Below are 72089 nucleotides of genomic sequence, written 5' to 3'. Positions count from 1 at the left end.
AACAGGGTAAAACAACGCATTTTCAAAGACTGGCATTAAGTTCAGCAAAAGCAAGTAATTTTGACGACAATGATGCAAAATACATGTGAAATAACAACAAGACGGAATGAACAAATGACGTGCACCATTTATCATTCAGCAAACAAACGCCAATATATTTGGAAACTTTGGTAAAAATTTAATCATTTTCACACAAATCACCCTCAATAATTTAAATTGTTACTGATTTCTTGCAAATGAGGGCATTGCAAGATCTTAAGTGTGGGAAGGGATTAAATTCTTTCGGATTTTAAAAATTTTTATTAAACACTTGGTTACCATTAAAATACTAGTAAAGCAGTAGTTGTATTAGAATCTAGTGCTCTCTGATAAAAAAGAACAGCACTAGTCTTATATACTGACTACCCAATTCTAGTAAAATTTTTAGTATAAAATGAATTCAAATCATGTTTATACATATTTATGAACGATAAAACTAGGTTTTAACACCGAAATTATTGTTACCTCGGAAAGGACATAAATTGAGAAACAAACTAAAATGTTAAAATTCATTTAAAATGGAATAGAGGACGATAAAAAGAAAAATAAAAAGCCAAGTGTGGGAAAATTTACCAAATTATTTTAAACATATGTCACATATATTTGTAACAAATAACTGAAAATACTTTTGCTTTGAACTAAACTAAACTGTTTTACCCAATGAAAGAAAAGAAGAGATGGATCTACACGATGAATCAATTCCATCATTAAAAGGAAGTAAAGTCTTCCGAAAAAGAAACTCGCTTCTTGATTTAGATCATGAAGTTGTCGTCCAGACCAGCTGTAGGTTGACGAAAAATCTAGAAAAGTCATCACTAAAATCAGCAGGAAATCCACGGACCTCAGCATTAAACAGGGTCGCCAAGTGGTCAGATTTATCCTAACCATGAGAAGGATTTATCTCGTACAATGGGGAGGCACCGTGCAAATTAGCTGGATAAGACTAATGAATCAGATCCCCAGAAAGGATAATCTCCTTAAAGATTAAAAATCAGCTTTTAAGACTGATATTACTCAATCCTAGAGATTGACCTTAAAGATTGAGAATTACAAACTCATGGAATTCGATGATATCTAAACTCGAGCTTGAACGAGAAAATATTTTGATCAAAATTATAAACCGATTTGTTTTCTGAAAAACCCATTTTCAATGCGTTCATTACCATTGAACGTAAAATCCTAGGAATTCACCTGGAATTCATTAGGTCACCTGAACTAAATCGGGTGTCAACCGTAAGAACGGTGGTTGCATAGTGGTCAAAGACAGGACTTTGTGCCAAACCGACAAATTATAAGGGTGAGCTTTACTATTGCTCCTACCAAGGATAGTAATTGCGTCCGACACGTTATAGACCATAATCAAAAGCATGTCACGGGACATTGCCTTAAACAGTTGCTTGTTCAACGCTTTCCTTTACAACCGGACGGTAGTTTGCCGAAAGGTAATATACGGAACAAGTAAACTGGACGTGTTGCTTTCCAAATACAAGGTTAGCAAGTGGGTGACACAAAACCGCAAGTTTTGAGCTAAAATTTTCAAATCTGAAACCCACCAAACCCACAAATATTTTGCAAACACCGGTAAAGGGTTATTCCGGAAAACTTATCTAGGGTAAAAACTAGATTTAATTTTCAAAAAGATCAAATGTTTTCATAAAGATCCAATTTCCTTAATGGATCTAAATTTTTATAGTCATGTGGGACTGTAAACCATATCGTTACTACCATTGTTTATACCGCCGTATAGAAATCACTGATGTACAAAGTGTGAAGAATAAAGAAGTGATTCTAGTATTTCAAGACGATATTGCTTGAGGACAAGCAACGCTCAAGTGTGGGAATATTTGATAATGCTAAAAACGAACATATATTTCATAGCATTATTCCTCAAGAAAGACAAGCTTTTAGTTGCAATTGTTCTATTTACAAGTGATATTCGTTTAAATAATAAAAGGTGAAGACAAAAGACAGATTCGACGATTTGAAGACGCAAACGACCAAAAAGCTCAAAAGAACAAAAGACAATCAAAAAGGTTCCAATTATTGATAAGAAACGTCTCGAAATCACAAGAGTACAAGATTCAAAACGCAAAGTACAAGATATTAAATTGTACGCGAGGACGTTCGAAAATCCGGAACCGGGACCAGAGTCAATTCTTAACGCTCGACGCAACGGACTAAAAATTACAAGTTAACTATATATATAAATATAATATAATATATAATTAATTATATTAATTATATATATATTATATATATATATTTAAAACTGTCGGCAGCCAGAAACTCCAAGGGAGTAAATTGAAAATACCTCTCCGCGACTCGCGGAGTTTGAAGGGCTTTTTGCCGCGAGTCGCGGAGCCCCAAAAATCAAATCTGGCTATAAAATCAACCCGAATTCTGATCAAAATATCATCAATTTTTCTTCTCATTCATACGAAGTAATATATATTTATATTTATAATTTATATTTTAATTTTAATTCTAATAATAAGGGTATGTTAGCGAATGTTGTAAGGGTGTAAGTCGAAATTCTGTCCGTGTAACGCTACGCTATTTTTAATCATTGTAAGTTATGTTCAACCTTTTTATATTAATGTCTCGTAGCTAAGTTATTATTATGCTTGTTTAAAACGAAGTAATCATGATGTTGGGCTAATTACTAAAATTGGGTAATTGGGCTTTGTACCATAATTGGGGTTTGGACAAAAGAACGACACTTGTGGAAACTAGGCTATAGGCTATTAATGGGCTTTATATTTGTTTAACTAAATGAAAGTTTGTTAATGTTAATATAAAGATTTACAATTGGGCGTCCCTATAAATTACCATATACACTCGATCGGACACGATGGGCGGGGTATTTATTTGTACGAATAATCGTTCATTTAACCGGATACGGGAATGGATTAATAGCCACTAGAATAATTAAAACAGGGGTGAAATTACATTCAAGGGTAATTGGTGTAATTGTTAACAAAGTAGTAAAACCTTGGTTTACACGCAGTCGATAACCTGGTGTATTCATTAAACAAAGTATTAAAACCTTGTTACAATTCGAATCCCCAATTAGTTGGAATATTTATCTTCGGGTATAATAATAATTTGACAAGGACACTTGCAATTTATATTTATGACTGATGGACTGTTATGGACAAAAACCAGACGGACATATTGAATAATCCAGGACAAAGGACAATTAACCCATGGGCATAAAACTAAAATCAACACGTCAAACATCATGATTACGGAAGTTTAAATAAGCATAATTCTTTTATTTCATATTTTATTTCCTTTATTGTATATTTAATTGCACTTCTAATTATCGCACTTTTATTTATTGTTATTTTATTTAATCGCACTTTTAATTATCGTACTTTTAATTATCGCAATTTAATTTTTATCGCATTTTTATTATTCGCAATTTCATTATCGTTATTTACTTTACGCTTTAATTTAAAGTCTTGTATTTATTTTATATTTTACATTAGGTTTTAACTGCGACTAAAGTTTTAAAATCGACAAACCGGTCATTAAACGGTAAAAACCCCTCTTTATAATAATAATATTACTTATATATATATTTGTATTTTTATAAAATTAAACTAATATAGCGTTGAGCTTTGCTTAAAGATCTCCCTGTGGAACGAACCGGACTTACTAAAAACTACACTACTGTACGATTAGGTACACTGCCTATAAGTGTTGTAGCAAGGTTTAAGTATATCCATTCTATAAATAAATAAATATCTTGTGTAAAATTGTATCGTATTTAATAGTATTTTCTGCGTAAAATATAAGCTATTTTATATACACCTCGCGAAACATCAATAACATACCCCTTTACTATCAAATGAACTCACCCAAATTAATTAATTATTAGATTAGATTGTATAACTTTTAATGCATCAGATACAAACAAATAAACCAACACCTTCATTCTTCATTATGCTATACTGTTAGAATAAAGCAAAACAGTCAACTATAGTCAAATTACCTATTTTAGGAAATTTGACTTTGGGATCAGAAGCTAACAACTTCATCCTCTCCCTTTTTTAGAAGATCACATGTCTGCCATATTCAAACAAGTAAAAGGCTCAAAGGCAGGCTACCAACAACAGTTTTTCCATAAATGTAAGAGTGGTTCCAAAAGCATAATGGAGCCTTACTCAAAAATAGAATTAGCTATTGTATGTTTTGTGTATATATTCATACTTAGCAATATGTAAAGAGAACAATTAAATTGTATCAATTCAAGCTTATAATCAATAAGCTGATCATTACAATTATTCAATTCTCAATTTAAACATGGTATCAGAGCTAATGGCTTGATCCTTAGCTTCAATCATTTACCAGAAATTAAGCTTCCATGTCAAGAAGTGACGGTAGCTTAATTATGAAAAAGCAGGAAAATAGCTTCATGAATCAAGTTGCCATGTCAAAAGACGGTAACTCAATTCATAAAACCAGCATACAAAATAAGAAATCTGAACAATTGGGGCTAATTAAAGATAGTTACCTGAACGTTCTCTGTAAACCACCACTGGTCATCACCAGAACCCAAAACTTCATAGCTTACCAAAAAGGTGAAAGTTTGAAGATGGCGGAGACGGCGACAACAGTGGCGGAGATGGCAGAGACGGTGGCTACAGTGGCGGCCGGAGGATTAACCACGAACGACATATTAGCAATCAAAAGAGGTACATGGTTGAGATTAAAAACCTCAAACCCTAATACAAACTCTCTGCTTTTTAATTCATGTAAATCTGTCAATTGGGTGAGGAAAAAACCCTCAAGCCCGATCTTTGACTCTGGTATTAAACGAAATTCGTTTAATCCGACCAAAAAGGACCCAAACCCTAGATTGCAACAATCGATCAATTTGAAAAGGGTAAACCCTATTCACTGCCGATTGACCAATACTAATAGTTTCTGGTGTCTCCAAGACAAAGAAATAGGGTTCAACCCTAATCTTGAGTCGAAATCCCCTAGTAAGAGAGCATCCAAATCGACTAAAGGGGAGAGAAAAATCTCAAACCCTAATTTTATGAGTACAGAGATGACAGAACCCACGTTTAGAAAAAGGGAAAAAGGGAACGGGTATATTTATTATACTGTACCCGAAAAACCCATTATGGTGGGAGGTGGGCTTAATAATTCGGCCCAAATAGAAAAAAAGGATGGACTTAATGGAAGTGTTCAGACCTTGGCCCAAAAATATGATATAAATAAAAGATTTGAATCAGCCCAAAACTGTTTTGAAAATAAACATGTAACTAATAATTCATGTTTTACCGGAAAAGCTAATATCATTTCAGATAATTCTTTAAAAAACAACGAATGGATTTTTGACTGTGGTGCTACTCATACCTTGAGTTTTGAAAAATATGAATTTTGTTGAATCAAACCCTCAGGTAAATAGAATTCAAACTGCTAATGGAGGGATTGTACAAGTGAGGGGGGGGGGGGGTGGGAGAATTGAAATTACTCTGACGTTGAAACTATCTAATTGTCTATATATCCCAACCCTGTCATAAACTATTATCTATTAGCCACGTTACAAAAGAACTAAATTGTTTGGTCCTACTACGCCCCACTTTCTGTATCCTTCAAGACATTAGGACTGGGGTAATTATTGGGCGTGGTACCAAACGGGATGGGTTGTACTATGTGGATGAAGTAACCCAACAAGGTACCGTGATGCTTGCTCACGGAACACCTACGAGGGAAGCTTGGTTATGGCATAGGAGGTTGGGTCACCCATCATCCGGATATTTACACGCCTTATTTCCTCGTCTTTTTTTCATCTAATGTAAACTTAAATTGTGAAACGTGTATTTTGGCTAAAACCCACCGGAGTACGTTTAAACCTAGTAATACTAGAAAAGATGTACCTTTTGCTTTAATCCATTTTGATGTGTGGGGTCCTGCACCGGTTATTGGGGGGAAAAACTTCCGGTATTTTGTCTTATTCATTGATGACCATTCACGCATGACCTGGATCTATTTTTTAACTCACAAATCAGAAGTGTTTGAAAATTTTTCTCATTTTTATAAAATGGTACAAACTCAATTTTAACAAAAATATACAAATCTTAAGATCCGATAATGGGGGCGAGTTCGTCAATACTTCAATGAAACAATTTTGTGAAGATAAAGGGATTATTCACCAAACATCTTGTGCTCATACTCCCGAACAAAACGGAGTAGCAGAACGGAAAAATTGACTACTTTTAGAAATGACAAGAGCTTTATTAATCGAATATAAGGTTCCGGAGAGTTTTTGGCCCGAAGCTATTGCTTCGGCTACCTATCTTATTAACCGTTTACCTACAAAAATTTTGGGCACAAAAACTCCAAAAGATACTCTTTCCCAATTCCATACCCTTCCAACTTCATTCAGCATTGAACCTCGAATATTTGGGTGCTCGGTCTTTGTCCACATTCCAAAACATGAGCGCACCAAACTCGATCCATGTGCGAAAAAAAGTGTCATGGTTGGCTATGGAATAAACCAAAAAGGATATCGGTGTTATAGTCCAAAAAGACGTCATGTTTTTACTACAATGAACTGTGACTTTGTCGAAACTGAATATTTTTATAATACCCAACTCACGAGTGAGGGGGAGAAAGAGGATAATGACACTCTTAGTTGGATACAATGGACATCCAAACCTGACAATATCCAAATACCGATACCAAGTCCCGACAATATCCAAATTCTGACATCAAATCCTGATCCCGAATCACCAACCCTTGATCCCGAATCTCCAAACCCTGATCTCGAATTATCAAATCCTGATCCCGAATCACTAACCCTTGATCCCGAATCTCCAAACCCTGACCCCGAATCACCAAATCCTGATCCCGAATCACCAAATCCTGGTCCCGAATCACCAAACATTGAACCAAATGAAAACTCCTCAAATAATGACCAAGGAGAACAAAACAGTCAAACTTTCGCTGAAACCACCGAAAGATATGTTCTACCACAAAAAGCTAACATAGGAGTACTACCAAAGAGATACTCTTCAGAAAAAGAAGCTCAAAGATCAAGATACTCAATTGCTAATATTGCACACGGGAATCTATCTAATGAAGCACATAAATTCAATTCTGCTTTATACTCTGAAGAAATTCCAGCTACAGTTGATCAAGTAATGAAATCTGAAAAATGGAGAAAGGCCATGGAAGAAGAAATGGAAGCACTCAAGAAAAGTGACACATGGGAAAAATGTGTCATTCCTCAAGGAAAAAAACCAGTAGGAAATTGATGGGTGTTTACAATAAAATACAAACCAGATGGTACCATTGAAAGATACAAAGCCCGGCTAGTTGCCAAGGGATATACTCAAACATATGGAATAGATTATTCCGAGACTTTCTCACCAGTTGCGAAGATTGATACCATAAGGGTCCTTTTCTCAGTTGCTGCAAATGAAGAATGGCCACTTCACCAATTTGATGTGAAGAATGCCTTTCTACATGGCGAACTAAAGGAAGAAGTCTATATGGAAGCCTCTACAGGATTCTCCAGAAACTTCAAAAATGGGGAAGCATGTCGACTTAAGAAAGCTTTATATGGGTTAAAACAATCCCCACAGGCTTGGTTTGGGAGATTCACACTATTTATGAAGAAATATGATTTTAAACAAAGTAACTCGGATCATACACTCTTTTTTAAATGAAAGAAAAACTTAATTACATGCCTAATCATTTATGTTGATGATATGATAATAACAGGAAATAATAAAGAGGAAATTTCTAACTTAAAAATGAACTTATTTAAAGAATTTGAAATGAAAGACTTGGGCAGACTTAAATAATTTTTGGGGATTGAGGTATTACGATCCCAACAAGGAATATTTATCTGTCAAAAGAAGTATATTCTTGATTTTCTTGCAGAAACAGGTATGATTGACTGCAAACCAGCTGACACTCCAATGATTCCAAACCAAAAGTTATATATGGAAGATGAAGCTAATCTTGCTGATAAAGGACAATACCAATGGATGGTGGGAAAACTCATCTACTTTGCTCATACTCGACCAGATATAGCACATGTAGTGGGAGTTGTAAGTCAATTCATGCATCAACCACAAGTTCACCATATGGAAGCTGTAATAAGAATCATCAGATACTTAAATAAAACAGTTGGCCATGGAGTTGTTTTCAAGAAAAATGGGCATCTTGGAATAAAGATTTATACAGATGCAAGTTGGGCTGGTGAGAAAGGAGATAGAAGATCAACATCCGGTTTCTTTACTATAGTCGGAGGAAACTTAGTTGCATGGAAAAGCAAGAAACAAAAGGTTGTTTCTCTATCAAGTGCAGAATCAGAGTTAGAGGGATAGCAAAAGGAGTTGTCGAGGCATTATGGATTAAAAAACTCTTGACTGAAATTTGATTCCCTCCTAAAAATGTCATTCAAATCTTATGTGATAACGAAGCACCCATTGCCATATCAGAAAATCCTGTTCAACATGACCGAACCAAACATGTTGAAATCGATCGACACTTTAGCAGAGAAAAGCTAGATGGTGAAATCATTTTCCTTCCATCAATTAGATCCGAAGATCAGCTAGCCGACATCCTCACCAAATCAGTCAACGGGAGACTCTTCAGTGAAGTTCTCGGCAAGTTGAATGTTGGAGATCCCACCATTCAACTTGAGGGGGAGTGTTAGAATAAAGCAAAACAGTCAACTATAATCAAATTACCTATTTTAGGAAATTTGACTTTGGGATCGGAAGCTGACAACTTCATCCTCTCCCTTTTTTAGAAGATCACATGTGTGCCATATCCAAACAAGTAAACGGCTCAAAGGCAGGCTACCAACAACAGTTTTTCCATAAATGTAAGAGTGGTTCCAAAAGCATAATGGAGCCTTACTCAAAAATAGAATTAGCTGTTGTATGTTTTGTGTATATATTCATACTTAGCAATATGTAAAGAGAACAATTAAATTGTATCAATTCAAGCTTATAATCAATAAACTGATCATTACAATTATTCAATTCTCAATTTAAACATATACAACATATTATATCGAGGTCCTCCCAATGAAGCTCCTACGGCGCTCGCTAGTAACGGCATCTTTGCAATGGCAGCTCAACGACGCTATTGATATCAGTAACAAAATATCGTAAATTAGGCTTATCGAGTGTTTTAAGAGTTCCTAAGCTTAAGGGTTCTTCAGATTCGATCATAATTTTCAGCTTCAGTTAGTTGTATGATATTGTGTAGTCATAAATGATAACCCTCTCCCCCATAAGTACATATCCTGTGAGTTTATTTTTCACACTTGATCTAATAATTTCAACATATAACTAAAAGATTTAGCATACATTTACATATCGATTGATTTGGATTCACAAAATTCCTTCTATTTACTTTTATTTAGACCTTTTTGAACAATTAGTCTAATCTAATATATACGGAAAAAATTTTATTAAGGCAAATACATAACCCTTTGATTACCTCATATTAAGATGATATATAGCTTGCATAACTAGTTATATCACATAATTTGTAATTATTATTTATATTTATAAACGTTTAATACATAAATGTAAACAAAACACATGAGTTAGATCCTAATTTGTAACAAACATAATTATTTTCATCAAAAAATAAAAATAGTCTAAAACAGAGTCACAAACCATCAAAAACTTCCGAAGAAAATTCATAACTTCTTGTTTCCTAGACAGGTAGATTCTTGTGGAATCATACTTTCAAGTGACCTAATAATTTTAATATACCGTATAGCAAGCTTTTTCTTGTCATCGGTACTAAGATTATACCTTTCCTCAAATTCATCTGGTCTGTCGCCATTCATTAACTCAATAAGTTTCAAAGTATTAAGATTTTTGGCTTCTTCTAGTATAGCTTCTACCCGTCGATTCCTTCCTTCTACTACTTGTTCTTTATTTTGTACATTCACTTCTTCATCACTTATTTGAAACTCTTTTGTCATCTTATCAACGACCGATTCTTGGTTCTTGACATATTCTTTAAGTTTTTTGAATAAATAATCCTCGGACAACCCATTATTAAAAGCAGTTATCTCAACCCCGTCTTTTAAAATTCTTGCAAGCGATCGCACGTCATATAGATCATATTCGTATGATGTGGAGCTTTGTTTTTGTTGTGATTCCGTAGCAGTCGACATTCTAGTCGAGAATGAATATATTACGGACTATAAGCTGTATCAAAACTGAAAATAGTACAATATCAAGGATAAGTTTGGTATGATTAAGGTTAAAAACAACATTCTGTTTAAGAAAGCTAAATATATTAAACAATAATAACAGCCCTAAAAAGTCTAGCATCCATGAAAACAGCACATTTAAACTTCGAATGCATATTATTTTTTTCCATCTTTTAAGTAACCTAAATAACCTTCCTATTGTGAGTACTAATAAAAATAATAACAGTCAACAAAAGTCAAAACTTAATCAGAAACAGTTAAATTCAGCCCTAATAACTTAAGACTCGTGAAAATTTCTATTCGTATCTGTGGTAATTTTATAAGTTGTCTATAAAAAGTTATTATAAAATTTAACTAAAAAATTAACTACTTCGTTTTAAATAATTTCCGGTAGCGGAACAGATTATATCTGATTTTTTTAACAATATATATATACTCTTGTGGCTGGAAACGTAAAATTTATACAAATCAATAAATAATTAACCCTTTTTCTTCGTCTTTGCTAAACAAATATATATATATATATATATATATATATATATATATATATATATATATATATATATATATATATATATATATATATATATATATATATATATATATATATGAACATCAGATGGAGTAATTAATAAACCCTAAAAACACTTCATAGAAACATTTAAGGTCTAATAATAGTATTAAATTCGACTATGGTTAGGTATTACCTTCAAAGTGGAACGGAGTTGTACCGGAAATTGAACCGGCGTCTCTCTCTATCGCCCTCCCGTTATTATCTCCGTGTATCTTCGAAGAATGTTTGATTCAATTCGTTGTGGTGGAGCTATGTTTGAAATAAATATCAACATATATAATGTTTTGAGAATGCTTGATTCGCTGTGGTGGAGGTATCTATATATACTTCATACTTGGAATGAATATCGTCTTTAACGATTTTATGCATCACGCGTTTTATTAATTACCAGGATCTTTATTTGGAAATTTAAATATTTGGGGAAATTTTCTTTACCTTATTTATTTTTGAATATTATAATTTATACCTTATATATAAATAAATTTGAGTATTTTTTTTTTTATCTTATGTGCATTTGGGTTTAACTTTCTTTAATCTTCAACGTCTCTGGCACTATTCTATGACCCTCCTCGTGTTCTTTTTTGTTGTTGTATAATTCAAAATAAAGATTATAATTACTCTGTATAACTTAAAATTAAAAATAAATTAAATAGTGAATTATTTTTTACATAGTTAATCACAGTTTTTATTTCAATATTGGAGAGACATTAAAAATAGTTCAAAAGCTGAGTTTGCAAATTTAGTAAGTTCGAGATCGGTATCGGTACTCTACTATATCGAAACCGACCATGTCAGGTTTTCAAGAACTAAATACCGTAATGATTTACGAAACTGGTAACGGTTTCGATTTCAGTATGATTTTTTAGGCATTGCACCCATATTGAAACCGAAAATTGAGTCATATGTGAAACTTTCGTCTTATAACATTCCGAAAGTATACACACTGTTTGTTTTGGCTTTGTTTCTTTGTCTCCTCGTATACAATTATCATTGTTTTAGGTATAGTAAATTAAAAAATTTGCTGAAAGAGAAAGGTTTCCTTATCCTTATAATGCTTATAACGATAATATAACACTTGATCTTTACTAGTAAACCCCTCGACTCATACACACAAAATGAGATTTTTTTTTACTTTATTCTTAAAACATCACCGTCGAAATACGGTTGAACCACCGTATTTCTACGACTCTTGCAACCTGACCGTAGAAAACCAGCGTAGTTTTAGGTTATCTACCAAACAACCTTATTCACTCAACTTGGTACCCTCCCACCATAGAATTACTGTGGGGCACCGTATTTTTAAAGTGCTTTGATAGTACATGTCACTTCCTACCGAATTGACATCTTGTCCGTTTTTGACTTCAGTTTTACACGCCCGAACAACACAAAAATTTGCGCATTGATTTTTAACATAAAACCTTTTATTAGCTTAAATCTATATTCGGGTCGAATCTTACACAAACTCAATTCGACTCGAAATTGCATTTTTACAGAACACTTCCTTTTAAACTTACCACCAAAGTTCATCACTGAAATTAGAGATGACATCGGATCTGGTTTGAGTTGGGTTTAGATAATCCAAGACCCAAACCAGATTTAAAATATTCATCCCAAACCCGGACTCGGACCCGATAGGTCTCCATTTACTTACTAACTAGCGGGTAAATGGGTTTCTCCACGGGTATTTGGGTCCCCATTTAGTTACGAACTATAAGGGTAAACGGGTGTTCTCACGAGTATTCGATTCTTTTTTGAGTATACCGGCCAGATAATCGGGTATACGGGCCAAGTAATTCGGTTTACGGGCCCGGTTATTGTGTTATGGGCCGGGATATGGACTCGGGTATACAGACAGGGTAATCGGGTTTGTATATAAAACTATCCCCGGACGACCCGTGAAAAATTTAATAACCATCCGTATACCCGACCATAGACCCATTTACCCGATTCGAACCCGACCAAAAAATATAGGGTTTCGTTTCTCTGATCGGGTATGGGTTTCTTTACCATTCCTAAATGTCTAACCAATCCAACATTAAACTTGTTTACCACATTCAATTTTCAAAAACTAAAGACTGAGATAACAGTTATCTACCATTATAGCAAAAGCATTAAACATTTGACCGTTTCTTTTTTAGAAAATAAATAATAGGATTTTCTTAATGATAACCCTTAGGGATATCGTGAATGTGCTTTAAATTGTTGTACATCTTGATAACTATCATTTTGAAACTGACTGATAATTGTTATTATAATAATTTAATGCATGTTAACAATAGTTGTTAGAGCAATAACAACAACAACAACAACGACAACGAAACTCAATACCATATAAATGGTGTATGTGGGAGGTGAGATGTAGACAATGTTTCCCTTATCCGAGAATAAAACAAGTCATTTCTCCACCTAGAGTAAAAACACTCTCAATCCAGAGTGAAAACACTTTCAAAAGTAGAGAAAGTCATCCCTCTATATTCAACGGATAGAGAGATTGCTTCCGAGTTAACCTCCGGCCAATAAGTAGGAAAAAATATTTTAAAAAATAAAATAAAATTTTGACGCCATGAAAATGGTAAAATCAAATTTTCATAGTTTTAAATCCTGCCTGAAATTTACTTTGAGCTCTAAGAGTCAGTCAAGTCGCCAATAAATCGACGCTTGATGTCGACTCAATAACTAGAGCCGTTAGTTTTTTTTCTTAATTAACCTGGGTATCCAACCATTTTTTCTTTTTTTGAACTGACTAATTCCAGGGCAACTACTCGCTTTGTGAGCAGCTTGTGAATGACAGGAATCGAACCCTTGACCTTTACATTAAAAGGTCAGAGTCTTACCATCTCACCACCACCCTCATGCTTAGTCGTTAGTTGTTAGAGCAATAAACTTAAACTAGTGAAATGACCCGTAAAATCACGGATATTTTTAAACAAAACAATTAAGTGAATGTAAATGCTAAAGTCATTTATTCTAATGACCCGTGGAACCACGGATACCGACTAAGAAACTTGTCGTTGTTTTTACAAATATATAGGGACATGTATTTTCGCATACATGTAGAATGTAATTAAAGAGAATCCATATTTAAATGTTAATAATATAATATAATAATTATAATTATAATTATTTTAATAAAAATAAATAATAATAATAATAATAATAATAATAATAATAATAATAATAATAATAATAATAATAATAATAATAATAATAATAATAATAATAATAATAATAATAATAATAATAATAATAATAATGTGGATTACAAAAGTTCAGTTGTTTTATTTAAAACGTTATCAATAGGTTTTACATAAAAGGTGGATCACAAGATTTCAGTTGTTTCATCCGAAACGTTTATCAATCGGTTCTACAAAATTGAGCACCCTGGTAACTAAACTTTAATGCTTATATTATTTGTACCCTTTGTATAATCATCTTAATAATACACGCAAACCAACGTGTACGCTTCTCAAATAGCATACGTCCGTTAAAAGGCTAGCGCTCTAGCTCGGACGGGGATATCAAGCCCTATGGATCCATATAATACTACTCGCGCCCACCAGTTCTTATAACCGGCAGTTACTAGTTACCAAAGCTAAGGGATTTTCGGTTCAAACTCGGTGTAGAATTTAGTATGTACTTGTATCCATTGCGTTTAAAATAAAGTGCATGTATTCTCAGCCCAAAAATATAGATTGCAAAAGCAATTAAAAAGGAAGCATATGAAACTCACACATATAAATATTGTATATCGGTTAATAAAACATTTGCATGTATTCTCAGCCCAAAAATGTAGAGAGTAAAAGGGATCTTATGAAACTCACAGTTAAATATTGATATACAATATTGTAGCAATTCACTGTAGCAAAGTCAATTTCACTGTAGCAAATAGTGATTTTCGAAAACACTGTAGCATTTTGAGTAATGTGGCAATTTGAAAACACTGTAACAAATTAGTGTTTAACTGGTTCATCTTAAACGCTTTAGTTAACTTATCTAAATATCAATTGAATCAATAAACGAATGTTACTATCGTTTATTATATATATGTATATATCTTTTTAATATACATAAATCAGTTTTTAAATACACATTGGAAGTTATTTATAAATAAATTTTAATAATAAATATTTCAACTTATCATATACATTCAAATAGATATTTAAACCAATAAGTTTAATGTACGGTATCAAACAATTAATACATTGTTACCTTTTCATGTTATAGTATATATGTATCTATTTACATATAATTGTTCGCGAATCGTCGAAAACAACCGAAGGGTATTTAAATATATAAAAGTAATTCAAAAATTTTGAGATTCAGTTTTACAGACTTTGCTTATCGTGTCGGAAATGTTAATCATACAAAGATTAAGTTTAAATTTAGTCGAAATTTCTGGGTCATCACACATGACCTCCACTATGGAAGGCCAGGGTCATAACCATTCAACCACCACACTCATGGTTCGGGAATCAAGCATATAAAAGCTCATTTCCATCAACGTTGAATGTTGAAGGCACAAAATTGAGTTTGTAACTTTGTATTTTGTAAATCATTTACATCATTGAAGGCACAATATCTCATCTTTGATCTTGTAAGCAAACTCTGTAAGTTTCTAAAACGTTATTGCTCCGTAAAGTATTCAGTTAGCAAATTAATGGTGTATCCTAGGAGATACACGCATAAAAACACCATTTTCATACATAAAAATGGATCAAGCAACACAAAACATAACGAAATTTGGCACTTCTAAGTGTTCGCCGTCCAGCGTTCAGCAGGCCGCCCAGCATCAAGCGTAAGTCCCGCAGACAGCTTCTATACATAAGCCCTTTAACTCAGCGCGTGAACGGAACGCATCCACGTCAGCACACGCCACCGACATTCCGGATACTTCACGTAACAGAACCATTCAGTGATTGACACGTGTATTCCGTGAATTTCGGACATTCTGTGCCTATAAATAGACCCCTGGGTCACCACATTTCATAATCATTCTGATCTGAACTTCAGTCAGAGAGAAGTACACTTTCTCTCTCACACAGTTCTTTCTCACTCTAAAATAACATTAGCCGCTTAGCAGCAGTACGCTAGACGGATCATTACAGATTGATCCACAGATTGATTGAGGTCACCCCACAGATCCTACATCTGTGTTCCGGGTCTACAGAGATTATTTCTCGAGGGCAAACAACAATCAACAGTATACGCCACACGCTGAGCAGCTATTGTCTTGTACCGGTACTTTACACCCGCTATACGGAAAATCGTACCAACACAAATCACTGGTTATTATAAGCATTCGGTAACAATCCAATAGTTTTGTTGTTTTTCTTTTATCCTCCGTTGGAATCAGTGGTGTAAGGCGGTGGTTGTTCGAAGGGTTCGATATCTGAATCATTGAGCTTTCGTTTGTGATCGAAATAAGTAGGGCTTGCTGAGCCCGTAAGTTGTTCGTCCGCCATTGGTCAAATTGATTAGATCCTAATTTGTAGCTTTCGGTTTGTAGGGTAGTTGCAAACGGTCTTCGATTTTTCTATCTGTTGACTGTTACAAATTTTTTTATAAAACCCTAATTTTTATTTCATATTCTTTCTATGTTATGTACGGTAATAATTTAGGTATATTTTTTACCTTGTATCTATATTTCATTTTCTATTTTTAAAAATACATGGACGTATTTCAATGCAGAAGGAGGCTGATTCTGTTTCAATCCCAATTAATCGTCTAGGGTTTAGAATCTTGAACCTTAACGGAAGCATGGTGGCTGAGGTAATGTTTTCTTATTGTTGCTCCTTATGCTATCTTATCTATTAATTTTTTTTAAATCAAACTTGTTTGGTAGTTGGTACTGTTTCACTATAAAATTGATGTTTTGTTGGATAAACGGGACGGAACCCTAAAAAACTTTATATAATAATAATAAAACAAAATTACAACGGATAACCTTTGTGAAAGTTACCAAGACAGGTTGGTGATGTTGTTGAAGGGGATCATGATGATGATAATTATGTTTGTTTTCTTGTTTCTGTTTGATTGATGCTATTTATAAATTTAATGGATTTATTGAATCATCAAACTTGATTGGGTGATATTCTAGGAGACAATTATGATCTGTATTGACACATCTCAATGGACGAGCAGTTGCTTAAATCGTTATAGTTATGAGCTTCAATTCAAGTGTATTCAATCGTATTGTCGAGCTAAACTTGAGGTGAGTATATGTTACTAGTAATTTTCAATTCAGGTTAACAACTAATTATGGTGTTTATATTTATATATACCAATACTAATTGTTGGAATTGTTTTCTTTATTACAGTCTAGTAATCCGACATATGCCGTAGCCATAGCGACAATGGGTACTCTTCATAGGGAATGGGTGAATGATACTAGTGATCTTGATAAAGTCTTGCGTCACCTAGAGCGTTAGCTTCCTACTCTTGTTTTTATATTCTTATTATTATTATTTTATTAAAAAATTTTAAATAAAAATTGTTATTAATTATTATTGTTATTATTATTATTAAATTAATTTGTTATATCATGTATGAATTTAAATGAAAATTATTAAATTATTATTAAATTATTGTAATTATTACTATTTGTTTTTTTTTTTCCATTCAATTACACCTTGTTTGTTTCTCAGTTAATGTTATAGTAGATGGTAAGTTTAATTTTATAGGCGCGCTCACTAGTTCCATGATGAAACTTCGGTTTTATATTCCAAGTGAGCGAAAAAGGATGCTTTTCTTTATCGGAGGGTATGTATGTATGTATGTATTTTTTGGTTATGCATGCTTAAATATTGTTTCACCTTTACTAATTTTTTTTTTTACTACTACATAGTAAATTTACGAATGTTATGTTTGATGTTGCCTGCAGTCCCACAAATCTGGATGTTGTGAAAGCTAAGGCATATGGAGAAACCTTAAAGAGACGTGGTGTAGCTCTTGATGTTGTCAACTTCTGTCTATTGGAAAAAAAAGATGCCGGATACACTTGTTGATACTGCCAATGTCAATAACAACAGTCACATTCGACACATTCAACCCGACTCTTCTACACATATTCATGATGTCCTATCCAGGTTTATAACAAACAATATACATATATTTCGCTTGCTTATAAATTTGACTGTTATTATTTACGTGCATTGTGTTTTTATGAAAAATGGAGTTAAAACATATTGTAGAGATAAATAAAGAGATATATTAGGGCTTATCTTGTGTCCCAAATTGTACAATAATAAGATAAGATAAGATGTGTTAGGAATACATACATACATGGATTCTATTAAATTTAAGTAAAAAAAAAAAAAACATGTTGAAATTAAAATACTTACTCTGTTTATTCATTTCATGTTTCATGCTATAATTAAATACTCAAGTTGAAGTAATAAAACATCAAGAAATAAAAATACTCTCACATGGGTTGTGTTTTGATTATTAATTTTTCTACTATCAGCCCCGAAGCAATCATCATCCCCGCTGCTTTATTGAAAGAATGGAAACGTAGCCCCCATTAGCTGGAACTTGAAAACAAATTTGAAGCAGATGAAGAAAATGATAATGTGAAGTTGGACAAGATGAAGAATCAAGCTAAATATAACCCTAACCCCTTCCTGGAACTTGACAACAAAATTGAAGCAGTGTTAATGAAAGGGAAAAGTTTGAGAGTGGGAAGATTGTTATGGTGCTTTATGGTTTCCGTAAGCTTTGTATTGAATTTGATGACTTTATTAGGTAAGTTAAAAACTAGTGGTTTGACCTAGATGTTAATATTATACTCAAGTGACCTCTTTGTAGGCCGGATGTTCGGAATAATGTTTATGGTCGCTTTTGTTATTACTAAATAATCATATATTATATTATATTTATCTAATATACCAAAGCTCATGAGTCTACAACGGTAATTTGGCGAGCTCAATGAAGTTTGGGAATTATAGGTCCAAACTTTGATGAAGTTTGGCTAGATCCAAATAATGCAGTTTAGGTGTATCGGGAGGTTATATATGACAGACATAGCATGTTCATTGCATTTTGCATTTAAGCTAACACGCGTGCACTTATACTTTTATCAATCTTGTAGTGCTTATCTTATACGTTAGTCGATTTTTTTGATACTGATATCTTACAATATGCAAGTTTTTAGGTGTAAAATTGGTGAGTGTGCTAACAGGTAATGCTTACCTTATTCGTTAGTAGGATAGACTCGGTTGACTTGGAAGATCATTTTTCAGCCACTGAATCGAGAGTGATGTACATACTGTTTTATGTACCCTGTTACTAACGAATCAAGTGATTTAATTATACTTACCTTATACATTAGTCACTTCGATAATCTTCTGGAATATGCAGGTTGTTTAAGTAATTAATCAATTGCGGGGTCTGCAAACATATAATCAAAGGTAAGCATACTTTGACATATATGTAATTGATGGGGAAAATAGGTCACAACGGGTAAACTACAAAGCGGAAACAAGCCCGTTTGACAAGCATTTCCCGACCCGTATGAAACCGTGAGGATGCTAACAAATAAGCTATACCAAAACCAACCCAAATATGTCCCCAAATCAGTAGGAAATCAGCAAATAAATATAATCAAGCACACACAATACACACAAGACTTTTTACGTGGAAAACCTCTCAAAATCGAGAGTAAAAGCCACGGAACTAGTAAGCCACTTAAACTTCACTATCATCAACAAGGAGAGCAATACAATAATCCTTCTCTAGATCAACTAGATGCATACAACATCATCATACTCTTGAACAACAATAATCAACAAGTATATGAAGAAATTAAAGACAAAAGATGAATATCAATCAAAACCCCCCAATCAAACAAACTCTAGGACAATCGATAGTTTCAAATATCCGACTTACACCGCTCTCTTGGGACGAACTTGATAAGAATACTTACATTGAAGTGTTATAATAATCGGGTTCTAAGTGCTCGTTAGTTGTGTTTGCTTATTTGTAGTGTTTGAATCATATATAAATTTTGAGGGTAAAAGATGTACGTTGCACAACACCATCACAGTCCAAGCATTGCGTGATAAGATGTTGCCAACAATTTAGAGGCGTTTTTAAACTAGCTTCATTTCCAGTCCCTTAAAAAACTCAGACTAAACAAACGAGTGGCAAGAAGTGCATAGATACTCTTGAAATGGGTAGAAATTTCCTACCTGCTATGCACGCATGATCACAACTTGATTTTGAACATCATTTCTATTTTTATTTAGTTTTTATGGTAGAGTTATAAGCAGCAGAACGCTGAGGTTGATGATTGGGCATTCTGCAACTTCAACATCCAATTATGAAAAAGTCCATTACAAATTGTGAGGTAAACTTGCATTTTAAACTACTTATTGTAATTCATTTTTAATATGTATAGTTGATAGTTGATTTCTCATTTGTGGATTTTTGTGATTCTCCACTGTAAACACATCAATTGTTATCATAGGACAGAAGGGTTGTTCCTTAGCTATTGTAATTACAAAATATGAACATTTTGTAGTTCATAAAGATATTAAAACGTTAAATGTTATTGCATATAAGTTGATGTTTCTCTCGTGGAGGTTTGATATGATTTTATTCATTACTCGCATACAACAATATACCTCGGCTTGGCTGCTGACTTAGAGCTTGGTACGGTAGCTTTTAAATGTGACCTTAAAGGGTTGGCTCTGGAAAACAATTCATCGGCAAAATTTTGATTGTTTTATCTCATGAAAACCACAATTGATGGTAGATACATCACAAAGACTGGAATATTTGATTCATTTACTAACAAACAGGTCAACTTGGTCATGTTTTATCGATGGGTTGATTATACTAATGTAATATGCTTGAATTTGTTTTACGGAATATTAGAATAATTTAGAGAAAATTATAAAATAATAATTATTATTAATATTGTTATTTTATTATTATTATTAAAAAAAGTTTATGATTGATTCTCAAAAACTTTGTATCAAAAATCTTGATAGAGAAAGAACTTAAAAATGATCAGGTTTAGTCCCTAACCTTTAAACAAAATACACGATTGGGGTCCTGACTTTTAACGGCCATTACCAGCTCCCAGTTAGCTTACACTCGTTATTGACACGTAATGAGTAGTTTCATCTTTTCGTCCGTTGCAAAATAAAATCCTAATTTATTATTACAACCATTTTTCTTATGGTGAAAATTAAAAAAGAAAAGACGAGCAATAAATTCACAATATAAATTATAATTGCCTTACTCATATACGTGCTATTGGTTCTTAAAGTTGTGATGTGATCCAGCGGTTGGTGGCCTGCCTCATTTAGGGGAGGTCATGAATTCGACCCTCATTGGACTCTTTTGTTTTCTAATTAAAACTTTTATAAGTGTGTGATTCTCATTGGAACTCTTTTCTTTCGCTTTCTTCACTCTTATTGGCCTTCATTGGACTCTTTTAACTTTTCAATCCTTTTGCTTTCATGCTTAGCATTTGCTTTACATTTGACAATTTTTTCTAAGTTGACCCTTATTTGGGACTCTTTTGCTGCCTCATTGGTCCATGCTTATTATGTCATATAGTAGTGGCTATAAGTTTGCAATCGTTTCACAATTTTTGGCTTTTTACTTCTTATCTTAAACAAGTAATCCGATCTCGAAATTGAGAGTAGTTCTATTTATAAAATTAAGATTAAGTTAGTAAAAAGACATAAGTTTGACTAAGAAATTATACTTCCTAAAAAAAAAAAAAAAAAAAATTAATTTGTACCCATTTTTCAACTTTTTCGGGAAACTTATAGTATCTTAATCTTTTAAGTGAGTAATCACTTTTAAGTGAGTAATCACTTTTCTCCTCACACTTAGATTAAGCAATGTCCTCATTGCATTTATAATAATAAAAATAGAAATAAATGAGAGACATAATTGAAAATAAGGGAAAGAGTGACGTTACTTGATTGTAGGATCATTGTATGATTACGGAACACTTTGCGAATTTCTTTTGAATTCAATATAAACAACTTGACAACATTTAAACAATGTAAAATATAACACAAACATAACATTTTATTAATAACTTAAACATTTTAACACTTAGGAGCTATATTGCTCTTACATTCATAATTTAAATAATTAAACAAATAACAAAACACTTAGAAAACATAATCCTAATAAATATATAGAGATAGGTAGTTTTGATTATAGAGTCCGGGAGCCTATTTCTTTCCATGATTTTCGCCCAATTAGTCTCATTGGGGTGCCTGTATAAAATTATCACAAAGCTCCTGGCGAACCTATTGAAACGTGTTCTTCGAAAGGTAATTGGGCCTCACCAAACGTGTTTTTCCAAAGGTAAAAGGTCGTTAAATAATTGATGGGGTGTTAATAGCAAATGAGATTGTCGACTTTGTTAAAAAGGCGAAGCAAAAGCTATTCCTTTTCAAAGTAGACTTTGAAATAGGACATCCTTGACGTTGTTATGACACAAATGAATTTTGGGTCAAAGTGGAGAGGTTAGATACGTGGATTCCTAAGATCTCGGAGGCATCGATTCTCATAAGATGTAGCCCCACTAATGAATTCTTATTGGAAAAAGGGCTCCGTCAAGGGGATCCCTAATTATTATCGCGGCCGAAGCCTTTTGTGTCGCTTTAAATGATGTTTCAAATGGGGAAGTGGGAGCAAGTAATATAAAGATAACTCATTTGCAATATGCGGATGATATGATCTTTTTTTATGAATGGTCCAGAAGCAATATCCTTAATTTGATCAGAATCATCTAATGCTTTGGCATGGCATCGGGTCTGCATATTAATTTCACAAAAAAACAAAGTTTTTGGGATTAACTTCGACCCTTTGAGGATTAACAATATGTATTGGCTTCTTGAATGCTCATCGTGTCCTCTCCTTTTTCTTTATCTTGACTAGGCTTTCCGCTTGGAAGACTAAGCTACTATCGGTTGGAGGTAGACTAACTTTAGTCAAATTCGGTTTTTGGTGTTACAATAAAATAATGCAAAATGATTAAACTTGTATTATTATTTTGTGTATTATTAATTTGGTGGCAAACCTTTATCCATGTTCTATGGTTTGCTTTTATGATTAAGTTAGTTGTCATGTCCATGTGTGAGTTAGTTGTTATGTAGCTTTAATGGGTGGCTTAGTTGGTGTCTTAATCATTTTGTTCTTGTTTCATCTTGTATTTAAGCAAGACTACTTGTAAGCATTTATGCACCTTTGATTGATTATCTATTACACATTACAACTTAAGGTTCCATCATCTCATGTCATTTCCTACACTTCTCATTTATAGCAAATAGCTTTTTCTACATGGTATCTAGAGCCGGGTTAGGCAATTGCTTCTTGGTTTAGAAGCATTTTTCTGTGTTCCTATACTCAAAGAAGGTTGAAGAAAAGCATTGTTCTTGCTAGCAATAATGGAGGTCGCATATGGAAATGGTGGAAGCATGAAATTAGAGATGGAGAAACTTGTTGGTGATTACAAGTTTTGGTGTCTATGCATGGAGGTTTATTATCAAGGTCAAGATTTGTGGAAATTTGTTGTCATGATCGGTGCAACAATTTCTATGAATGTCCCGGAGCAAGGATCACGAAGGAAATGGATGATCATGTGTCGAAAGGGTCTCTTTGTGTTGGTGACATCAATTAACAAAGAGTGTGTTGATTATGTCCGTGATGAAGGCTCATCAAGGGAGGTTTGGGAAGTTCACAAGAATTTATATCATTCAAAAGTCACAAGAACAAATGTGACTTAAACAAGCAATGATAGGAATTTTGCATTAAGGGGGAGTGTTACAATAAAGTAATGCAAAATGATTAAACTTGTATTATTATTTTATGTATTATTGATTTGGTGGCAAACCTTTATCCATGTTTTATGGTTTGCTTTTATGATTAAGTTAGTTGTCATGTCCATGTGTGAGTTAGTTGTTATCTAGCTTTAATGGGTGGCTTAGTTGGTGTCTTAATCATTTTGTTCTTGTTTCATCTTGTATTTAAGCAAGACTACTTGTAAACATTTATGCACCTTTGATTGATTATCTATTACACATTACAACTTAAGGTTCCATCATCTCATGTCATTTTCTACGCTTCTCATTTATAGCAATTAGCTTTTTCTACATTTGGAAGACTCCCAATATATTATTTATCATTATTCAAAACCCCAAGTGGTGTTTTAAAGTCCCTTGAATCTCTCAGACGTAAATTTATGTGGAATTCCTGTGATCGGAAAAAGATTTCATGGGTTGGATGGAAGCAGACTTTGCTACCAAAGAATTGTGGGGGCTTATGGATCGTTAGTCTCAAAGCAAAAAACCTAAGCCTATTATGTAAGCGGTGGATGCATTTTAAAAGAAAAATCGCTTCTCAATGCTTCACAGCCTCTCGGGGTTATTTTTCCAAGGCTTTTCGCAGGGAGACAAATCAGACTGCAATGGTATCTAACAGGGTTCAAAACAATGGCTCGGTTTTAAAAGGTGCTTAGAATCGGCGTTTAGGTATTTGCGGCATATTTAATGATGAATTATTGAACCCGGAAGCTGTTCTTCACGTTATTCCTCTTCTGTCATCCTCATCAGATTCGTGGAGTTGGATTTTACACCCAAAAGTTTTTTTTTGCTGTTAAGTTTTTACCACAACAAATTGTTACCTTTGATGTCTGGCCAATTGTTCTCGTTATTACTTGTAACTGGTTGTCGTGTTTGCCAATTAAAGTCAACGTCTCCATGTGGAAATTAAGCCAGAATAGAATTACATTGAGGACAAATCTGATGGATCCTGGCATTACATTGGAATCGGTTACTGTCCATTGTGTGAAGTCACATTGGCTACTAGTTTTGTGGTTAAGTGTTTGTGTCTTCTTGGGGTGTAATCTATTTAGGAGTATGTAGTAACCATTTGGGTCCTGCATTTTATCAGTTTGAAAGCTCGCCACTTGCATGCATGCATGCTTCCGGTTGTAAGATTTCTGTTTTTATTCAATAAATTTTTTAGCTTTCCAAAAAAAAAAAAAAAAAACATGCAATAGATTTTACGCTTTTTCAACCAATTTAAAAAATAAGTAACCAAAATTTATATGCATGCTAGTGTTTATCACACATAAATTAAGTAATGAAACATTTTACGCATTGTACCTTCAGATCTGTTAACATGCAATAGACCTAAAAAATTTTGCAACCCAATCTAAAATAAACTAAGTAATGTATGCTAATGTTTAAAAAACGTATATCTTGAGATTAACAGACAACTTAGTACAATACACCTTCAGTTACAAAAAAAATGATCAAAAAAAGTATTTTAAATGACTGTCGATCAACAAGGTTTACAAAATATGTGAAGAATGGAGAGAAATGAGAGAAGAAATGATTATTAATTCAGGTTTAGAGGGGGAAATATGAGATTTTCCCACAAAATGTAAAGTGGCTTATATATCAAAACTCTATCATTTACCCATCATACAACACTATCATCCATAACATACCCCTTTACTATCAAATGAACTCACCCAAATTAATTAATTATTAGATTAGATTGTATAACTTTTAATGCATCAGATACAAACAAATAAACCAACACCTTCATTCTTCATTATGCTATACTGTTAGAATAAAGCAAAACAGTCAACTATAGTCAAATTACCTATTTTAGGAAATTTGACTTTGGGATCAGAAGCTAACAACTTCATCCTCTCCCTTTTTTAGAAGATCACATGTCTGCCATATTCAAACAAGTAAAAGGCTCAAAGGCAGGCTACCAACAACAGTTTTTCCATAAATGTAAGAGTGGTTCCAAAAGCATAATGGAGCCTTACTCAAAAATAGAATTAGCTATTGTATGTTTTGTGTATATATTCATACTTAGCAATATGTAAAGAGAACAATTAAATTGTATCAATTCAAGCTTATAATCAATAAGCTGATCATTACAATTATTCAATTCTCAATTTAAACATGGTATCAGAGCTAATGGCTTGATCCTTAGCTTCAATCATTTACCAGAAATTAAGCTTCCATGTCAAGAAGTGACGGTAGCTTAATTATGAAAAAGCAGGAAAATAGCTTCATGAATCAAGTTGCCATGTCAAAAGACGGTAACTCAATTCATAAAACCAGCATACAAAATAAGAAATCTGAACAATTGGGGCTAATTAAAGATAGTTACCTGAACGTTCTCTGTAAACCACCACTGGTCATCACCAGAACCCAAAACTTCATAGCTTACCAAAAAGGTGAAAGTTTGAAGATGGCGGAGACGGCGACAACAGTGGCGGAGATGGCAGAGACGGTGGCTACAGTGGCGGCCGGAGGATTAACCACGAACGACATATTAGCAATCAAAAGAGGTACATGGTTGAGATTAAAAACCTCAAACCCTAATACAAACTCTCTGCTTTTTAATTCATGTAAATCTGTCAATTGGGTGAGGAAAAAACCCTCAAGCCCGATCTTTGACTCTGGTATTAAACGAAATTCGTTTAATCCGACCAAAAAGGACCCAAACCCTAGATTGCAACAATCGATCAATTTGAAAAGGGTAAACCCTATTCACTGCCGATTGACCAATCCTAATAGTTTCTGGTGTCTCCAAGACAAAGAAATAGGGTTCAACCCTAATCTTGAGTCGAAATCCCCTAGTAAGAGAGCATCCAAATCGACTAAAGGGGAGAGAAAAATCTCAAACCCTAATTTTATGAGTACAGAGATGACAGAACCCACGTTTAGAAAAAGGGAAAAAGGGAACGGGTATATTTATTATACTGTACCCGAAAAACCCATTATGGTGGGAGGTGGGCTTAATAATTCGGCCCAAATAGAAAAAAAGGATGGACTTAATGGAAGTGTTCAGACCTTGGCCCAAAAATATGATATAAATAAAAGATTTGAATCAGCCCAAAACTGTTTTGAAAATAAACATGTAACTAATAATTCATGTTTTACCGGAAAAGCTAATATCATTTCAGATAATTCTTTAAAAAACAACGAATGGATTTTTGACTGTGGTGCTACTCATACCTTGAGTTTTGAAAAATATGAATTTTGTTGAATCAAACCCTCAGGTAAATAGAATTCAAACTGCTAATGGAGGGATTGTACAAGTGAGGGGGGGGGGGAGAATTGAAATTACTCTGACGTTGAAACTATCTAATTGTCTATATATCCCAACCCTGTCATAAACTATTATCTATTAGCCACGTTACAAAAGAACTAAATTGTTTGGTCCTACTACGCCCCACTTTCTGTATCCTTCAAGACATTAGGACTGGGGTAATTATTGGGCGTGGTACCAAACGGGATGGGTTGTACTATGTGGATGAAGTAACCCAACAAGGTACCGTGATGCTTGCTCACGGAACACCTACGAGGGAAGCTTGGTTATGGCATAGGAGGTTGGGTCACCCATCATCCGGATATTTACACGCCTTATTTCCTCGTCTTTTTTTCATCTAATGTAAACTTAAATTGTGAAACGTGTATTTTGGCTAAAACCCATCGGAGTACGTTTAAACCTAGTAATAATAGAAAAGATGTACCTTTTGCTTTAATCCATTTTGATGTGTGGGGTCCTGCACCGGTTATTGGGGGGAAAAACTTCCGGTATTTTGTCTTATTCATTGATGACCATTCACGCATGACCTGGATCTATTTTTTAACTCACAAATCAGAAGTGTTTGAAAATTTTTCTCATTTTTATAAAATGGTACAAACTCAATTTTAACAAAAATATACAAATCTTAAGATCCGATAATGGGGGCGAGTTCGTCAATACTTCAATGAAACAATTTTGTGAAGATAAAGGGATTATTCACCAAACATCTTGTGCTCATACTCCCGAACAAAACGGAGTAGCAGAACGGAAAAATTGACTACTTTTAGAAATGACAAGAGCTTTATTAATCGAATATAAGGTTCCGGAGAGTTTTTGGCCCGAAGCTATTGCTTCGGCTACCTATCTTATTAACCGTTTACCTACAAAAATTTTGGGCACAAAAACTCCAAAAGATACTCTTTCCCAATTCCATACCCTTCCAACTTCATTCAGCATTGAACCTCGAATATTTGGGTGCTCGGTCTTTGTCCACATTCCAAAACATGAGCGCACCAAACTCGATCCATGTGCGAAAAAAAGTGTCATGGTTGGCTATGGAATAAACCAAAAAGGATATCGGTGTTATAGTCCAAAAAGACGTCATGTTTTTACTACAATGAACTGTGACTTTGTCGAAACTGAATATTTTTATAATACCCAACTCACGAGTGAGGGGGAGAAAGAGGATAATGACACTCTTAGTTGGATACAATGGACATCCAAACCTGACAATATCCAAATACCGATACCAAGTCCCGACAATATCCAAATTCTGACATCAAATCCTGATCCCGAATCACCAACCCTTGATCCCGAATCTCCAAACCCTGATCTCGAATTATCAAATCCTGATCCCGAATCACTAACCCTTGATCCCGAATCTCCAAACCCTGACCCCGAATCACCAAATCCTGATCCCGAATCACCAAATCCTGGTCCCGAATCACCAAACATTGAACCAAATGAAAACTCCTCAAATAATGACCAAGGAGAACAAAACAGTCAAACTTTCGCTGAAACCACCGAAAGATATGTTCTACCACAAAAAGCTAACATAGGAGTACTACCAAAGAGATACTCTTCAGAAAAAGAAGCTCAAAGATCAAGATACTCAATTGCTAATATTGCACACGGGAATCTATCTAATGAAGCACATAAATTCAATTCTGCTTTATACTCTGAAGAAATTCCAGCTACAGTTGATCAAGTAATGAAATCTGAAAAATGGAGAAAGGCCATGGAAGAAGAAATGGAAGCACTCAAGAAAAGTGACACATGGGAAAAATGTGTCATTCCTCAAGGAAAAAAACCAGTAGGAAATTGATGGGTGTTTACAATAAAATACAAACCAGATGGTACCATTGAAAGATACAAAGCCCGGCTAGTTGCCAAGGGATATACTCAAACATATGGAATAGATTATTCCGAGACTTTCTCACCAGTTGCGAAGATTGATACCATAAGGGTCCTTTTCTCAGTTGCTGCAAATGAAGAATGGCCACTTCACCAATTTGATGTGAAGAATGCCTTTCTACATGGCGAACTAAAGGAAGAAGTCTATATGGAAGCCTCTACAGGATTCTCCAGAAACTTCAAAAATGGGGAAGCATGTCGACTTAAGAAAGCTTTATATGGGTTAAAACAATCCCCACAGGCTTGGTTTGGGAGATTCACACTATTTATGAAGAAATATGATTTTAAACAAAGTAACTCGGATCATACACTCTTTTTTAAATGAAAGAAAAACTTAATTACATGCCTAATCATTTATGTTGATGATATGATAATAACAGGAAATAATAAAGAGGAAATTTCTAACTTAAAAATGAACTTATTTAAAGAATTTGAAATGAAAGACTTGGGCAGACTTAAATAATTTTTGGGGATTGAGGTATTACGATCCCAACAAGGAATATTTATCTGTCAAAAGAAGTATATTCTTGATTTTCTTGCAGAAACAGGTATGATTGACTGCAAACCAGCTGACACTCCAATGATTCCAAACCAAAAGTTATATATGGAAGATGAAGCTAATCTTGCTGATAAAGGACAATACCAATGGATGGTGGGAAAACTCATCTACTTTGCTCATACTCGACCAGATATAGCACATGTAGTGGGAGTTGTAAGTCAATTCATGCATCAACCACAAGTTCACCATATGGAAGCTGTAATAAGAATCATCAGATACTTAAATAAAACAGTTGGCCATGGAGTTGTTTTCAAGAAAAATGGGCATCTTGGAATAAAGATTTATACAGATGCAAGTTGGGCTGGTGAGAAAGGAGATAGAAGATCAACATCCGGTTTCTTTACTATAGTCGGAGGAAACTTAGTTGCATGGAAAAGCAAGAAACAAAAGGTTGTTTCTCTATCAAGTGCAGAATCAGAGTTAGAGGGATAGCAAAAGGAGTTGTCGAGGCATTATGGATTAAAAAACTCTTGACTGAAATTTGATTCCCTCCTAAAAATGTCATTCAAATCTTATGTGATAACGAAGCACCCATTGCCATATCAGAAAATCCTGTTCAACATGACCGAACCAAACATGTTGAAATCGATCGACACTTTAGCAGAGAAAAGCTAGATGGTGAAATCATTTTCCTTCCATCAATTAGATCCGAAGATCAGCTAGCCGACATCCTCACCAAATCAGTCAACGGGAGACTCTTCAGTGAAGTTCTCGGCAAGTTGAATGTTGGAGATCCCACCATTCAACTTGAGGGGGAGTGTTAGAATAAAGCAAAACAGTCAACTATAATCAAATTACCTATTTTAGGAAATTTGACTTTGGGATCGGAAGCTGACAACTTCATCCTCTCCCTTTTTTAGAAGATCACATGTGTGCCATATCCAAACAAGTAAACGGCTCAAAGGCAGGCTACCAACAACAGTTTTTCCATAAATGTAAGAGTGGTTCCAAAAGCATAATGGAGCCTTACTCAAAAATAGAATTAGCTGTTGTATGTTTTGTGTATATATTCATACTTAGCAATATGTAAAGAGAACAATTAAATTGTATCAATTCAAGCTTATAATCAATAAACTGATCATTACAATTATTCAATTCTCAATTTAAACATATACAACATATTATATCGAGGTCCTCCCAATGAAGCTCCTACGGCGCTCGCTAGTAACGGCATCTTTGCAATGGCAGCTCAACGACGCTATTGATATCAGTAACAAAATATCGTAAATTAGGCTTATCGAGTGTTTTAAGAGTTCCTAAGCTTAAGGGTTCTTCAGATTCGATCATAATTTTCAGCTTCAGTTAGTTGTATGATATTGTGTAGTCATAAATGATAACCCTCTCCCCCATAAGTACATATCCTGTGAGTTTATTTTTCACACTTGATCTAATAATTTCAACATATAACTAAAAGATTTAGCATACATTTACATATCGATTGATTTGGATTCACAAAATTCCTTCTATTTACTTTTATTTAGACCTTTTTGAACAATTAGTCTAATCTAATATATACGGAAAAAATTTTATTAAGGCAAATACATAACCCTTTGATTACCTCATATTAAGATGATATATAGCTTGCATAACTAGTTATATCACATAATTTGTAATTATTATTTATATTTATAAACGTTTAATACATAAATGTAAACAAAACACATGAGTTAGATCCTAATTTGTAACAAACATAATTATTTTCATCAAAAAATAAAAATAGTCTAAAACAGAGTCACAAACCATCAAAAACTTCCGAAGAAAATTCATAACTTCTTGTTTCCTAGACAGGTAGATTCTTGTGGAATCATACTTTCAAGTGACCTAATAATTTTAATATACCGTATAGCAAGCTTTTTCTTGTCATCGGTACTAAGATTATACCTTTCCTCAAATTCATCTGGTCTGTCGCCATTCATTAACTCAATAAGTTTCAAAGTATTAAGATTTTTGGCTTCTTCTAGTATAGCTTCTACCCGTCGATTCCTTCCTTCTACTACTTGTTCTTTATTTTGTACATTCACTTCTTCATCACTTATTTGAAACTCTTTTGTCATCTTATCAACGACCGATTCTTGGTTCTTGACATATTCTTTAAGTTTTTTGAATAAATAATCCTCGGACAACCCATTATTAAAAGCAGTTATCTCAACCCCGTCTTTTAAAATTCTTGCAAGCGATCGCACGTCATATAGATCATATTCGTATGATGTGGAGCTTTGTTTTTGTTGTGATTCCGTAGCAGTCGACATTCTAGTCGAGAATGAATATATTACGGACTATAAGCTGTATCAAAACTGAAAATAGTACAATATCAAGGATAAGTTTGGTATGATTAAGGTTAAAAACAACATTCTGTTTAAGAAAGCTAAATATATTAAACAATAATAACAGCCCTAAAAAGTCTAGCATCCATGAAAACAGCACATTTAAACTTCGAATGCATATTATTTTTTTCCATCTTTTAAGTAACCTAAATAACCTTCCTATTGTGAGTACTAATAAAAATAATAACAGTCAACAAAAGTCAAAACTTAATCAGAAACAGTTAAATTCAGCCCTAATAACTTAAGACTCGTGAAAATTTCTATTCGTATCTGTGGTAATTTTATAAGTTGTCTATAAAAAGTTATTATAAAATTTAACTAAAAAATTAACTACTTCGTTTTAAATAATTTCCGGTAGCGGAACAGATTATATCTGATTTTTTTAACAATATATATATACTCTTGTGGCTGGAAACGTAAAATTTATACAAATCAATAAATAATTAACCCTTTTTCTTCGTCTTTGCTAAACAATATATATATATATATATATATATATATATATATATATATATATATATATATATATATATATATATATATATGAACATCAGATGGAGTAATTAATAAACCCTAAAAACACTTCATAGAAACATTTAAGGTCTAATAATAGTATTAAATTCGACTATGGTTAGGTATTACCTTCAAAGTGGAACGGAGTTGTACCGGAAATTGAACCGGCGTCTCTCTCTATCGCCCTCCCGTTATTATCTCCGTGTATCTTCGAAGAATGTTTGATTCAATTCGTTGTGGTGGAGCTATGTTTGAAATAAATATCAACATATATAATGTTTTGAGAATGCTTGATTCGCTGTGGTGGAGGTATCTATATATACTTCATACTTGGAATGAATATCGTCTTTAACGATTTTATGCATCACGCGTTTTATTAATTACCAGGATCTTTATTTGGAAATTTAAATATTTGGGGAAATTTTCTTTACCTTATTTATTTTTGAATATTATAATTTATACCTTATATATAAATAAATTTGAGTATTTTTTTTTTTATCTTATGTGCATTTGGGTTTAACTTTCTTTAATCTTCAACGTCTCTGGCACTATTCTATGACCCTCCTCGTGTTCTTTTTTGTTGTTGTATAATTCAAAATAAAGATTATAATTACTCTGTATAACTTAAAATTAAAAATAAATTAAATAGTGAATTATTTTTTACATAGTTAATCACAGTTTTTATTTCAATATTGGAGAGACATTAAAAATAGTTCAAAAGCTGAGTTTGCAAATTTAGTAAGTTCGAGATCGGTATCGGTACTCTACTATATCGAAACCGACCATGTCAGGTTTTCAAGAACTAAATACCGTAATGATTTACGAAACTGGTAACGGTTTCGATTTCAGTATGATTTTTTAGGCATTGCACCCATATTGAAACCGAAAATTGAGTCATATGTGAAACTTTCGTCTTATAACATTCCGAAAGTATACACACTGTTTGTTTTGGCTTTGTTTCTTTGTCTCCTCGTATACAATTATCATTGTTTTAGGTATAGTAAATTAAAAAATTTGCTGAAAGAGAAAGGTTTCCTTATCCTTATAATGCTTATAACGATAATATAACACTTGATCTTTACTAGTAAACCCCTCGACTCATACACACAAAATGAGATTTTTTTTTACTTTATTCTTAAAACATCACCGTCGAAATACGGTTGAACCACCGTATTTCTACGACTCTTGCAACCTGACCGTAGAAAACCAGCGTAGTTTTAGGTTATCTACCAAACAACCTTATTCACTCAACTTGGTACCCTCCCACCATAGAATTACTGTGGGGCACCGTATTTTTAAAGTGCTTTGATAGTACATGTCACTTCCTACCGAATTGACATCTTGTCCGTTTTTGACTTCAGTTTTACACGCCCGAACAACACAAAAATTTGCGCATTGATTTTTAACATAAAACCTTTTATTAGCTTAAATCTATATTCGGGTCGAATCTTACACAAACTCAATTCGACTCGAAATTGCATTTTTACAGAACACTTCCTTTTAAACTTACCACCAAAGTTCATCACTGAAATTAGAGATGACATCGGATCTGGTTTGAGTTGGGTTTAGATAATCCAAGACCCAAACCAGATTTAAAATATTCATCCCAAACCCGGACTCGGACCCGATAGGTCTCCATTTACTTACTAACTAGCGGGTAAATGGGTTTCTCCACGGGTATTTGGGTCCCCATTTAGTTACGAACTATAAGGGTAAACGGGTGTTCTCACGAGTATTCGATTCTTTTTCGAGTATACCGGCCAGATAATCGGGTATACGGGCCAAGTAATTCGGTTTACGGGCCCGGTTATTGTGTTATGGGCCGGGATATGGACTCGGGTATACAGACAGGGTAATCGGGTTTGTATATAAAACTATCCCCGGACGACCCGTGAAAAATTTAATAACCATCCGTATACCCGACCATAGACCCATTTACCCGATTCGAACCCGACCAAAAAATATAGGGTTTCGTTTCTCTGATCGGGTATGGGTTTCTTTACCATTCCTAAATGTCTAACCAATCCAACATTAAACTTGTTTACCACATTCAATTTTCAAAAACTAAAGACTGAGATAACAGTTATCTACCATTATAGCAAAAGCATTAAACATTTGACCGTTTCTTTTTTAGAAAATAAATAATAGGATTTTCTTAATGATAACCCTTAGGGATATCGTGAATGTGCTTTAAATTGTTGTACATCTTGATAACTATCATTTTGAAACTGACTGATAATTGTTATTATAATAATTTAATGCATGTTAACAATAGTTGTTAGAGCAATAACAACAACAACAACAACGACAACGAAACTCAATACCATATAAATGGTGTATGTGGGAGGTGAGATGTAGACAATGTTTCCCTTATCCGAGAATAAAAACAAGTCATTTCTCCACCTAGAGTAAAAACACTCTCAATCCAGAGTGAAAACACTTTCAAAAGTAGAGAAAGTCATCCCTCTATATTCAACGGATAGAGAGATTGCTTCCGAGTTAACCTCCGGCCAATAAGTAGGAAAAAATATTTTAAAAAATAAAATAAAATTTTGACGCCATGAAAATGGTAAAATCAAATTTTCATAGTTTTAAATCCTGCCTGAAATTTACTTTGAGCTCTAAGAGTCAGTCAAGTCGCCAATAAATCGACGCTTGATGTCGACTCAATAACTAGAGCCGTTAGTTTTTTTTCTTAATTAACCTGGGTATCCAACCATTTTTTCTTTTTTTGAACTGACTAATTCCAGGGCAACTACTCGCTTTGTGAGCAGCTTGTGAATGACAGGAATCGAACCCTTGACCTTTACATTAAAAGGTCAGAGTCTTACCATCTCACCACCACCCTCATGCTTAGTCGTTAGTTGTTAGAGCAATAAACTTAAACTAGTGAAATGACCCGTAAAATCACGGATATTTTTAAACAAAACAATTAAGTGAATGTAAATGCTAAAGTCATTTATTCTAATGACCCGTGGAACCACGGATACCGACTAAGAAACTTGTCGTTGTTTTTACAAATATATAGGGACATGTATTTTCGCATACATGTAGAATGTAATTAAAGAGAATCCATATTTAAATGTTAATAATATAATATAATAATTATAATTATAATTATTTTAATAAAAATAAATAATAATAATAATAATAATAATAATAATAATAATAATAATAATAATAATAATAATAATAATAATAATAATAATAATAATAATGTGGATTACAAAAGTTCAGTTGTTTTATTTAAAACGTTATCAATAGGTTTTACATAAAAGGTGGATCACAAGATTTCAGTTGTTTCATCCGAAACGTTTATCAATCGGTTCTACAAAATTGAGCACCCTGGTAACTAAACTTTAATGCTTATATTATTTGTACCCTTTGTATAATCATCTTAATAATACACGCAAACCAACGTGTACGCTTCTCAAATAGCATACGTCCGTTAAAAGGCTAGCGCTCTAGCTCGGACGGGGATATCAAGCCCTATGGATCCATATAATACTACTCGCGCCCACCAGTTCTTATAACCGGCAGTTACTAGTTACCAAAGCTAAGGGATTTTCGGTTCAAACTCGGTGTAGAATTTAGTATGTACTTGTATCCATTGCGTTTAAAATAAAGTGCATGTATTCTCAGTCCAAAAATATAGATTGCAAAAGCAATTAAAAAGGAAGCATATGAAACTCACACATATAAATATTGTATATCGGTTAATAAAACATTTGCATGTATTCTCAGCCCAAAAATGTAGAGAGTAAAAGGGATCTTATGAAACTCACAGTTAAATATTGATATACAATATTGTAGCAATTCACTGTAGCAAAGTCAATTTCACTGTAGCAAATAGTGATTTTCGAAAACACTGTAGCATTTTGAGTAATGTGGCAATTTGAAAACACTGTAACAAATTAGTGTTTAACTGGTTCATCTTAAACGCTTTAGTTAACTTATCTAAATATCAATTGAATCAATAAACGAATGTTACTATCGTTTATTATATATATGTATATATCTTTTTAATATACATAAATCAGTTTTTAAATACACATTGGAAGTTATTTATAAATAAATTTTAATAATAAATATTTCAACTTATCATATACATTCAAATAGATATTTAAACCAATAAGTTTAATGTACGGTATCAAACAATTAATACATTGTTACCTTTTCATGTTATAGTATATATGTATCTATTTACATATAATTGTTCGCGAATCGTCGAAAACAACCGAAGGGTATTTAAATATATAAAAGTAATTCAAAAATTTTGAGATTCAGTTTTACAGACTTTGCTTATCGTGTCGGAAATGTTAATCATACAAAGATTAAGTTTAAATTTAGTCGAAATTTCTGGGTCATCACACATGACCTCCACTATGGAAGGCCAGGGTCATAACCATTCAACCACCACACTCATGGTTCGGGAATCAAGCATATAAAAGCTCATTTCCATCAACGTTGAATGTTGAAGGCACAAAATTGAGTTTGTAACTTTGTATTTTGTAAATCATTTACATCATTGAAGGCACAATATCTCATCTTTGATCTTGTAAGCAAACTCTGTAAGTTTCTAAAACGTTATTGCTCCGTAAAGTATTCAGTTAGCAAATTAATGGTGTATCCTAGGAGATACACGCATAAAAACACCATTTTCATACATAAAAATGGATCAAGCAACACAAAACATAACGAAATTTGGCACTTCTAAGTGTTCGCCGTCCAGCGTTCAGCAGGCCGCCCAGCATCAAGCGTAAGTCCCGCAGACAGCTTCTATACATAAGCCCTTTAACTCAGCGCGTGAACGGAACGCAGCCACGTCAGCACACGCCACCGACATTCCTGATACTTCACGTAACAGAACCATTCAGTGATTGACACGTGTATTCCGTGAATTTCGGACATCCTGTGCCTATAAATAGACCCCTGGGTCACCACATTTCATAATCATTCTGATCTGAACTTCAGTCAGAGAGAAGTACACTTTCTCTCTCACACAGTTCTTTCTCACTCTAAAATAACATTAGCCGCTTAGCAGCAGTACGCTAGACGGATCATTACAGATTGATCCACAGATTGATTGAGGTCACCCCACAGATCCTACATCTGTGTTCCGGGTCTACAGAGATTATTTCTCGAGGGCAAACAACAATCAACAGTATACGCCACACGCTGAGCAGCTATTGTCTTGTACCGGTACTTTACACCCGCTATACGAAAAATCGTACCAACACAAATCACTGGTTATTATAAGCATTCGGTAACAATCCAATAGTTTTGTTGTTTTTCTTTTATCCTCCGTTGGAATCAGTGGTGTAAGGCGGTGGTTGTTCGAAGGGTTCGATATCTGAATCATTGAGCTTTCGTTTGTGATCGAAATAAGTAGGGCTTGCTGAGCCCGTAAGTTGTTCGTCCGCCATTGGTCAAATTGATTAGATCCTAATTTGTAGCTTTCGGTTTGTAGGGTAGTTGCAAACGGTCTTCGATTTTTCTATCTGTTGACTGTTACAAATTTTTTTATAAAACCCTAATTTTTATTTCATATTCTTTCTATGTTATGTACGGTAATAATTTAGGTATATTTTTTACCTTGTATCTATATTTCATTTTCTATTTTTAAAAATACATGGACGTATTTCAATGCAGAAGGAGGCTGATTCTGTTTCAATCCCAATTAATCGTCTAGGGTTTAGAATCTTGAACCTTAACGGAAGCATGGTGGCTGAGGTAATGTTTTCTTATTGTTGCTCCTTATGCTATCTTATCTATTAATTTTTTTTAAATCAAACTTGTTTGGTAGTTGGTACTGTTTCACTATAAAATTGATGTTTTGTTGGATAAACGGGACGGAACCCTAAAAAACTTTATATAATAATAATAAAACAAAATTACAACGGATAACCTTTGTGAAAGTTACCAAGACAGGTTGGTGATGTTGTTGAAGGGGATCATGATGATGATAATTATGTTTGTTTTCTTGTTTCTGTTTGATTGATGCTATTTATAAATTTAATGGATTTATTGAATCATCAAACTTGATTGGGTGATATTCTAGGAGACAATTATGATCTGTATTGACACATCTCAATGGACGAGCAGTTGCTTAAATCGTTATAGCTATGAGCTTCAATTCAAGTGTATTCAATCGTATTGTCGAGCTAAACTTGAGGTGAGTATATGTTACTAGTAATTTTCAATTCAGGTTAACAACTAATTATGGTGTTTATATTTATATATACAAATACTAATTGTTGGAATTGTTTTCTTTATTACAGTCTAGTAATCCGACATATGCCGTAGCCATAGCGACAATGGGTACTCTTCATAGGGAATGGGTGAATGATACTAGTGATCTTGATAAAGTCTTGCGTCACCTAGAGCGTTAGCTTCCTACTCTTGTTTTTATATTCTTATTATTATTATTTTATTAAAAATTTTTAAATAAAAATTGTTATTAATTATTATTGTTATTATTATTATTAAATTAATTTGTTATATCATGTATGAATTTAAATGAAAATTATTAAATTATTATTAAATTATTGTAATTATTACTATTTGTTTTTTTTTTCCATTCAATTACACCTTGTTTGTTTCTCAGTTAATGTTATAGTAGATGGTAAGTTTAATTTTATAGGCGCGCTCACTAGTTCCATGATGAAACTTCGGTTTTATATTCCAAGTGAGCGAAAAAGGATGCTTTTCTTTATCGGAGGGTATGTATGTATGTATGTATTTTTTGGTTATGCATGCTTAAATATTGTTTCACCTTTACTAATTTTTTTTTTTACTACTACATAGTAAATTTACGAATGTTATGTTTGATGTTGCCTGCAGTCCCACAAATCTGGATGTTGTGAAAGCTAAGGCATATGGAGAAACCTTAAAGAGACGTGGTGTAGCTCTTGATGTTGTCAACTTCTGTCTATTGGAAAAAAAAGATGCCGGATACACTTGTTGATACTGCCAATGTCAATAACAACAGTCACATTCGACACATTCAACCCGACTCTTCTACACATATTCATGATGTCCTATCCAGGTTTATAACAAACAATATACATATATTTCGCTTGCTTATAAATTTGACTGTTATTATTTACGTGCATTGTGTTTTTATGAAAAATGGAGTTAAAACATATTGTAGAGATAAATAAAGAGATATATTAGGGCTTATCTTGTGTCCCAAATTGTACAATAATAAGATAAGATAAGATGTGTTAGGAATACATACATACATGGATTCTATTAAATTTAAGTAAAAAAAAAAACATGTTGAAATTAAAATACTTACTCTGTTTATTCATTTCATGTTTCATGCTATAATTAAATACTCAAGTTGAAGTAATAAAACATCAAGAAATAAAAATACTCTCACATGGGTTGTGTTTTGATTATTAATTTTTCTACTATCAGCCCCGAAGCAATCATCATCCCCGCTGCTTTATTGAAAGAATGGAAACGTAGCCCCCATTAGCTGGAACTTGAAAACAAATTTGAAGCAGATGAAGAAAATGATAATGTGAAGTTGGACAAGATGAAGAATCAAGCTAAATATAACCCTAACCCCTTCCTGGAACTTGACAACAAAATTGAAGCAGTGTTAATGAAAGGGAAAAGTTTGAGAGTGGGAAGATTGTTATGGTGCTTTATGGTTTCCGTAAGCTTTGTATTGAATTTGATGACTTTATTAGGTAAGTTAAAAACTAGTGGTTTGACCTAGATGTTAATATTATACTCAAGTGACCTCTTTGTAGGCCGGATGTTCGGAATAATGTTTATGGTCGCTTTTGTTATTACTAAATAATCATATATTATATTATATTTATCTAATATACCAAAGCTCATGAGTCTACAACGGTAATTTGGCGAGCTCAATGAAGTTTGGGAATTATAGGTCCAAACTTTGATGAAGTTTGGCTAGATCCAAATAATGCAGTTTAGGTGTATCGGGAGGTTATATATGACAGACATAGCATGTTCATTGCATTTTGCATTTAAGCTAACACGCGTGCACTTATACTTTTATCAATCTTGTAGTGCTTATCTTATACGTTAGTCGATTTTTTTGATACTGATATCTTACAATATGCAAGTTTTTAGGTGTAAAATTGGTGAGTGTGCTAACAGGTAATGCTTACCTTATTCGTTAGTAGGATAGACTCGGTTGACTTGGAAGATCATTTTTCAGCCACTGAATCGAGAGTGATGTACATACTGTTTTATGTACCCTGTTACTAACGAATCAAGTGATTTAATTATACTTACCTTATACATTAGTCACTTCAATAATCTTCTGGAATATGCAGGTTGTTTAAGTAATTAATCAATTGCGGGGTCTGCAAACATATAATCAAAGGTAAGCATACTTTGACATATATGTAATTGATGGGGAAAATAGGTCACAACGGGTAAACTACAAAGCGGAAACAAGCCCGTTTGACAAGCATTTCCCGACCCGTATGAAACCGTGAGGATGCTAACAAATAAGCTATACCAAAACCAACCCAAATATGTCCCCAAATCAGTAGGAAATCAGCAAATAAATATAATCAAGCACACACAATACACACAAGACTTTTTACGTGGAAAACCTCTCAAAATCGAGAGTAAAAGCCACGGAACTAGTAAGCCACTTAAACTTCACTATCATCAACAAGGAGAGCAATACAATAATCCTTCTCTAGATCAACTAGATGCATACAACATCATCATACTCTTGAACAACAATAATCAACAAGTATATGAAGAAATTAAAGACAAAAGATGAATGAATCACCCAATAATCTGCTCTCTGTTCCAGCAGCAAAATCACGACCTACAGACCTTATTAGACGAATTCAACGGTTAAAAATGTTGGCACTGATGTCAGGAAGACACAGCCCAAAAATTGAGAAGATTCAACGGTCGGATCTCCCGGGATCGTCGATTTACTGGCCTGTTGTCACTGTAGACGGAAATGGGGTTTCACTCTTTTTCTTGATCTATCTTTCTGCCCTCTCTTACGTATGAAGCTGCACTTGTTTTGAATTAAAGGATGCTTCTGATGGTTGACCAGCCTAATTTTGTTGGGCTTGGAACATTGGGCTAAAACTTTCACATCAATGGAAACCAAATAAAAAACCTAACAGTAATAACACAAAACTTTAATATATATAAAAATTTAATTTAATAGCATACTTTTTATCTTAGAAAATCTGTAATCAATTAATTTATTATCATGAATCATGATATTTCGTCAAATCCGTGTAATCACAGTCATGGACATTGTAGTAACTAAAAAGATAGACCCTCTTGTGTAACCTTGTATTTCAGGGATGGGCTTGAAAGTCAAAAGCATTGCATGAAGGTGTTATGCTTAGACCACTCTTATCCATAACATCCGTCATGGAATCACACTGGTGCCACTTCAGCGCCACCTCAGCACCTTCTTTCAACTGTACATTCCCAACCACATTTACTAATATCCTTCACACCCACCACATTGACCCACTTCCAATATTATATATTTTTATTTAGAGTTAATTATACCATTGGCCCCTGTGGTTTACCTGAAATTATACATATAGTCCTTTTCTTTTTAAAATTATACCAGTAGTCCCTGTGGTTTGATAAATGTACGGCGTTGGTCCTCAACCTAAGGCCATGTAAATAGTTAACGGGACAAATTAACTGACGTAAGTTTAGGACAAACTCCATGCATTTATCAAACCACATGAACTATCGGTATCATTTTTAAAAGAGAAAGACTAGTTTTCTCTTTTTTCTTACCTTCATCTTCATATTCATCTTCTCAAAATTAAAAACCTTGATTTTATAAACTTTTATCTTCATCATTCCAAATACATAAAACCTAATTTTATAAACCTTCATCTTAATCATCCCAACAACAATCAATATAAATCTGTGACCTATTTTTATGATTATCCAAGCTCATCGTTATATACGTATAGATTTAATGGAGTAAGCATAGAATGAACTAAAAATATGTACGATAATAAGAAGCCATAATTGAGGCAATTTTCTGTTTTATTTCTGTCTGGAAATAGGACTACAAAACTCTTGAAAATAAAAGATACGGTTACACCTATCTAAATTAAAAATAAGATAACTACTGTATTCGAAAATAAGATAACTTCACCCACGTTTTCTTTTACGTGTGATTCACCAAATCAATTCCCTGCTTACTCGGTCAATTGCATAACAAGTCATAATTGGTCTAAGGAGATTAACGTAAACTCTTGCTTGAAATAAAATATTGCAACTGAACAAAGATTGAGTACTTGGATGACGTAAAGTTTGTGGCTTGAAACCTTAAATTTGAAGGTGAACATATGTATAGATTAATGTAAAACTCTTGTTTTGATTTTAGAAACAAAACGGGTTAGTCATTGCTATTGATTGTTATTGGGATGATGAAGATGAATGTTTATAAAATGAAGGTTTATAATTTTGAGATGATGAATATGAATGTTAAAAAAATGAGAAAACTAGTCCTCCTCTTTTTAAAATTATACCGATGTGGTTTGATAAATGCAAAGGGCTTGTCCTAACTTTAAGGTCAGTTAATTATTATTATTATTTTTTTATTCACTCCGGCCCCACCCCGTGCTCCCGAATGTCGTTGCAAGGCATTTTGTACCACGGTCACCCCAACTGCGACCCTACCAGGCCGCTAACATCGGCGCCGTTCAACGGCGGGGTCAACGGCGGAGCAACGAAGCTCCAGATGTGAGTGGTCTTAAAATTTTGATTTTGACAATAAGTACTACATGAATAAGGTGTTATCCGTCGACTGACTTCTTCTTGCTCACTTTCATCCCTCAACCCTTATTCGTCAAGTGCTTATGTGCTGCTTTTTGAAAATAAGAATGCTTTCATTTGTTGTAAGTACATGAATATGACAGCAAACAAACGATATTGATGTTTAAATTTTGCCTAAATTCAACTTGTACATCATGAGCTCAAAACTCATTTTTGGATTTAAGCCTAGATCTGAGTAAGGCTATGACTTCAAGTTAATTTACTATCATTAAACAAACCTAATCATCCCTTAAAAGAGATTAAAGCAACATCAAAGCTTAAGTTCAAGACATGGTTATAAACAATTGACTTTTTGATTTTAGTTTTGAAACTAAGATTTTAAGCACGAATTGAGCTAATGGATCGATGGGTAATGAATTCACACAGCGTACAACATTTTGTTCTTAATTTTATAACTTTTGAAGCGTCCGGTACATCTTTGTTTTTGCATAATGTGTAAGTCACCCCATAGAAGTTAGATGGATGCACTTTTTTACATGGTGTTTTACATTTGGACATACACATGTCCTGCTATGTCTGCCTCTTTCTTTTCATTATAACCTCAATACTAACTCCATATCTTGGCCTCTTTCTTTTCACTAAAATACTTTTTTTTTTCTTAAGTTTTCTTTTTGGGTAATGGGTATACCCGATAAATATTATTATTATTAAAAATAATAAAAGAATCGAAACAGTTAAGTCCTAAAGCTACGAGAAAGCCACGCAGCTACAGACAAAAGTCACAACCAAAAGGAAAAAGATTGGCTCACAGGCCATACAAAACCAATAAAATTACATGCGCCAATAATCTTCATAACATCCACTCCTTTTAAGCTCTTAAACCTGATGGATAGAAGCTTCAATCGAACCATGGAGAAAATATCATCAAAGAGTTTTACCTCCGTCCTGTGAGCTTTTTTGAAGATCCTATTGTTTCTTTCTTGCCATATGAAATAAACCGAGGCTACAAACACGAGCTTTACCACAATAACAAAAGAGACATTACGAACAGCAATAGGAGTTAAAGTACTTGTAATCTCATGCCACTTATTACTGTCCATAGGAATACGAATAAGCTGTTTAGCTCTATCCCATACATAACACGAGTATGTACATTCAAAAAATAAATGTGAGTGAGAGTCATCACAGCACTTACAAAGGGGACATAATAAAATCGACCCATTCGAAACTTCCCAAGCTTTGAGTCTATCTTTCGTCTTTAGTCTTTCTCCCATTGATAACCACATAAGGAATGCATGTCTCGGAATACATTGGGAAAACCATACTACCGAGAACCAAACAACTATGTTCGATCTAGGGCGAATACAGTCCCAAACCAAACTAACCGAAAAGTCATGAAGAGAGCCATCAATATGCTTCCAGCGAATATGATCAAGATTATCATGTACAGTAGGAATTGCAACAGTAGCCATGGACGAATACTTATGATTCCAACTACTCGGCCATGAAGCAATATGAGAAATATCCGCAACAGTAGCATTAATAGAAAAACCCAAGGACATTAAGTCTCTTCTTGACACCAATTCTGCAATCGACCCACTACTTGACCATGTATCGAACCATGCCGATGTTGAGCAACCATTACCAACCGAGTGGAAAATAAACCTTCGGATTGTTGGACGGATGTTCAAAATCTTCCACCAACTCCAGCTAGCATTAGCCCTTGTAGACGCTGAGAGAGAGGATCTTAGAATCAACCTAACACGATCTAGAGGCGGAATAACAATAGAAAGAGCTTAAACGAATATCTATGGGTTTTCGGGTTCGTACAAGTCAAACCAAGACTAGATCTTGATAAACACGAAGCCTAGACTGACATTCTGTGGTATTTGGACATGAAGATTGAGAGAGACTCGACCTAGAACTGTTTTCGTGTGTGTGTAATGTGTAGAGTTGTTAACCAAATTAATGAAGATTAATTAGGCTTAAATACCTCAGTTCCTATGTCGGTCGACAGTGAATGACAGTCGGTCGACTGACCATGTCAGTCGGCCGACTGTCGAGTAATATTACGAATTATATTTAAACGTTTACAAATATAGAAATAACACATCGACAATCAACGTTTAACAATATTACAGGTTACAACATGATCGAATAAAACGTTAAAGTTCATGGAACTAGGGATTACAAAATATGCAATAACAAACTCCCCCTAAGACCTAGTTCCTCATAAGTCTTCGATCTGCTTCAATCTCTGTACGAATCTGTAACCATATTATTCAAATAGCAAACCTTTGCAACACGAATGTACTGTTGTGCTTGAACTCTATTTTCTGGCCTGTACAGCATCCGATTGTAGTACAATGTGAAGATGTCAGCTTCACAGCAATTTCTCAACCAAACGGGATCTAAAACCCGTATCGAGTCTGTCTCATCTTCCTTCAATTTGTCCAAAACGATGACTGCCTCCTCTGAGCGTTCATCGTAGTACCACCAGCGAAAACGTGGGCTAAAGTTCTGCGGCATTTTCATCACAGGAACCTTTCTCATATAATTTACCGGCTTGTATTTGACAATCTTTCTTCGTTCGCCCGTTTTCTTGTTTGTTCGATAAGTGATCGTGGGAAATTGAGGGCCGAATCCCTCAAAGTTCTTTGACAAGTACGAGTGTCTTATCTTCTTGCAGACAATATTAGGAATTCCGTCATAATCCCTATATAACATTTTGAGCCTAGCCACCTGCATAAATTCAAAGTACGGTAGAGACGTGAACTCGTATCCATGTTTGATGTAATCCACTCCGTACTCCTTCTTTATTGCGTATATATTCAACTCTTTAATGTAGGCCCACGCAATTATTTTTCCTTTAGCCAAAAGATTCGCCGGTCTATTAATGTAATTCATCCATTCAGGTTCCGGCGCTGGCTTCTCACAATATTTTCTGATCCTCAACGGGATCTTCCACTCAGCTTCTAGAACTTCTATCTTTTCTTTATTTATCTTGACCGGTAAAAACCCTGGAGGCAAATCTTCGGTCTTTTCTTTTTCTTCGCATTTATGGTTTAGAAGCTCTTCATTCATTTTGAAGTAGTCTTGAAATGTAGGTAGATCTTTATCGTTCTTACATTCGTACTCTGGAAAATTACCTATTGGTTCATCTTCAATAATTACTTCATCAAAATCTTTGTCGTTTTCATTACTTACGACAATTTCCTCAAAATCATCACTAGAATCGTAACGATTCTCAAAAGATGAGCTAGCAGTTGCGTCAGCTGAAGTACTTGCTTGTTGCTCTTGACGCACTAGCTCGGCCTGCTCCTCAGTGCTTAGATCCGGCGGGATCTCCCCTTCTTCTAAATCATCAAATACAACTGAGTGATTCAGACGATCCTGCTTTGCCAAAAAATCACGTAAAGAATAATCAATATTTAGAGGAATTACTGACAGTGGGTTCTCGCTTGTGCCTTTAGAAATATCCAAACCTAGCTCATCCTCGCCTTGATCGTTAAAATTACCAAAGTCTATATCCTCCTCGAGATCAACAGCCTCAATATCGAAATTATTTTCCCACTCAAGCACCTTCGAAAGTGCCTTGTTCGCTGTAGTCTCAGCCTTTACAATCAGCAAATTCTGAGCATCAAACTTAGTTTGTAACTTCTTCAATTCAACCTGTTGATCTTCAACCTGCTTGGTCAGTTTGGCAATCTCAGCATCCTTTCTTCTCTCTCGTTCATCAGCTTTTTCTTTAAACTTTTCAAATTCAGAAGCCATATTGACAACCTTCTCACTTAATATAGAAACCGCAGCATCTTGTGTAATAGCAGTCGTGGATGCAGCAGCATGAACTCCTGTATCAGTTTCAGCACGTGTTTCTTGAGTAGCAGCAGCTGAAGGTTGTCGTTGTGGTTGTGATTGCTGTGATTGTCGCTGTTCAGTAGCGGAGGACGACTCAGTCCTTTTTGCCTTCTTAATGAATCTTATGCGCCTCTGCTTCGGCTTTGTGGTAACCGAAGGACCCTCAGATTGTTTTCGCTTTCTCAGCTCGAATTGATCAGGGTCAAGGTCATCTCCTTCATCGTCTTCATCAACCAGTATTTGTTCAATTGGAACAACTGGCGGTGGCTGATTAACCTCTTGATCGTCTTCACCAACTGCGACGATATCATCTTCATTACCAGACGTACTGTTCTCATGACGACAAGCAGCACCTGGTGGACATACATAGTTTTCATTTGCGAGGTGGCCAACCAATCTCTTGAATGGTTCATCCGGACCTCTCTTTTGCTTGACTCGATTGAAAGTCAAATCGTTCAGATGATTCAGCTTAATCTCATCCTCCCAAACCTTATTCAAACCTTGCACTTGCTTTTCAATCATCACCTGCAAGAACCTAGGAAACATTAAGTGGCTCTTCTTTTTCACGTTCGCCAACATGCTTCTGAAAATTACTTCGGAGAAGTTGAAGTCCGCATGAAGAACTAGTGCTGCAAACATTGAGCTATAAGTCTCATTCAGCTCATCAAAACCGCCTACCATTGGACTCATGCATCTCAACAACACCAAAGTTAGGTATTTGTATTGATGACAGAATCGAGTTCTCTTAACAGCTCCTTTCATTGGATCACCAGAGTATCCACATCTTACTAGACACCTTCGGACCTTAGTTCTATTCAGTCTGACTGGCATAGAATCATTATCTGGAAAACCTAAGTCTTCACGAACTGTCTGTGCCGAGATCTTTACAATTGTACCACCAACGCTGCTTCGTATTACCTTTCTTCCTTGTTCAGTGACGATAGAAGCATTGTTCCAGAATTCTCGTTGGTGTGAGTAGTATGCTTTGCATTATAGAGTTATTGCAGTATGAATCCTGGACCTTTTCAAGAATTTGATAATATCAACGAAGCCTTCCTTTGCTTCAGGTCCTTCCTCGTTTAGACATGCCTCTAGATTGGCATTTTCGCTTGCCGTCAGGCCTGGAAGATTCTTGGACAGAATCACCTCTTCCTCATGTACATCTTCGTTCACTGGACTACCTAGTTGAGCCATTTATTCTGCTATACAAACATATATACAATAATCGAAAAGCGTTAAATCGAAAAATTTAAAAAAAACAGGAAACAACAGTCGGTCGACATACTATGTAATTCGGTCGATTTTCAAGGACAGTCGACCGACATTTCGTACAAATCGATCGACTTATAAAGTCGCCCGACATAGGGTAAATCGGTCGACTTAGGAAGTCAATCGGTCGATTTAGGAAGTCAATCGGTCGATTTATCTAACGAAGCAAAAACGCAGATCTAAACTCAAATCCACCGATTTTATGGTGTTTTGTTTCAATCAAAGACTAAAAAAGATCCAGAGAAAGCCGATATACATGATCTAGTATTCAACTAACTCTAACAGATCCTAATTCGTACCAGTTTAATCGAAAATGAAAAATAAATAAGAAAACTTCAATAACTTTCGATTGAAAAAGAAATACCTTGATAGGTTAACGGCGCTGGAATCACAATTCAAAGATGTATAAGAAAAACACGATCAAAAACTCTTTGTCGTAAAATTCGAATTTTTGGTAAATCAACACAATCGCACGAGATAAAGAAAATCGGCCGTCTGAGGCCTTTTTATACTCAGCTCGACAATCGGTCGACTTTGGTGTTATGTCGACCGACATATGTGACAATCGGTCGATACACGTGACAAACGAGTAAGTCGGTCGATTTTTGTTCAATGTCGACCGACTTATAGTACAAATCGGTCGACTGTCTCCTCCTAATTAAAAAATAATTTTTCGATACATAACCCCCGATAATTCCCTCTATTCACATCCACTGGCTGATTTTACACGCAAAATATTTTCGTTTTGAAGACTTTAACAAGTTTATGATTTGAGATGTGTAGTTCGTTTCTTTTTGACGTCGAGACACTATTTGTAACTTCAAGGAAATATACACATATTCACATCAGCAAGCAAACAAATAAAATGTTTTTGTATTTTTCAAAATAAATATCAACACACTGAAAAATCTTTTTGTAGTTTTTAGGATTTTAAAACATTTCACAAAAACAATGTTAATGAAGTACAATTCATGTCAGAAAGTCAATGATCAAGGTTAAGAAAGATCCAAGATTGTATGGCATAAAACATGTTATTTACAGGAAGCAGTTTCTGTAAGTCATAAGCCTAAGGAAGCTAAATTATCAAAAAGTATACATGAATCTCACAAGTAAAAGCAAATAAAACCAGAGAAATTGATCTTAACATGGTATCTATCTTCATTAACCTTTTACAGACTTTCCTCTTAGACATTTTGATGATCAAGTTAATTAATTACATTAACATATTGCTATGTTAGATTCAATCAATGACTTAGACATCATTTGAGATCGCACGATTTATTAGGTAGTCTATTGACGCTTTCCGTTACCACAAGCACATACGATAGGTCTAATTGAACAGGAAGATTCTCATAGTAATTTTGGAATATCCTTGTCAGCCATTAGCTTCTATCGTAACGTATACTTTTCAATTCATATGATTCTGATGGATCTCATAGTATATTCAATATTCTATCAATCGTGCAATCAACCAACTGCTTATCAATCTCATTCCTTCTTTATTATTAAAGTTATTGGAGGAAACGGAATGAAAGACGTATCTTTCTTAATAAGTGAGTATTCAGAATATCTCTCTGAAGACATCTTTCGCTGTCTAGGCCTTAATGGGTACAGTCCCATATCACAGACAATGATAATAAGTCCAATAGAATGGTTTTGTTGAAGTATGAATGATTTAAGTTCTTCTTGGTAATCTTCACACTCATTTGTATTCTTGCAAAGACTTCTCTTCTTGATTTCATCATTATCTTAACCTTGATATTTTCGTCTTCCATGATTTCACTTTTGTTTTCATGATATAATAACTTGATATGCAATGTGCCCCCCCCCCCCCTTTTTTTTTTTTTTTAAAACAACACATTGCAGTCTTGACTTTGATTTAGTTCTCGAATTGACTTCCTTGCGATGAAGATCTCTTTTCTTTATTTGTGTATCAATTAACTTAAATCATTCATTCATGGACTGTCTGTAATATAGAACCACACTTTTCAACCCGTTCACAGGAAAGACACTCTTATTGAGATAAACTTACTATTTTGGAGTTTAGGTACGATTCAAGAAATAAAGTTTGATAGAAGTCGGTATGCATAGTCAATTAGAACATTTTCAACGCTTATTGATCGCTTGAATATCCCAATTAGTCGTGAGACTCAATGGTGCAGCAATTTGGAATTTGCTTGGGGATATTCTACATCATGTGTTTCTAGATTATACGTCATGATAGGGGATACCCTCACCTTTTGTTGATTTCCTCAACAATTTTCTTTAAAGTATGCACCTGTGGTAATTAAGTGACTACCCTCAACCGCTGTAAACCTTTCCATGAGTTCCTTATCAAGATATTTACATGATTGTGATTATGATCATCTCATTCTATGATTAAGTCCGTATCCCATTTTTATATAGATCAAACTCGTTTTTTTTTTATTTTCTGAATATCTGATGTTGCATTCATTACTCCTCCTAAAATACTAAAAATCTAAAATCTTTTTGGTTTTTGGATTTTAAACACACAGAAACAATCAGAAAGAAAAGAAATATAACCACACAGTATATACAGCTATGCAAGCAGAACACATAAAATGAAGTTACTCGTTGGTCTCTTCGTCAGAAATGACATCTGACAATATTTTGACACTTAACTCAGTTAACAAGAAATCAAAACGCGGTTTATCAAAAGCTTTTATGAAAAGATCAGCCCTTTGCGTAGTTGTGCCAATTTGTATAACATCAATTAGCCTTTTCTCATAACAGTCTCGAATAAAATGATATTTATGTAGCGACCCCGACAAATCGTCAAGTGACGGCGTCGGCTACGTGGGTCCCATTACCTGATTATAAGTCTTTAAGATAACGTTTGACCAAAATATGTCGCCTTCATTTCAAAATAAAGATTATTTCAAGTTTACAAGAATTGTTCAACCAAAAGTTAAGTTACAACGTCATAGATATGATTGAAATCTAGGCGACACGGTTTAAAGTAAAGTCAAAAGACGCTCCATGAAATGCATGTATACTCGACATCGGATGCAAGTATCAAATAGTAAGCGGAAGCATGTTTCACATATCGTGCAAGACCTGAGAAAACATAGAAATCTGTCAACGAAAACGTTGGTGAAATCATAGGTTTAAGTAAGTAAGTACAAGTGAACCACAAGATTTGCATCTATGAAATAATAGTAATACATTCCAAAAGTTTGTTTCACGAGCACCCAATTATCAAAGCTTAACATTCCTTCCATTGTATACCCCATCACTTAGTGCTAGAACAAACACTGATTCTCGAAAATATATTTCATCCGTAGACGGTAGCGAACCGTCAAAGATGAGGGTTGTCAACCCATATGGCCATATAACATAAGTTCTCGCTTACACCCGGCAAGTGTAACTAATGATAATCGAATTGAGGATTTTTGTTCTAAACTCGTATGTAGAATGTTTGTTTTCCCGTTCTTGTGTTCACTTAGTTCAAAAGGATCGTTTATGTTTTCTCATCCCAATATAAGTTCAAAAAGAGTAAAAGTGGGACTATGATCTCACCTTGAGTGCAAGAGTTAATAAAGTACTTCAACAAGTAGACGCGTGCAAAGACAAAGCTAGTCTTGACCTAATCATATAGGTTGTATCAATAACGGTAAACACAAACGGTCAAAGATGTTCAATTAGTCCTATGGCTCGTTACGACTCGATTATGTAGCATGTGAATCAATTAGTCAAGTTTCATGCACGATACAAGTAACTAAGCATGTTAGAACGATCGTATAATTGTTTGGTTAAGTTTGACTAAAAGTCAAACTTGGTCAAAGTCAAAGTCAACGGGGTCGGATCGGGTGTCCGACAATTTTCTCATGATGAGAAATCATTTATGAGCAGAATGGCCAAGTTTCATGTTAATCGGAGTTACGGTTAAGCGGGAAACATTTTGTGAAAGGAAAAATAAAAACTAAAATGAGCTGGGCATATGCGCGGCGCGCAAAGGGTTGCGCGGCGCGCACCCAAGTGTAAATCCTGGTCAGAACTTAACCACGAAGGCAAACATCTGGGATTTCTAATTTTGCGCGGCGCGCGGGTATATGCGCGGCGCGCAATACCTGGGAAACATGCAGTTTGCAGAAAAAGACCAAGTCACGAACCAAAACTCAAATTAACCTATTTTATGAACCGAAAACATCCAAAATGCATACTATATATCGTCGGAAAGGTAATTTGACAAGGAAAACAACTAAACACGTTTCATCAAACAAAAACATCAATTTCAATAACCGATTTCCCGTCAAGTGATCATTAAGAATCCATTTTCAAAGTTTCAAGTTCATCAAATGCATTTTAAGTTTCGGGAATCCAATTCACACATGTGATATGCCGTTTCGAAGGTAATTAAGCATACATTACAACTAATCACTAACAATTAACATTCCATGGCATTCAAGCATCAAAAGTTCATGTCAAGAACTATCAAACCCTAGTCAAACATCACAAAATCAATATTCATGTTTTTGAAGTTTTCTTAATCAACCTACGCATCAAAACGAAGCTAGTGATACTAGTAACACAATTAAAACATGCACTTTAACAATCTAACAACATTAACTCATCCAAAATCAAGGATTAAGCACACCCATTTCAAGTTCATGCTAGTTACTCCAAAAACAACAAATCGAGCAAACCAAACATATATTCATGTTAGACTCGAGCCATAGACACTAACTAACACCATTTCAAATCAAAAACACGAATTTAAAGAAATCTAGAGTTTTAGAAATGTTACCCAAACGAGATGAAGTTGGCATCAAATTGTAGAGGATGAAGAGAGGATTCCAAATATGTAATCGGATTTGTTGTGAGCTTCCAAGATTGAATTTAGATGATGAATGAATGGAATGGGTTTGTGTGTGTTGAAATGTCCCGTTCTTATTGATTAAAAACGTTCCATATTAATTGATTTCGTTGCGAGGTTTTGACCTCTATATGAGACGTTTTTCAAAGACTGCATTCATTTTAAAACAAACCATAACCTTTATTTCATAAATAAAGGTTTAAAAAGCTTTACGTAGATTATCAAATAATGATAATCTAAAATATCCTGTTTACACACGACCATTACATAATGGTTTACAATACAAATATGTTACAACAAAATAAGTTTCTTGAATGCAGTTTTTACACAATATCATACAAGCATGGACTCCAAATCTTGTCCTTATTTAAGTATGCGACAGCGGAAGCTCTTAATAATCACCTGAGAATAAACATGCTTAAAACGTCAACAAAAATGTTGGTGAGTTATAGGTTTAACCTATATATATCAAATCGTAACAATAGACCACAAGATTTCATATTTCAATACACATCCCATACATAGAGATAAAAATCATTCATATGGTGAACACCTGGTAACCGACAATAACAAGATGCATATATAAGAATATCCCCATCATTCCGGGACACCCTTCGGATATGATATAAATTTCGAAGTACTAAAGCATCCGGTACTTTGGATGGGGTTTGTTAGGCCCAATAGATCTATCTTTAGGATTCGCGTCAATTAGGGTGTCTGTTCCCTAATTCTTAGATTACCAGACTTAATAAAAAGGGGCATATTCGATTTCGATAATTCAACCATAGAATGTAGTTTCACGTACTTGTGTCTATTTTGTAAATCATTTATAAAATCTGCATGTATTCTCATCCCAAAAATATTAGATTTTAAAAGTGGGACTATAACTCACTTTCACAGATTTTTACTTCGTCGGGAAGTAAGACTTGGCCACTGTTGATTCACGAACCTATAACAATATATACATATATATTAAAGTATGTTCAAAATATATTTACAACACTTTTAATATATTTTGATGTTTTAAGTTTATTAAGTCAGCTGTCCTCGTTAGTAACCTACAACTAGTTGTCCACAGTTAGATGTACAGAAATAAATCGATAAATATTATCTTGAATCAATCCACGACCCAGTGTATACGTATCTCAGTATTGATCACAACTCAAACTATATATATTTTGGAATCAACCTCAACCCTGTATAGCTAACTCCAACATTCACATATAGAGTGTCTATGGTTGTTCCGAAATATATATAGATGTGTCGACATGATAGGTCAAAACATTGTATACGTGTCTATGGTATCTCAAGATTACATAATATATAATACAAGTTGATTAAGTTATGGTTGGAATAGATTTGTTACCAATTTTCACGTAGCTAAAATGAGAAAAATTATCCAATCTTGTTTTACCCATAACTTCTTCATTTTAAATCCGTTTTGAGTGAATCAAATTGCTATGGTTTCATATTGAACTCTATTTTATGAATCTAAACAAAAAAAGTATAGGTTTCTAGTCGGAAAAATAAGTTACAAGTCGTTTTTGTAAAGGTAGTCATTTCAGTCGAAAGAACGACGTCTAGATGACCATTTTAGAAAACATACTTCCACTTTGAGTTTAACCATAATTTTTGGATATAGTTTCATGTTCATAATAAAAATCATTTTCTCAGAATAGCAACTTTTAAATCAAAGTTTATCATAGTTTTTAATTAACTAACCCAAAACAGCCCGCGGTGTTACTACGACGGCGTAAATCCGGTTTTACGGTGTTTTTCGTGTTTCCAGGTTTTAAATCATTAAGTTAGCATATCATATAGATATAGAACATGTGTTTAGTTGATTTTAAAAGTCAAGTTAGAAGGATTAACTTTTGTTTGCGAACAAGTTTAGAATTAACTAAACTATGTTCTAGTGATTACAAGTTTAAACCTTCGAATAAGATAGCTTTATATGTATGAATCGAATGATGTTATGAACATCATTACTACCTTAAGTTCCTTGGATGAACCTACTGGAAAAGAGAAAAATGAATCTAGCTTCAATGGATCCTTGGATGGCTCAAAGTTCTTGAAGCAAAATCATGACACGAAAACAAGTTCAAGTAAGATCATCACTTGAAATAAGATTGTTATAGTTATAGAAATTGAACCAAAGTTTGAATATGATTATTACCTTGTATTAGAATGATAACCTACTGTAAGAAACAAAGATTTCTTGAGGTTGGATGATCACCTTACAAGATTGGAAGTGAGCTAGCAAACTTGAAAGTATTCTTGATTTTATGAAACTAGAACTTTTGGAATTTATGAAGAACACTTAGAACTTGAAGATAGAACTTGAGAGAGTTCAATTAGATGAAGAAAATTGAAGAATGAAAGTGTTTGTAGGTGTTTTTGGTCGTTGGTGTATGGATTAGATATAAAGGATATGTAATTTTGTTTTCATGTAAATAAGTCATGAATGATTACTCATATTTTTGTAATCTTATGAGATATTTCATGCTAGTTGCCAAATGATGGTTCCCACATGTGTTAGGTGACTCACATGGGCTGCTAAGAGCTGATCATTGGAGTGTATATACCAATAGTACATACATCTAAAAGCTGTGTATTGTACGAGTACGAATACGGGTGCATACGAGTAGAATTGTTGATGAAACTGAACGAGAATGTAATTGTAAGCATTTTTGTTAAGTAGAAGTATTTTGATAAGTGTATTGAAGTCTTTCAAAAGTGTATAAATACATATTAAAACACTACATGTATATACATTTTAACTGAGTCGTTAAGTCATCGTTAGTCGTTACATGTAAGTGTTGTTTTGAAACCTTTAGGTTAACGATCTTGTTAAATGTTGTTAACCCAATGTTTATAATAACAAAAGAGATTTTAAATTATTATATTATCATGATATTATGATGTACGAATATCTCTTAATATGATATATATACATTAAATGTCATTACAACGATAAACGTTACATATATGTCTCGTTTCAAAATCATTAAGTTAGTAGTCTTGTTTTTACATATGTAGTTCATTGTTAATATAATTAATGATATGTTTACTTATCATAATATCATGTTAACTATATATATAACCATATATATGTCATCATATAGTTTTTTACAAGTTTTAACGTTCGTGAATCACCGGTCAACTTGGGTGGTCAATTGTCTATATGAAACCTATTTCAATTAATCAAGTCTTAACAAGTTTGATTGCTTAATATGTTGGAAACATTTAATCATGTAAACATCAATCTCAATTAATATATATAAACATGGAAAAGTTCGGGTCACTACAGTACCTACCCGTTAAATAAATTTCGTCCCGAAATTTTAAGCTGTTGAAGGTGTTGACGAATCTTCTGGAAATAGATGCGGGTATTTCTTCTTCATCTGATCTTCACGCTCCCAGGTGAACTCGGGTCCTCTACGAGCATTCCATCGAACCTTTACAATTGGTATCTTGTTTTGCTTAAGTCTTTTAACCTCACGATCCATTATTTCGACGGGTTCTTCGATGAATTGAAGTTTTTCGTTGATTTGGATTTCATCTAGCGGAATAGTGAGATCTTCTTTAGCAAAACATTTCTTCAAATTCGAGACGTGGAAAGTGTTATGTACAGCCGCGAGTTGTTGAGGTAACTCAAGTCGGTAAGCTACTGGTCCGACACGATCAATAATCTTGAATGGTCCAATATACCTTGGATTTAATTTCCCTCGTTTACCAAATCGAACAACGCCTTTCCAAGGTGCAACTTTAAGCATGACCATCTCTCCAATTTCAAATTCTATATCTTTTCTTTTAATGTCAGCGTAGCTCTTTTGTCGACTTTGGGCGGTTTTCAAACGTTGTTGAATTTGGATGATCTTCTCGGTAGTTTCTTGTATAATCTCCGGACCCGTAATCTGTCTATCCCCCACTTCACTCCAACAAATCGGAGACCTGCACTTTCTACCATAAAGTGCTTCAAACGGCGCCATCTCAATGCTTGAATGGTAGCTGTTGTTGTAGGAAAATTCTGCTAATGGTAGATGTCGATCCCAACTGTTTCCGAAATCAATAACACATGCTCGTAGCATGTCTTCAAGCGTTTGTATCGTCCTTTCGCTCTGCCCATCAGTTTGTGGATGATAGGCAGTACTCATGTCTAGACGAGTTCCTAATGCTTGCTGTAATGTCTGCCAGAATCTTGAAATAAATCTGCCATCCCTATCAGATATAATAGAGATTGGTATTCCATGTCTGGAGACGACTTCCTTCAAATACAGTCGTGCTAACTTCTCCATCTTGTCATCTTCTCTTATTGGTAAGAAGTGTGCTGATTTGGTGAGACGATCAACTATTACCCAAATAGTATCAAAACCACTTGCAGTCCTTGGCAATTTAGTGATGAAATCCATGGTAATGTTTTCCCATTTCCATTCCGGGATTTCGGGTTGTTGAAGTAGACCTGATGGTTTCTGATGCTCAGCTTTGACCTTAGAACACGTCAAACATTCTCCTACGTATTTAGCAACATCGGCTTTCATACCTGGCCACCAAAAATGTTTCTTGAGATCCTTGTACATCTTCTCCGTTCCAGGATGTATTGAGTATCTGGTTTTATGAGCTTCTCTAAGTACCATTTCTCTCATATCTCCAAATTTTGGTACCCAAATCCTTTCAGCCCTATACCGGGTTCCGTCTTCCCGAATATTAAGATGCTTCTCCGATCCTTTGGGTATTTCATCCTTTAAATTTCCCTCTTTTAAAACTCCTTGTTGCGCCTCCTTTATTTGAGTAGTAATGTTATTATGAATCATTATATTCATAGATTTTACTCGAATGGGTTCTCTGTCCTTCCTGCTCAAGGCATCGGCTACCACATTTGCCTTCCCCGGGTGGTAACGAATCTCAAAGTCGTAATCATTCAATAATTCAATCCACCTACGCTGCCTCATATTCAGTTGTTTCTGATTAAATATGTGTTGAAGACTTTTGTGGTCGGTATATATAATACTTTTGACCCCATATAAGTAGTGCCTCCAAGTCTTTAATGCAAAAACAACCGCGCCTAATTCCAAATCATGCGTCGTATAATTTTGTTCGTGAATCTTCAATTGTCTAGACGCATAAGCAATCACCTTCGTTCGTTGCATTAATACACAACCGAGACCTTGCTTTGATGCATCACAATAAATCACAAAATCATCATTCCCTTCAGGCAATGACAATATAGGTGCCGTAGTTAGCTTTTTCTTCAATAACTGAAACGCTTTCTCTTGTTCATCATTCCATTCAAATTTCTTCCCTTTATGCGTTAATGCAGTCAAGGGTTTTGCTATTCTGGAAAAGTCTTGGATGAACCTTCTGTAGTAACCAGCTAGTCCTAAAAACTGGCGTATGTGTTTCGGAGTTTTCGGGGTTTCCCACTTTTCAACAGTTTCTATCTTTGCCGGATCCACCTTAATACCTTCTTTGTTCACTATGTGACCGAGGAATTGAACTTCTTCCAACCAAAATGCACACTTTGAAAACTTAGCGTACAATTCTTCCTTCCTCAATACTTCTAACACCTTTCTCAAATGTTCACCGTGTTCTTGGTCATTCTTTGAGTAAATAAGTATGTCATCAATGAAAACAATGACAAACTTGTCAAGGTATGGTCCACACACTCGGTTCATAAGGTCCATGAACACAGCTGGTGCATTAGTTAAACCAAACGGCATGACCATAAACTCGTAATGACCGTAACGTGTTCTGAAAGCAGTCTTTGGAATATCATCTTCTTTCACCCGCATTTGATGATACCCGGAACGTAAGTCAATCTTTGAATAAACAGACGAGCCTTGTAGTTGATCAAATAAGTCATCGATTCTCGGTAGTGGGTAGCGGTTCTTGATGGTAAGTTTGTTCAACTCTCGGTAGTCGATACACAACCTGAATGTACCATCTTTCTTCTTGACAAACAAAACAGGAGCTCCCCACGGTGATGTGCTTGGTCGAATGAAACCACGCTCTAAAAGTTCTTGTAATTGGCTTTGCAGTTCTTTCATCTCGCTGGGTGCGAGTCTGTAAGGAGCACGAGCTATTGGTGCAGCTCCTGGTACAAGATCTATTTGAAATTCAACGGATCGATGTGGGGGTAATCCCGGTAATTCTTTCGGAAATACATCGGGAAATTCTTTTGCAATGGGAACATCATTGATGCTCTTTTCTTCAGTTTGTACTTTCTCGACGTGTGCTAGAACAGCATAGCAACCTTTTCTTATTAGTTTTTGTGCCTTCAAATTACTAATAAGATGTAGCTTCGTGTTGCCCTTTTCTCCGTACACCATTAAGGGTTTTCCTTTTTCTCGTATAATGCGAATTGCATTTTTGTAACAAACGATCTCCGCTTTCACTTCTTTCAACCAGTCCATACCGATTATCACATCAAAACTCCCTAACTCTACTGGTATCAAATCAATCTTAAATGTTTCGCTAACCAGTTTAATTTCTCGATTCCGACATATATTATCTGCTGAAATTAATTTACCATTTGCTAATTCGAGTAAAAATTTACTATCCAAAGGCGTCAATGGACAACTTAATTTAGCACAAAAATCTCTACTCATATAGCTTCTATCCGCACCCGAATCAAATAAAACGTAAGCAGATTTATTGTCAATAAGAAACGTACCCGTAACAAGCTCCGGGTCTTCCTGTGCCTCTACCGCATTAATATTGAAAACTCTTCCACGGCCTTGTCCATTCGTGTTCTCCTGGTTCGGACAATTTCTAATAATGTGGCCTGGTTTTCCACATTTATAACAAACTACATTGGCATAACTTGCTCCGACACTACTTGCTCCACCATTACTCGTTCCGACACCATTTGTTCCTTTTGTTCTATTAACCCCTGGTCCGTAGACCTCACACTTCGCCGCGCTATGACCATTTCTTTTACACTTGTTGCAAAATTTGGTGCAGAACCCCGAGTGATTCTTTTCACACCTTTGGCATAGCTGCTTCTGATTGTTGTTGTTGTTGCGGTTATTATTGTTATTGGGATGATTGTTGTAGTTGCTGTTGTTGTTGTTGTTGTTGTTGTTGTTGTTATTGTTGTTGGGCCGTTTGTTGTAGTTGCGATTGATGTTGCGATTGGTGGGATAATTGTTGCGATTATTGTTGTAATTGCTGTTGTTGTTGTATTGGTGATTCTTATCACCGTTTTCCTCCCACTTTCTTTTGACTTGCTTCACATTGGCCTCTTCAGCAGTCTGTTCTTTAATTCTTTCTTCAATCTGGTTCACGAGTTTGTGAGCCATTCTACATGCCTGTTGTATGGAGGCGGGCTCGTGTGAACTTATATCTTCTTGGATTCTTTCCGGTAATCCTTTCACAAACGCGTCGATCTTCTCTTCCTCATCTTCGAATGCTCCCGGACACAATAGGCACAATTCTGTGAATCGTCTTTCGTACGTGGTAATATCAAATCCTTGGGTTCGTAACCCTCTAAGTTCTGTCTTGAGCTTATTGACCTCGGTTCTGGGACGGTACTTCTCGTTCATCAAGTGCTTGAATGCTGACCACGGTAGTGCGTACGCATCGTCTTGTCCCACTTGCTCTAGATAGGTATTCCACCATGTTAACGCAGAACCTGTGAAGGTATGCGTAGCGTACTTCACTTTGTCCTCTTCAGTACACTTACTTATGGCAAACACCGATTCAACCTTCTCGGTCCACCGTTTCAATCCGATCGGTCCTTCGGTTCCATCAAATTCCAAAGGTTTGCAGGCAGTGAATTCTTTGTAGGTGCATCCTACACGATTTCCTGTACTGCTAGATCCAATGTTATTGTTGGTATGTAGCGCAGCCTGTACTGCGGCTATGTTTGAAGCTAGAAAAGTACGGAATTCCTCTTCATTCATATTCACGGTGTGTCGAGTAGTCGGTGCCATTTCCTTCAAAATAGTTAAATGGAACAAGTTAATCATACAGAATATTAAGAGTAGTTAATAGTATTTCGTAGCATAATATGAACTCATTTATAAAAGCTTTTTCTTCATATTAGCGTTTTATAAGTTTAAATTCGGGTAGTACATACCCGTTAAGTTCATACTTAGTAGCTAATATACAATTCAACTACTACAATTCTATATGAAAAACTGATTATAATAATATTTCGCGTTCAAACTTTTATACAATATTTTACAAACTTACAATACCGCTTATTTTACATAAAGCATGAAATATAGCACACAATAACTTTGATACAAGATAGTTGTGAAGACAATTCTAGCTAGTACACAAGTCGTTCAGCAAAGGCAATAAAGACACGTAATTCATACGTCCAGAAACAAGTCATGCATTCTGGTTTTACTAGGACTACTTCCCATCCTTGGTCTTGTGCAACATAACCGTTATGGCCGTTGATAAGACAGCGTGTTGTAACGTCATCAAAGGGACGAGGGTTACGTAATGTCCAACAGTCCCGTAATAATCTAAAAACCTCATTTCTTACCCCAATTACCGACTCCGTCACTTGTGGAAACGTTTTGTTTAATAGTTGTAGCCCGATGTTCTTGTTCTCACTTTGGTGAGAAGCGAACATTACTAATCCGTAAGCATAACATGCTTCTTTATGTTGCATGTTAGCCGCTTTTTCTAAATCACGAAGTCCAATATTCGGATATATTGAGTCAAAATAATTTCTTAACCCGTTGCGTAAAATAGCATTTGGGTTCCCCGCAATATATGCGTCAAAGTAAACACATCGTAACTTATGGGTTTCCCAATGTGATATCCCCCATCTTTCAAACGAAAGTCTCTTATAAACCAAGACATTCTTGGAACGTTCTTCGAATGTCTTACAAACTGATCTCGCCTTAAATAGTTGTGCCGAAGAATTCTGGCCGACTCTAGACAAGATTTCATCAATCATGTCTCCGGGTAGGTCTCTTAAAATATTGGGTTGTCTATCCATTTTGTGTTTTTAAACTGTAAAATAGACAAGAGTTAGATTCATAAAAAAAATACTTATTAATACAAGCAATTTTTACATATATCATAAAGCATAAGAACACTATATTCCATATATTACACCACACGAATACAACTATCTTATTCCGACTCGCTCATTTCTTCTTCTTCGGTTTTGGTTCGTTTTGCCAAGTTTCTAGGGATATATGATGTTCCCCTAATACGAGCCGTCGTTGTCCACATTGGTTTAGAAAAACCTGGTGGTTTAGAGGTTCCCGGGTCATTGTTACAACTTAAGGACTTCGGGGGTTGACGATACATATAAAGTTCATCGGGGTTGGAATTAGATTTCTCTATTTTTATGCCCTTTCCCTTATTATTTTCTTTTGCCTTTTTAAATTCAGTTGGGGTAATTTCTATAACGTCATCGGAATTCTCGTCGGAATCCGATTCATCGGAGAATTGGTAATCCTCCCAATATTTTGCTTCCTTGGCGGAAACACCATTGACCATAATTAACCTTGGTCGGTTGGTTGAGGATTTTCTTTTACTTAACCGTTTTATTATTTCCCCCACCGGTTCTATTTCTTCATCTGGTTCCGATTCTTCTTCCGGTTCCGATTCTTCTTCCGGTTCCGACTCTTCTTCCGGTTCCTCTTCGGGAACTTGTGAATCAGTCCACGAATCATTCCAATTTACATTTGACTCTTCATTATTATTAGGTGAGTCAATGGGACTTGTTCTAGAGGTAGACATCTATCACATAATATCAAACGCGTTAAGAGATTAATATATCACATAATATTCACATGTTAAAAATATATAGTTTCCAACAAAATTTGTTAAGCAATCATTTTTCAAGTAAACACGGTCGAAGTCCAGACTCACTAATGCATCCTAACAAACTCGATAAGACACACTAATGCAAAATTCTGGTTCTCTAAGACCAACGCTCGGATACCAACTGAAATGTCCCGTTCTTATTGATTAAAAACGTTCCATATTAATTGATTTCGTTGCGAGGTTTTGACCTCTATATGAGACGTTTTTCAAAGACTGCATTCATTTTAAAACAAACCATAACCTTTATTTCATAAATAAAGGTTTAAAAAGCTTTACGTAGATTATCAAATAATGATAATCTAAAATATCCTGTTTACACACGACCATTACATAATGGTTTACAATACAAATATGTTACAACAAAATAAGTTTCTTGAATGCAGTTTTTACACAATATCATACAAGCATGGACTCCAAATCTTGTCCTTATTTAAGTATGCGACAGCGGAAGCTCTTAATAATCACCTGAGAATAAACATGCTTAAAACGTCAACAAAAATGTTGGTGAGTTATAGGTTTAACCTATATATATCAAATCGTAACAATAGACCACAAGATTTCATATTTCAATACACATCCCATACATAGAGATAAAAATCATTCATATGGTGAACACCTGGTAACCGACAATAACAAGATGCATATATAAGAATATCCCCATCATTCCGGGACACCCTTCGGATATGATATAAATTTCGAAGTACTAAAGCATCCGGTACTTTGGATGGGGTTTGTTAGGCCCAATAGATCTATCTTTAGGATTCGCGTCAATTAGGGTGTCTGTTCCCTAATTCTTAGATTACCAGACTTAATAAAAAGGGGCATATTCGATTTCGATAATTCAACCATAGAATGTAGTTTCACGTACTTGTGTCTATTTTGTAAATCATTTATAAAATCTGCATGTATTCTCATCCCAAAAATATTAGATTTTAAAAGTGGGACTATAACTCACTTTCACAGATTTTTACTTCGTCGGGAAGTAAGACTTGGCCACTGTTGATTCACGAACCTATAACAATATATACATATATATTAAAGTATGTTCAAAATATATTTACAACACTTTTAATATATTTTGATGTTTTAAGTTTATTAAGTCAGCTGTCCTCGTTAGTAACCTACAACTAGTTGTCCACAGTTAGATGTACAGAAATAAATCGATAAATATTATCTTGAATCAATCCACGACCCAGTGTATACGTATCTCAGTATTGATCACAACTCAAACTATATATATTTTGGAATCAACCTCAACCCTGTATAGCTAACTCCAACATTCACATATAGAGTGTCTATGGTTGTTCCGAAATATATATAGATGTGTCGACATGATAGGTCGAAACATTGTATACGTGTCTATGGTATCTCAAGATTACATAATATATAATACAAGTTGATTAAGTTATGGTTGGAATAGATTTGTTACCAATTTTCACGTAGCTAAAATGAGAAAAATTATCCAATCTTGTTTTACCCATAACTTCTTCATTTTAAATCCGTTTTGAGTGAATCAAATTGCTATGGTTTCATATTGAACTCTATTTTATGAATCTAAACAAAAAAAGTATAGGTTTCTAGTCGGAAAAATAAGTTACAAGTCGTTTTTGTAAAGGTAGTCATTTCAGTCGAAAGAACGACGTCTAGATGACCATTTTAGAAAACATACTTCCACTTTGAGTTTAACCATAATTTTTGGATATAGTTTCATGTTCATAATAAAAATCATTTTCTCAGAATAGCAACTTTTAAATCAAAGTTTATCATAGTTTTTAATTAACTAACCCAAAACAGCCCGCGGTGTTACTACGACGGCGTAAATCCGGTTTTACGGTGTTTTTCGTGTTTCCAGGTTTTAAATCATTAAGTTAGCATATCATATAGATATAGAACATGTGTTTAGTTGATTTTAAAAGTCAAGTTAGAAGGATTAACTTTTGTTTGCGAACAAGTTTAGAATTAACTAAACTATGTTCTAGTGATTACAAGTTTAAACCTTCGAATAAGATAGCTTTATATGTATGAATCGAATGATGTTATGAACATCATTACTACCTTAAGTTCCTTGGATGAACCTACTGGAAAAGAGAAAAATGAATCTAGCTTCAATGGATCCTTGGATGGCTCAAAGTTCTTGAAGCAAAATCATGACACGAAAACAAGTTCAAGTAAGATCATCACTTGAAATAAGATTGTTATAGTTATAGAAATTGAACCAAAGTTTGAATATGATTATTACCTTGTATTAGAATGATAACCTACTGTAAGAAACAAAGATTTCTTGAGGTTGGATGATCACCTTACAAGATTGGAAGTGAGCTAGCAAACTTGAAAGTATTCTTGATTTTATGAAACTAGAACTTTTGGAATTTATGAAGAACACTTAGAACTTGAAGATAGAACTTGAGAGAGTTCAATTAGATGAAGAAAATTGAAGAATGAAAGTGTTTGTAGGTGTTTTTGGTCGTTGGTGTATGGATTAGATATAAAGGATATGTAATTTTGTTTTCATGTAAATAAGTCATGAATGATTACTCATATTTTTGTAATCTTATGAGATATTTCATGCTAGTTGCCAAATGATGGTTCCCACATGTGTTAGGTGACTCACATGGGCTGCTAAGAGCTGATCATTGGAGTGTATATACCAATAGTACATACATCTAAAAGCTGTGTATTGTACGAGTACGAATACGGGTGCATACGAGTAGAATTGTTGATGAAACTGAACGAGAATGTAATTGTAAGCATTTTTGTTAAGTAGAAGTATTTTGATAAGTGTATTGAAGTCTTTCAAAAGTGTATAAATACATATTAAAACACTACATGTATATACATTTTAACTGAGTCGTTAAGTCATCGTTAGTCGTTACATGTAAGTGTTGTTTTGAAACCTTTAGGTTAACGATCTTGTTAAATGTTGTTAACCCAATGTTTATAATAACAAAAGAGATTTTAAATTATTATATTATCATGATATTATGATGTACGAATATCTCTTAATATGATATATATACATTAAATGTCATTACAACGATAAACGTTACATATATGTCTCGTTTCAAAATCATTAAGTTAGTAGTCTTGTTTTTACATATGTAGTTCATTGTTAATATAATTAATGATATGTTTACTTATCATAATATCATGTTAACTATATATATAACCATATATATGTCATCATATAGTTTTTTACAAGTTTTAACGTTCGTGAATCACCGGTCAACTTGGGTGGTCAATTGTCTATATGAAACCTATTTCAATTAATCAAGTCTTAACAAGTTTGATTGCTTAATATGTTGGAAACATTTAATCATGTAAACATCAATCTCAATTAATATATATAAACATGGAAAAGTTCGGGTCACTACATGTGTGTTCTTGAGATGGAGAGAAAAGGGATGAGGGAGATGATGGAATGGATGAAATGGGTTGACTAGTTGACCTAGTCAACTAGTTTTCCCATTTGGCAACTCCGGTCCCTCGAGTTTTAAAGCGGGTGCGGGATTTAACCGATCGAATATTTTTAAAACGCAAGTTAACGAGAGATGTTATAATTAAATGACGGAATTATTATGAACGTTAGTCAACGGAAACTACGAATTTAAATAACGAAAGGTATTATTTAAAAGAAAAAGACGGTGTTAAAAATAAATTTAACGGAAAAACGCGGGATGTTACATTATCCACAACTCAAAAGAAATTTCGTCCCGAAATTTAGTTGGAAGTAGTAGTCGATATCTCTTACTCGAGACTTTACGTTGTCAATGCTATGAATAAGTGAAAGTACGTTCTTGAGGGTTCTCATGAATTTGGATAGTCAGGGTTTTACGTTGCATTAAGGTTCGGTTTTTACGATCCCCAGTTTCAACTGGTTTTCCTATGAAGAGAAGTTTGTCATCGATAGTTGATGTATCCGGCAGGATTGCACGTTCCTGTTCCGCAGGACACGTTTCTAAGTTTGTTACACGAAATGTAGGGTAAACGGAAACTTAATTGAGTCGGAAGTTCTAAACGGTAGGGAGCGGTTCCAATACGCCCCAAGGTTTCAAAAGGGTTAACATGTCGCGGGTTTAACTTTCCCTGATTCCCGAAACGGATTACACCCTTCCAAGGTGCGGGTTCTCAATATTACGCGGTTACACACTGGGATTTGTGAGGTTCTCCTCTAAGTTTGGTATAACTCTTCTGGCGACAATGGGTTGTCTCGAGCCCTTCTCGGACTTGAACGATCTCAATTGTTGTTTCTTGATGGAGTTCAGATTTCGGTGGTTGATGCTTTGGTTAAATGAACAGGGGTATGACATTAGCGGTCATATAAGGTTTCGAAAAGTGCGCGTGAACACACGAGTGGTAACTACTGTTGTAAGAGTGATCTACTAAAGGTGACAATACGAGTTTGTGAGATGTCTTTCCAAGACGTAAATCGTTCGTTTGCTCGGTTCGTCAGTTTGTGGGTGGTACGCGGTACTCATGTCTACGCGGGTTCCCAAGGTTTCTTGTAAAACTAGAAGTGAAACGAGTATTTCGATACAGAATAATTGACAAAGATACACCGTGTTGGAATAGAATCTCTTAAGATACATTTGAACAAGTTAGTTAGGGTTCGAAAAATGTTCGTTAGGACTATTCACCCTCGTGGCGAATACTTATGTAATATGAGGAGTTTCTCTATCCATGGAGAAATGTTACAAGGAGTTTCTTTAAACGGAAATGCGAACGGTAAAGATAGTAGTGAAATGAGGACTTAGAATAGGATGAGTTTACATCTCGAGGTTGCCATAACGTGCCTCTAGTTGTCAAAAGTTGAAGTCTGAAAGAGAAACGAGGTAGTACATGTAGTTGTATAGTTCGGGGTTGAATAATGGTTGGACGATTATCAGCAACGCAAGGGCGTTAAGTCAAAGAAGAGTGAAGTATCGTTGGATTGTGTGCTATCTTAAATTCCAGTAATATCAGACGGTGACGGTGAAATAACAGAGGTACGTAGTGTGGTACGTGATGACGAGAAGATTGATCGGATCCACAATTTAGTATTCGAATTCTTCGTGTAAAATAACGAATTTCCGTTCCGTTGATTTCGAGTCGAGGGAGTATGCCTTTCGGCGTCCGAGTAGAAATATTTCCATATTTGAGTCCCATCTGGTGTTGTACGAATTTAGCTAGAAATGTTGGTGTGAAGAATCACGCCCAAGGTTCGATCGCGGAGAGATTAAAGTCGTGTAATACGAGAAAAGTCAGAAATGAATCTTCGGTAACAACCGGTGAGATCTAAGATTTTTACGAATACAAGTCTGAGTTGGGAGAGTTTCCTGATTACATGTGGCTTGATTTCGAGATTGATTGTAATTCCTTGACCATTAACTTCATGGTCTAGAAAATTGGACTTCGTTCAACAGAAATTCTCACTCGGAGAATTTGGTATAAAGTTGCTCTTTTCTCAAAAGTTCGAGCGTAAGATGGTGATGTTGTTCGTTTTCCTTCTTTACTTAAATAAGTTAAGATGTCATCTATAAATACGATAACAGATTAGTCTATATGAATTTGCATACGCGGTTCAAGAGGTTTATGGATACGGGCGAGCCCTAAATAAATCAAGCGGTACTAAGAGAGATTTACAACTAACGTTGCGAGTTCGGAACCAACGGATCTTCGGTCCAGCGGTACCGCGGTTACACTTGTGTACTCGCAGGGCTAGAGATCTCGGGTTCGAACCTCGTCACCCGCTCTAGGAATTGAAATATATTCCTTGAAGGTGGCCCAAAGGGAAGGTTTTACCGACCCGCTCTGGGACTAAGGTCCGGCCCGCCTGCCCCTCGGGATGGTTTAAGGGTCGGATCCTCAGAGTGTGGTTCGGGTTTCCTGCCCGAAAGCGCGTGTGTGTGTGCAAATGATGACTAGGCTTCGGTCCGGACTGATGCAAGCTTGCCTTTAAAAAAAAAAAAAAAAAAAAAAAAAAAAAAAACGTTGCGAGTTCGGAAAGTGGCTTAGGAGACATCGTCTCACTTAACCCCCAATTGATGATAACCGGAACGGAGGTCGATTTGGAACATACGGGATTCGTGCAAATAATCATGAGGTCATGGATGCGAGGGAGAGGGTATCGGTTTCCAACCGAAAATTACTCAGTTCACAATAATCTATACAAGATGATGGGGAACATATTTTTTTTTTTTTTTTTTTTTTTTTTTTTTACGAATAGGTTCCGAGCTCCCTAGTTCTATAGGTGTCAAGTCAAAAGTCTTTACGTATTTCCTCCAATAAAATTTATAGGCACACAATATTTTTCCGTCGGTCACTTAAATCGTCTAAGTAGTATCTGGGGGAAAGAGGTGGAATATAAAGAGCATGAGTCAAATCCTTGGTTATAAAACGTCTAGCGGTAATCGAATCGAACAAGTATGAAATATACGGTTTGTTGTGAAGAAACGTACCCGTTACTAGTCCATCGTCGTTCCGGGCATCCTTGGTGTCGATGTCGAAGGTTCAACGGCGTGCGTTGGGGTTGATTTTCTTATTTGGGCACACATTCCTAAAATGACCCAGTTGGCCACATTCGAAGCAAGCACCCGTTCTGTGTGCGTTGGGCATCTTTCGAGCGACGGGTCCTTGGCGCCGGTGGCGAAACCTGCCACATCCTTCAAAGTGATGCTTGTGGCATTCGTCACAAAAAGGCAGTTTTCCGGCATAGCCTTTCTTGTCGTTGGAGGTAAAAGGCTTCTTGGCGGGGTTGTTGTTATTGCTTGATTGAGAGGCTTCCCATGTTCTTTTGTTGTTACTCGGGTGGTTCTCGACCATTGGTGCCGGTGCTTCCATTTCATTCACCGTTTCTAAGGCTTGGCGGGCCATTGTTAAAGCCTCTTGTAGGTTAGTGGGTTGAGATGTCATTACCTTGTGTTGAATGCTCTTAGGGAGGCCATCCATGTAAAGTTCGACTCTTAGGGATTCGGGAGTCATGAGAATTGGACACATCGAGACTAGTTCGGTAAACCGTTGATTATAAGCCTTGAGGTCATTTCCGGCCGTTTTTAAATTCCTTAGACCCTGTTCGAGCCTTCGAGTCTCGTCGCGCGGGAAGTATTCGGTGATCATTCTTTCTCTTAATTCGGTCCAAGAGAGTGTGTGGGCTTCATCGCTTCCCACTAATTGTACATACGTGTTCCACCATGAGAGAGCAATACCGGTGAAAGTGAGGGTGGAAAACTTGACCTTATCTTGGTCTCGACAACCGCTTGTGTTAAAAACGGTCTCCATTTGTTCAAACCATCGGGTGAGAGTAACCGGTCCCCCGGTTCCATCGAAAGTGGGAGGATTGTACTTCATGAAGTTCTTGTAGGAGCAACCTTCGATTGAATTACCGGCTCCATGATTGTTGTTGTTAGAAAAGTGATCGGCCACGGCCGTACCCACGGCGGTGGTTATCATTCGTTGAAGAGCTTGTTCTAGAGTTTCGAGAGGAGTATTGTGTTGACCTTGGTGAGCCATTGTTCCTTCATGAGACAAGAATATCGTTGGTTAGTATTTTCAACAATACTAACCGTGGCATGGAATAAGGATAGAGAGAAAATTTTCCTTGACTCGCCTTAAATTCTCTATGTCATAATGTCGGAACGTCCATGTGAATCACCGTAATATAATCCCGGAAATTATATTACCCTGATTCTCATGTGCATTTAACATTACTTCATAAAGTCAAGGTGGCGCACCAACAAAATTTATCAACGTAAGATCAAGATCGAATACGAGTTAAATATGATAGAAGAGATCGAGTATAAATGCACAGTTAGTCAAATAATTCCTACTTCAGTCTATATGCCGGTTGTAGTCTAGATTCACCTATGTACCCTATGACTCGGGGTGAACACAAATGAACTCTAAATCCCTACAACCAAGGCTCTGATACCACCTGTAGCGACAGATGGGGTAGAAATCCACCCAGTGCCTTTCCAGCTAACCGCTTGGTGACCACTGAGTGTACCTCAGACACTGATTTTACGGCCCGCATTTCTGCCAAACTGCCAACCCTCAAATTCCAAGGGATCGCAAGGGGTAAGAGCCAATGCTTCGTCACAGGTAACACTGTGAGAACCCCCTCTACGATTAACCCGCCAAAAAGCATAGTCCGTATGAGTGCCCGGCCTGACAGCCGGCGCGCGTGACTACCTTTACGGCTAAGGTTAAACCAGCTCTGATACCACCTGTAGCGACCCCGACAAATCGTCAAGTGACGGCGTCTGCTACGTGGGTCCCATTACCTGATTATAAGTCTTTAAGATAACGTTTGACCAAAATATGTCGCCTTCATTTCAAAATAAAGATTATTTCAAGTTTACAAGAATTGTTCAACCAAAAGTTAAGTTACAACGTCATAGATACGATTGAAATCTAGGCGACACGGTTTAAAGTAAAGTCAAAAGATGCTCCATGAAATGCATGTATACTCGACATCGGATGCAAGTATCAAATAGTAAGCGGAAGCATGTTTCACATATCGTGCAAGACCTGAGAAAACATAGAAATCTGTCAACGAAAACGTTGGTGAAATCATAGGTTTAAGTAAGTAAGTACAAGTGAACCACAAGATTTGCATCTATGAAATAATAGTAATACATTCCAAAAGTTTGTTTCACGAGCACCCAATTATCAAAGCTTAACATTCCTTCCATTGTATACCCCATCACTTAGTGCTAGAACAAACACTGATTCTCGAAAATATATTTCATCCGTAGACGGTAGCGAACCGTCAAAGATGAGGGTTGTCAACCCATATGGCCATATAACATAAGTTCTCGCTTACACCCGGCAAGTGTAACTAATGATAATCGAATTGAGGATTTTTGTTCTAAACTCGTATGTAGAATGTTTGTTTTCCCGTTCTTGTGTTCACTTAGTTCAAAAGGATCGTTTATGTTTTCTCATCCCAATATAAGTTCAAAAAGAGTAAAAGTGGGACTATGATCTCACCTTGAGTGCAAGAGTTAATAAAGTACTTCAACAAGTAGACGCGTGCAAAGACAAAGCTAGTCTTGACCTAATCATATAGGTTGTATCAATAACGGTAAACACAAACGGTCAAAGATGTTCAATTAGTCCTATGGCTCGTTACGACTCGATTATGTAGCATGTGAATCAATTAGTCAAGTTTCATGCACGATACAAGTAACTAAGCATGTTAGAACGATCGTATAATTGTTTGGTTAAGTTTGACTAAAAGTCAAACTTGGTCAAAGTCAAAGTCAACGGGGTCGGATCGGGTGTCCGACAATTTTCTCATGATGAGAAATCATTTATGAGCAGAATGGCCAAGTTTCATGTTAATCGGAGTTACGGTTAAGCGG

At 35.0% G+C, this 72089-nt stretch overlaps 2 protein-coding genes across 2 annotated transcripts; one reads left to right on the top strand and one right to left on the bottom strand.

Moving 5' to 3' along the window:
- The first annotated feature begins 16505 nt into the window (after positions 1-16505).
- LOC139849850 (26S proteasome non-ATPase regulatory subunit 4 homolog) lies at positions 16506-17827 on the top strand. The gene is made up of 5 exons (XM_071839470.1): positions 16506-16592; positions 16921-17034; positions 17141-17246; positions 17468-17582; positions 17704-17827. The coding sequence occupies exons 1-5, from the start codon at positions 16506-16508 to the stop codon at positions 17825-17827; spliced, it is 546 nt and encodes a 181-aa protein (XP_071695571.1).
- Positions 17828-41536: 23709 nt separating this feature from the next.
- Positions 41537-44551, bottom strand: LOC139849841 (uncharacterized). The gene is made up of 3 exons (XM_071839463.1): positions 43825-44551; positions 41757-41776; positions 41537-41662 (listed from the first exon to the last, which is right to left on the bottom strand). Exons 1-3 carry the CDS (start codon positions 44549-44551, stop codon positions 41537-41539), a joined length of 873 nt encoding a protein of 290 aa, XP_071695564.1.
- Between the last annotated feature and the right edge of the window lie 27538 nt (positions 44552-72089).

The sequence above is a fragment of the Rutidosis leptorrhynchoides genome, chromosome 1, assembly GCF_046630445.1.
Source record: "Rutidosis leptorrhynchoides isolate AG116_Rl617_1_P2 chromosome 1, CSIRO_AGI_Rlap_v1, whole genome shotgun sequence".
NCBI classification, from domain to species: Eukaryota; Viridiplantae; Streptophyta; class Magnoliopsida; order Asterales; family Asteraceae; genus Rutidosis; species Rutidosis leptorrhynchoides.
The sequence above is the reverse complement of the archived record's forward strand: the minus strand, read 5'-3'. Positions and strand labels throughout refer to the sequence as shown.

Bases quoted from the DNA above. Each gene is read 5' to 3' on its own strand.
- LOC139849850 (XM_071839470.1), top strand. From the start codon at position 16,506: ATGCAGAAGGAGGCTGATTCTGTTTCAATCCCAATTAATCGTCTAGGG. The intron at 16,593-16,920 runs GTAATGTTTTCT...GTGATATTCTAG, and splicing joins ACGGAAGCATGGTGGCTGAG to GAGACAATTATGATCTGTAT. The intron at 17,035-17,140 runs GTGAGTATATGT...TCTTTATTACAG, and splicing joins ATTGTCGAGCTAAACTTGAG to TCTAGTAATCCGACATATGC.
- LOC139849841 (XM_071839463.1), bottom strand. From the start codon at position 44,551: ATGTCCTTGGGTTTTTCTATTAATGCTACTGTTGCGGATATTTCTCAT. The intron at 41,777-43,824 runs GTAATTTTATTG...GTATAATTTCAG, and splicing joins TATGAAGATTATTGGCGCAT to GTAAACCACAGGGGCCAATG. The intron at 41,663-41,756 runs GTATAATTAACT...GGGAATGTACAG, and splicing joins GTAAACCACAGGGGCCAATG to TTGAAAGAAGGTGCTGAGGT.